General features: G+C 43.9%; 1 protein-coding gene, 1 long non-coding RNA gene and 1 pseudogene across 2 annotated transcripts; 1 reads left to right on the top strand and 2 right to left on the bottom strand.

Annotated features, from left to right (window-relative positions):
- Window positions 1–11,205: 11,205 nt before the first annotated feature.
- On the bottom strand, window positions 11,206–12,456 carry LOC119280099 (F-box protein At5g49610-like). Its single transcript, XM_037561074.1, has one exon. The coding sequence runs from the start codon at window positions 12,454–12,456 to the stop codon at window positions 11,251–11,253; it is 1,206 nt and encodes a 401-aa protein (XP_037416971.1). The 3' UTR covers window positions 11,206–11,250.
- Window positions 12,457–13,774: 1,318 nt separating this feature from the next.
- LOC119282352 lies at window positions 13,775–14,363 on the top strand. The gene is made up of 2 exons (XR_005138715.1): window positions 13,775–13,863; window positions 13,952–14,363. It is a non-coding gene; the product is annotated as an uncharacterized LOC119282352 (long non-coding RNA).
- A 47,914-nt stretch (window positions 14,364–62,277) lies between these two features.
- Window positions 62,278–70,901, bottom strand: LOC119280098 (annotated as a pseudogene).
- Between the last annotated feature and the right edge of the window lie 1,188 nt (window positions 70,902–72,089).

The following is a 72,089-nucleotide window of genomic DNA, read 5'->3' as shown; positions in this document are numbered from 1 at the left end:
AAGGACAAGCTCCGTCCTTCTTTAGTCACGGCGAGCAGGGCACCGGACAGGCGACGTGCCGTCTGGGCATCAATATGGAGGTGCCCTGCTCCTCCTAAGGTGCGTGTATTCGGATGGCGAGTGGCGACAAATTCACTTGCAACTTGGGCTAACAAGTTTGATCGCCACATTGGAACAACTGACATATGTCCATTATGTGGACTCGAGCGTGAGGACACATTTCACACTTTTTGTAGGTGTCCTCTTGCAGTGGAACTCTGGCAAGCTATGGCAAAGGTGTGGTGCATCCCTGAGATTACGTCGATGTGTAATACCGGGCCGGAGTGGCTCTTACACTCCATGGCGGACTTGAATGACGGCGATCGGCTGCGTCTATTGATGTTGTTGTGGAGGTGCTGGCATGTGCGGAATGAAATTACCCATCATAAGCCAGCACCACCAGTGGAAGCATCTAAACGTTTTCTGCAGAGCTATGTGTCCTCCTTGTTGAACCTGCAACACTATTCCACGGTGGAGCTAGTGAAAGGGAAGATGGTGGCAGATATAGTGTGGCTCAGCCATTGTTGCATGCAAAAAGTCCAAAGCCACCACCTTCTAAATGGCAGCCTCCTCCTACAAGATGGACCAAGCTGAATGTTGATGGGTCAATGTCTACGGCCGATGGTACTGCAGGTGTCGGCATGATATTGCATGACTAGGACGGCGCCATCGTCTTCTCGGCTTGCCGCTCTCTTTTTTCCTGCCCTGACGTCATGCATGCTGAGCTTGCTGGCTGCATGGAAGGATTGGCTTTGGCGCTTCAGTGGACGGAACTTCCAATCATCCTGGAATGTGATAGCAAGATGGTAGTCGAGATGATCACATCAACAGAACATAATATATCCATATACGCCATGGTAATTTCTGAGATCAAGTTTCTTTTGGGTCAAAGAGAGTGTGTAGTTACTCATATTCCTAGAGAGCAAAATAATGTAAGTCATGTTCTAGCAAACTTTGGTAGATCGGAGAACCGCACGATTGTTTGGCTCCGTTCTGGACCAGCTAATATTCCTAGTCTGTGTAGGGATGAATTTATTTGCTCTTGAGTAATACACTTCTTTTTACCCCCGCAAAAAAAAAACTTCACATACGTCGATTACCGACGATTGCATTGTACCGCCGTGGAAGGGAGTGACATCATACTGAAGTTGTTCGGTCCGGAAGTTGTCTTCGCCCCCGAAGACGACCTATAGTTCGATCCACCCTAGTGGGCGGACAGGGTGTCCTGGTATTAAGCCGTGGAAACCTGCATCTAAACTTTGTAGACTAGATAGGGAGACCCCCATCTTGTTTTGAGGTCGGGGAAGATTATGTTCAGGCCGTTGCCTCCATCCATCAGGACATGTGAGAGGCGGCATCCCTCGACAATTGGATCTACCACTAGGGTATGTCTGCCCGGGTGGGGGATGATCTCGGTGTAGTCGTTGATGTTGAACGTCACTGTTTCATCTGATCACGTGAGGAGCTCACTGTTTATTGGTTCTGCCATGTAGATAGCGCGATGCGTAAGTTTTTAGTTCTAGCGTGTTTCTGCCGTTGGGAAAAATCATGCTAACCTTGGGCTCTGGGAGGGTCGATGGGTTGAAGGCGTCCCAGCCTTCTCCCTAAGGGCAGCAGCTCGCGAATATTCTCCTTGTGATATAGTTTGAGCCGAGGAATCCTACCCAACTCCTTGCTAGTTCAACAAGATAAACTCAATCATCCCAAAACGCATGTAGTCGATGAACGACACGGGCGAGACATCAAAGAGTTGCCCCGAGCCGTCTACGTCCAGCTCGAAAGAGCTGAACGTGAAGGTCTGGTCTGGCGTGAATTTTTCGGCCTCTTCTGGATCTCCACCCCGGGTTAGGTCTCCGACCAAAGTCGCTCGTTCCTGGCGCGCCAACTAACGGTGCACAATACCTCCAGATCTCTAGGTAGGGTTCCTGACGTGGTCAGAAGTATTGGGATGGAGCCCACACACAAGTTACGCAGGTCCGGGCCTCCGGAGAGTAATACCCTACTTTCTGTTGCTTCTTATTCATGGTGATGGGATGCCTCATGCAAGGGATTATTATGGTGGAATTTAGGCAGCTACCGAGAGTTGCCTTTTTGAGATTGGATGCCTCGAGGGCTTCCCTAACCTCCCCATATATAGGCGGGGAAGGTTAGGGTTTATAGTGGGGAGACGCAATCTAAGCAGCCGCCCTTCATGACTTGGGAGGCAAGATGCCCGTAAGTCTGTTCGTCCTTCTGTTGGGCCTTGCGGGCCCCTGCCCCGGAGCTCCCTTCATGTCCTCTTGATGGGCCACCCTTGGTACATATCCCCGTCAGCACCACAAATGGTGCAAGTCCAAATGCACCCTGAAAAGGGCCATACAAAACCGGCACCACTTGCGAACTAGTTGATGGTGGTGGAGCCTCCGTCGGGCATCTGGACGCACACCAGAACAGGTCGGAAAACCCGCCAAACTGCACTGCAAAAGCCGAACACCTGCCAACCAGGGCAGCCTCTGCAATGGTGCGTCCCTGGTCATCCTCATCACGACCAACACGCAACAGACACAAACGCCCATTGTAGGTGACCGGCGCCTCCGTGGGGCAACCAGATCTGGCCGCAGTCCGCTGGGAACCCAGATTGGGCCCGACCCCTGCCCACAAAGTGCCACCGTAGCTGCGACCCTCGCCGGGCACGTGTGTCCCCATGCCGCCCAGGCACCTAGCCTCCCTGCAACCATCTCCCGCCGTCCCGCCACGCACCCGACACCTTTGCTCGGCCGAGAGCCCTGCGCCGGCCAAAGCCTTGCGGGAGGGAGAGAACAGGGCCAGGCCCCTACCCATAGAGCGGCGTCGTAGCTGCAACCCTCACCGGCGCACGAGGGTCAGTTATTGCATGTGCCCTCTTTCAGCGTCCGGACCCGTCCCTCTTCGTATACAAAATGAGTAAAATTAGTTGTAGCTTTTGTTTAATAGAGTTAGTTTATTTTGTACTAGCGGATTGATTTTGCGGGTCAAAGCGGGATGCCCATCTCGTATACAAAATGAGTAAAATTAGTTGTAGCTTTTGTTTAATAGAGTTAGTTTATTTTGTACTAGCAGATTGATTTTCCGGGTCAATGCGGGATGCCCACCTCATATACAAAATGAGTAAAATTAGTTGGAGCTTTTGTTTAATAGAGTTAGTTTATTTTGTACTAGCGGATTGATTTTGCGGGTCAAAGCGGGATGCCCATCTCGTATACAAAATGAGTAAAATTAGTTGTAGCTTTTGTTTAATAGAGTTAGTTTATTTTGTACTAGCGGATTGATTTTCCGGGTCAATGCGGGATGCCCACCTCGTATACAAAATGAGTAAAATTAGTTGTAGCTTTTGTTTAATAGAGTTAGTTTATTTTGTACTAGCGGATTGATTTTGCGGGTCAATGTGGGATGCTCACCTCGTATACAAAATGAGTAAAGTTAGTTGTAGCTTTTGTTTAATAGAGTTAGTTTATTTTGTACTAGCCGATTGATTTTGCGGGTCAATACGGGATGCCCTCCTCGTATACAAAATGAGTAAAATTAGTTGTAGCTTTTGTTTAATAGAGTTAGTTTATTTTGTACTAGTAAGTGTGCACGTGCAACGCACGTCTATTTGGACTAATAAGTGTGCACGTGCAACACGCATCTATTTAGATTAACACATTATACTAAACTTAATACAAGACAATTTTTTCGTAAGTTTGAAATTTTCTTATAAAGTACACAATCTCTTATTCCCGACTTGTACAAATAATTTGAAATATCGTTTCTCTTTAATCAATATCGTTTCTCCTTAATCAACATGTCTCCTGTATTAAAAGACCAACCACTTTTCCCAATGTATAAAACTCAAAATTATTTAGAAGATTCATCATGATTCTTCATATGCACACATTTATGCAAGTATAATCACACATGAAAATGTCACTTAGGACAAGCTAAGGAACCGTTTCAGTGCCAACAAACTCCAGTCAAGAATTATTATTACAATTGAGTGTCAACCACAATAGTGGGAAGAGACCATGGTTTGTTGAAAAAAGGAAGTCATTGTCAAATAGATAAGTGTAGAGATGTCTTGACTGTATAAAATCAGCTGTGAAACAAGACCAAAAAAATGCTAGTTGGACCATCCGATTCTACTATTGCGCCACAAGTGTTGTAATGTCTGGAAGCAAGAAAAGTGACTTATTTTATTATGGAAATAGAACATGTGAACCAAATAAAAATTACAGTGATAAATGGCATAATTATACTTGTTATTCACTGGACAAAAGCATTAATATGACAACTTCAAACAGTTACTTGAGTACTACACATTTCTTTAAGGGCTCAACATTCTAAAAATTTTCCCCGCAAAAAAGAAAAACATTCTAAAATTTTGACAATAGAACAAATATCCTCTCAGTTTGTAGTAATAATGATACGAAGATAAATAATTTGGAAATGGTCTTCAACATGCGTAGGCTACCACTTGTAAGAATAACAGTGGCAAAAGAAGGCCAACAAATACCGGTTTAAAAAGAAAAAAACTGCAGACATGCTTCCAATTTTAGCAACTCTAGTGGATAAAACATACTTTACCTCTCAAGCCAGGAAATAGTCAAATGAAAAAATGTACTTCTTATAAGTAGTAGAGATGAAGTCATAGGGATCATGATTCAAGATATTCGGAGAAATATGGTTGGTCTCTCTGTATGATGCGAACTCGTCACCTCTACCAAATAGGTCGTGCGTAATATGTAATGTAGAGTGCAATAATGAAATAAAATAAATGATATGAGAATTTACCATGACCATAAAATATCCTACATTCGTCATCATCATAATCAACATGCATTTTTTGCTTCTCTTATATGTGGTCCAAGTTTTCTATCAGGAAAACATGTTAACTCAACTGTAGATAAGGATTGTACATAAGGACTGTATAAAATTGCCATGTATCTGCTGGACAAACAGATACACTTATGCAAACTTCAGGTTTTTTTTAGTAAAACTTATGTGAACTTTAGTTTTTTTCCACTAAAACTTATGCAAACTTCTTGGTTTCTTTCAGTGAAACGTAAGGTCTTGGTTCAGTCAATTTGTTTGTGAGTTCACTGTGTAGTCATAAGCTGGCCATGTAATAACCGGTAGTCAGTACTTAAAAAAGCAAGGATGTCTGTTGCAGGTACGCGAAAATCAGTGAAAAATAAAGAAAGAAAGAAGGCAATGGTTGCCTGAAACCCAACTGTGTGTGCTCCAGCGCTCCTCTGTTTCTCATTGCCTCATCTCTAGTTCCTGTACTTCTAGATGTGTCACCACCGGCGAGGTAGCGATGACAGTAAAAAACAGCACTCGGTACTTACCTGATTAGTGCGTGTGTGCGGCGCGTTCGTGTGAAGGCGAGCGTCTCCGCCGTTCAGGCCTGCGAGCTTCCGCGGCGACCGTGTCCTCTCACCAGCTGGGGGCATTGTCGACGCAGGTGAGTCAGTCGTCCAGCTTTGAGGCAGCGGCCTCCACGCACCGGGGCGTGGGGAGTTCCATGCGTCCGACGAAGGTAGGATGTCTTTGGACGACGTCGTCCACGCGTGAGTACTGGACAAGCGTGTCCAACGGAGCAGCACGCGTCAGAGCTAAGGGAGTCGACGGTGGCTTCGGGCGAGTGAGATGGGGCCGTGATTAGCTTCACCTGCTGCGCAGTTGCCGAGACTTGGCGCCGCCCTGTGGACGAATATGGTTGGCGACCAGGCGAATCAACATGCATGACTGTGGGGGCGAATGCCCCCACTCAATTTTTTTGGCCCGCTTATACCGGTCCAGGATACTCAGCGTTGCCCCTACTTGAAGGCGTCGGGTGGTTGTCAGCGTGGGTGTTGTGGACGGTGCTGAAGTCGACGCGGATGCCGATGATTCCAGGAGAGCATGCCCAGGACGTGGACGAAGTCGTTGCAGTCAGTAGAAGAGTGACCTGGCCTCCAGGTAGAAGACGAAGGCGGTGATGGCACGTGTGTGTGTTCAGAGGAAGCCGCAGCTCCTCCTTGCCTGTCTCCCATTGTGGCTCTCGTGGGTGGTGGGCTGGTGACGGCAGGCGACTCGCGATCGTGATTCCCTGATAGGAGACAATAGGATGCGTTCGCAATTAGTTTCCTAATAGTTAGATGCGTTCATGATTAGTTATTTAATAGGACGCGTCCGTGATTAGTTTCCTAATAATTAGATGCGACCGTGATTAGTTTCCTAATAATTAGATTCGTCCGTGATTAATTTCCTAATAGGATGCGCTCGTGATTATTTTTCTAATAATAGGATGCGTCCATGATTAGTTTCCTAATAATAGGATGCGTTTGTGATTAGTTTTCTAATAATTAGATGTGCCCGTGATTAGTTTCTTAATATGATGTATCCGTGATTATAGTTTCCTAATTGACCAGGCGTGGACTTTCATATTTTCCTTCACGGTGGAGTACGGTCAGTCAATGTAAATTGCTAAGTGCACACGGAGAACAGATTAGGATAGGGCTAGCCGTTAGATTGAGTTTAGTGGGACTAATCATGCGGTGGTAATGTATCCGTGTACGTTTTACGGGGTACACTTAGGAAAGATAATGTTTGCTCTTTTATAAGTAGTATAGACTAGCGGATTGATTTTGCGGGTCAATGCGGGATGCCCACCTCGTGTACAAAATGAGTAAAATTAGTTGTAGCTTTTGTTTAACAGAGTTAGTTTATTTTGTACTAGCGGATTGATTTTGCGGGTCAATGCGGGACGCCCACGTGCATCCCTACCTCTTTCTCTCGGTCCCTCTCCCTAGCAGGATCTGCATGCACATGAAACGTATGAAGAGTCTCTTTCACGAAGCACATTGATGTTGTGTTGACTGCTATTTTCGCCAGCCCTGTATTTCCCAGATGTACCTCTTCATTCTGATTGCTTTTTAGTTCTTGAGTTAGTCAAATTTTTATTTCTCAGATACTAAAAGATGAAGCAACTAAGTAGAACTATGGCTATGCTGTTGCAACCTTCGTTTTCCTTGTCTGGCTTCAGCATGCCATGTTGTTTACATTTATCTACTTTTTTAAAATCCGCGAATCAAAATTGGTTCTTGTTTCACCTGCAGAACAGAAGAGATGCTGTGTCCATGTCGCTCTCGCAAATAAAGTTGCAACTTCATTCCGAAACAGAATAGGGGAACAAACCGCAAGTGACAGCGTATCAGAATGCAAGATTTATCATGGGAATAAAACGAGGTAAATACACCAGTGGTGCTTGAACTTGCCATGGATGTACACTTTAGAGCCTGAACTTGCAAAATACATTGAACTGGTTCCATAACTTGGCATGGACGTGCATATACGGTTCAAATGGCGTTTGTATACGTCCACGAAGCCGAGGAGGCGCGCCATCGTGCCATGGGGCCCGCTGTCATTGACAAGGGTGTGTGGCCTATTTTTTGTGGGGAAACCTCGGGAATTATTTTCTTACAATAAGGCCATTATGGCGAAACTGACAAATTATAAAATAAAAACTGGGAGTATAACTATAAGATACAAATTAAAACTGGTGTGCGGGAACGAACCAAGGACGTACCAGTCAAGTGCATGCCGCTAACCACTCGAGAACTTCACATTTCCTGATATTTAATGATTCATAACTTTTATAAACACTTGGCCGAACAAAATAAATAGAAATAATCCAGCAAAAACAGCATCGGATCAGTGACCCAAACATCAGAACAAAGCTTGTAGACCAAGCACGGATGCACTCCGACCAATGAGTTGTCATGTATCAAAAGTACAAGTACTCTTTATGACTGTATAACAAACATAATTTCAAAATAATGCAATAATCTTCGTGTCATTTTAAAAATAATTCACGTGTTATTTTAAAACATATTCATTAAATTGAAAATATTTATGAATGAGTAAAATGTTTATATGATTCAGGTATTATTCATGTGAGGGTCCGCAGTCTAATGGCACACTAGGCTTGTATTTTTTCTAAAAAACACACAAACTTATATACTATATAAACTTTTTAAAACAACACAATTTTTTGTTAAAGCATGAACACATTGATATACTACATAAATAGTTTACTAAAAATGCAAAAATTTAAAATTATATGCAAATTTATTTAAATATATGAACATTTCAAAATTACTTTAATATTTTTCATAGTTTTAAATAGCCGGCCATAGCCTCGCTATAGTTCTGCTATAGCTGTTTGAGCATGTTGCCGCTAAATGATTTCATGTACAATTTGCCGCTATAGCCTCGCTATAGCCTAGCTATAGCTGTTTTTAAGGGTCGCCGCTATATGCCATACCCTGCTATTTAGAACGTTGATTTTTTGAAATAAAAGCATCTTTTCAAATTATAAATTTTATTCTAATTCATAATTTTATTATGTGCATTTCTATTAAATTTCTGCATATGTATCTCATGAAATTATATGAACTTTTTAACATAATTTGTTTTACATATATGTATATTGTTTGTAACATGATAATAATTAACGTATTTTTTGAATGAAATGAAAAAGAACAAACCCGTTGAAACTTGATCCACACCGTGGTCCATTTTAGTCACACGGGCTCGTTATATTATAGACCTAAATTTATCATTTTACCATTCGATGTCGTCGGTTATAGTGGTACGTGCGGCCGCTATATAGCCCCTGGTTGCAGGTTCAGAGCAATGGCACTATATTGCTGGAATAATATTTTTAATTTACATTGTTCAGCTTTATGTTTATAAAGTGTATGAATCCTTTCCTGACACTAAATTTGAACGGGTAGATTGGCTAGGCACGCACACCTGCGCGTGTGGTTCAAACCCCGGACCAATTTATTTTCTCTTTGAGGGCCTATTTGTAAGAAAAAATTTATTCTAGGGGGTTTCGGCAAAAAAAAACCCAGGCCATACGCCTTGTCCCTTACATCCTGGAGTGCCTGTTGGCGTCATGGACGTATAAAAACAAGATTTGAACCGTATATGCACGTCCATGCCAAGTTATGAAACCAGTTCAATGTATTTTGCAAGTTCAGGCACCAAAGTGCACATTCGTGGCAAGTTCAAGCACCTGTGATGTATTTACCTCGAATAAAACCCATCTGCTGCAGATGTAAACACCAGAAATCTGGATGGGTTTCCTATTATAGACACATCAGCTGAGAAACCGAAATGAACAATTTCTATGGGTATCATAGCATAAGCTGAAGCCAGAAACTAGCAAAATCAAATAGTCTACTTTTTTCAGTTTTTATAACCAAAAGGCGATCTTAGCCCCATGTCCTGACAAAAGAGACAAAAATATCTAATGGTTGTCTAATTTTCCACAGAAAGATGCGAGGAAAAACAACACCACTCTTCTCTGAAAGCTTTATATATAAGAAAATTATAAGCAAGGAGAAGTTCCTCGTATTACAATCATCTCATACTCTCTGCAACAAGCCTCATCTTCACCGCTGGCAATTTAGTCCAGTGCTTCAGCGACCAGACCCTCCATCTCGTAAACCGTCATAGCGTCGTCTATATAACTGATGCCACGCGTACCATCTGTCTCAAGTCTCAACTCTTGCAATCCGCGGAAGTAACTGTGAGATCACATCATCAAAAATACAGCTCAGCAAATTGCAAACTGCGTAGATGGTGGTGCTATTTTAGATAATGCGTCACTCTGTTTTTTGTGGTTCAGATCGTGACATATTTGTAGACAGCCACGTCAGATGGGTAAACTTGAAATCTGCAGGAATTTCGTATGGAATGGGAAATTCAAATGTGGAGAGGCTTCCTTTCAGTTCCAAAATAATGTTACAGCTATTGCTCTATTCTCCTGCTAGTCAGGGTGGAAAAAAGGCAACCAGGATAAACATAAGCTAAATGATCGAGGATGTTTCAGAAGATTAGAAAAAGCGAAAAATGAACCGCTGAGAATGGGTCAGCCCATTCTAGCATGAAGCTGGAAGTGGACACAAGCCATGGGAAAAAAAAACTAAATTAACCAGTGTTGCGGCACACTAGTACTTCTTTGCTTGATTCTTGATTCTATATATCTAAGATCATTCGTTCATTACTGCCAAGTCCGGGATACTATCACAACTTCCTTCCAATTTGAGAAAGTATCAGACCTCTGCGAAGGAACTTCCGGGGTTTTGGCATGTACTCCCTCCGGTCCTTTTTACTCTGCATATAAGAATTGTCTGAAGTCAAACTTCTTAGAGTTTGACCATATTTATATGAAAACATGTTAACATCTATCATGCTAAAATTATACAATATGAAACTTTAAGTCCTGATGCATAAACTGGTATTGTTTTCACATTGTGAATGTTGATATTTTTTTCTATGAAGTTGGTCAAACTTTACGAGGCTTGACTTCAAACAGATCTTATATGCGAACTAAAAAGGACCGGAGGGAGTATATTTTCAAACTGTCACTGTGAACTGTAACTGTGATTCTGCCAATACAGGCAAACCTAATATGTTGGGCGCCAGACAGCTAACCAAGCACGTGCCGATAGCACTCCACAGATAGATAATCATCGAATAGTTGGGCACTTTTAGCGGTAGATAGGCTGAAGCAGTAGATAGGTACACTGACATTTTGATGAAAGTGGTCCAACACACACCCCATAAGTCTCAAGAAGTGAGACTCCAGAAGTTCTAATGCTTATCAAGAACCTACCGGTAACCACCTGGTATTCTGCTATTTCAGTACCAAGGACAATGACTACTATTCATGCAAGCATATCATCAGTTTTGTTATCTATAAGCTACCACAAATCTCTGTAAAATATTTCCCCCCATCTTGCAGATTGTAGCTCTGTAGAACACTACAATTTGCAATTCGCAGAACAGATTCTTACCAAGGTTAAAACAGATCAGTGTCATCCTTGCATCTTCCACAAGGTTTTATACACATTCTCAGCATATATTATAGAGTAGCAAAACTATAAAGGAAAATTTTGAATAAGCATGGTGTGAGTGCAGGCATGCATTAACATTTGGATCATACTCCCTCCGTCCGGAATTACTTGTCGCTCAAATGGATGTATCTAGAGTACATATATAGACAAGCAAAGAGTCCAACCTCCCTCCTACTTAGTAATTACTCCCTCTTGTAAACTTTTATAAGACGTTTTAGGTCACAAAGGGAGTATTTTCTAGCTAGATACTCACAGCGATAGTAAGCAAGGAGACCATCAAGAAGAAGCACCAGTGCTAGCTCCCCTACAGCCCTCGGAGAAAGCGTGGCAGCCTCACACGGCTGCCATCTTTCCTCTGGAAGAATGGATGCCTGACTAGGCTCTCTTTGAAAGAGATCCCGAGAAGCTTTGGATCAACGTTCTCCCATAGGAATTTCTGGATCAAGTCGCCCTTGTTGTCACAGTGAAACAGGGAGAGGGACCAACAAATGCGACCGATTAGCAGCATATCTCCGTTCTCAGACACAACCTTGCCGTATAGACACTGAACACATTTACCATCTTCCATCATCTCCTCCTCCGGCAATTCCGTCCGGTACTTTGATGACCATACTTCTGCCTCGTAGTCCTCCAACACCCACGCTTTCGCGGTCATGGTAGCCGTATCTATGCAGCCGATGCCGAGCATACCATCCATCTGAAGCAGATGTGCCGAGCTGGTGGCTGTGGGAGATTGCGCCCAGCTGAATGACTCTGCCACCGTGTCGAAAATTACTATCTTGCTGTTGAAAGCATGCCAATGTAGGCAGCCATGTAGCAGGAGAGGCGGGTGCTCGGAGGCTTGAAGGTGCCACCAGGACCTGTCCTTGTTCATGGATGGCGAGGCCACTGGCAGCCCGATGCATCGCTGTTGTCCCTGGAACGAGCTGACGGTGAGGACGTAGTAGGCGACCCTGCAGCTCTTGTTGTCTGGATACTTCCAGAAGAGGACACGGTAGTCGCCCGACGGGCGGTGAGGGTACAGGGCCGCGACACTGCCGCCGGTCAGATCCGGGAGCTGGAGCCACTGGCGCGTCGCCGGGTTGCAGATGTAGAAGCGGTGGTTGGAGAGGGAAAGGAGGAGGAGCCCGTCGCAGGAGGCGTGGATGGTGAAGCTACGTCGATCTTTGTTGTAGTCGTCGAACCCGAGGACGGGCCGGCGAGCGGCGGGGGTTCGCCGGATATCCAAGGCATCAACCACGGCGTGGGCGGCGTAGTCGTTACTCCTGGTGCGGAAGAAGACCAGCGGGAGGGATGGCTGGCGGCGGTGGTGGGCCATCAGGAACGCGGCGTCGGAGGCGAGGCGACGCCAGGAGCGGCAGGCCGCGCGGCAGCGGAGGAGCTCCTTCGCCGGCACGCGGACGAGGATTTCCCACTGGACGACCTCGTCAGGGAGGGGGGCGGGGACGGCGGCATGGTCGCGCCTGCGCGGCGTCCCGTTCACCACGGATCCAGCGCCGCCGCCAGCCATCGCAGGTGCTCGCCGGCGACGGCGAATCTTAGGGTTTGACCTGAATTTTGGGCTGCTGCGGCGAGGCCTGGTGGAAAATTGGGCAAATATGATTTGCACGAATATTAAAGTGCCAACCAACGGTGGATTAAGCCCTCTCGCAACTTACTTGATGCATTTTTAGTTAGTTTTTATTTATTCATCAGTCGTAAAGGCTTCTTCAATAGTCTCATCACCTAGGTTGATTGTTTATCATTCTCCCTTTGACATTAACCAATATTACCATTTTTCCTATCTGAAGAGACGAATCTATGTGTCGGGATGATGTGCTAGCTGGCTCGACCACAACCCAGTCTTCTTCGAAGGAAGGGATATTTAAGCACTATACGCGTGACACATGTGGTAAGCAATCCAAACTATTTAAGAAAAATATATAATGTAACGATCAACTGCAAGAGTTACATGATGAAAGGGGCAAGGATTGTCCAAATCAGGTAGAGAAGTCATGGTTAAATCGATTTTCCGAGCCCAACCAACGTATCCTATGAGTTGCTTGCTTTTGTTTCCCCAAAAAACTTGGCAAGAGTCTATCATTGATTTCATCCATTTTATGTATCAGGTCAGGTAGATTCTGAACCCTATAAGATAATTTTCAGAAGGGAACCGAGGTATGTGTGATACGTCTCCAACGTATTTATAATTTTTGATTGTTCCACGATATTATATTATCCGTTTTGGATATTTATGAGCTTTACTTTACACTTTTATATCATTTTTGGGACCAACCTACTAACCGGAGGCCCAACCCAAATTGCTGTTTTTTGCCTATTTAAGTGTTTCGAAGAAAAGGAATATCAAACGGAGTCCAAACAGAATGAAACCTTCGGGAGCGATCTTTTTGAAACAAACGCAATCCAGGAGACTTGGAGTGGACGTCAAGAAGCAGCCGAGGCGGCCACGAGGCAGGAGAGCGCGCCATAGGGGGGTGGGCGCCCCCCACCCTCGTGGGCCCCTCGTGGCTCCCCTGACCTACCTCCTTCACACACACACACACACACACACACACACACACACACACACACACACACATATATATATATATATATATATATATATGGAAAATGCATCCTACCATTAGGTGGTAGTTACCCCCACCACCGTTACCCTCGGATTGCATTTAGATTGATGCTAATATTAACGGGTTGCTGGCGAAAAAAGGTGGATGCAGCTGCCCCGCTCGAGCTGTTAGTTGAAGTCCCTATTTTCTTGGCTATAAAAATGGTAGATTAGAGGGGACCGTGCCCACAAGATCATTGGTTTGTTGACCAGTTTTTTATATCGACGCCAAGAAGTATATACGGCGGCGGCGATGTTGCTGCTCCAAATCAGGTGCGGCGGCGGAGAATGTGAATTAGTAATGACAAAGAGGTACACATCAATATTTTATGAGAACATTAGCTTTCCCTGGATTTGGTAATTTCTTTTTAATGTATCTGGATTTGCTATCTTCCTCTAGATGTGAGAGCGCATACTCATCTGAGAGTTTGCCGGCGACGCGAGACCAAGGATGTGAAGCGTGGTAATTTACAAGGAGCATCCCACATGAGATTGCTCCCGCACGGCGGCGGCAATAACGATGTACAACTGCTCACAGCTGATAGGTAACTGATTGACTGTCCTGGCGCGGTGGCGGGCATGGCGACATAAACGACACACAAGGAGTGCTACTGCTCCGTCGTGGCGGCAACGTACGGTTGCAATAGATATGCTGGCACAACAAACTCCATAGTGAGACAACGTGTTAGAACATGGCCACATGCAACGATGGAGGAAGACAATAGTGTATATGATGAATCAGTTGTACCATTTTGCACATTGATGTGATATACTAAGAGATATACTTCATACTATGCTTTTTTTAGTTTGAATTGTTCATAGTAGAATTTTTGTATTATACTCCATACTGTCGTTCTTCATTATACACCATACTACCTTCTTGAATATACTCTCCCCGTGTGATGAATAAACTAACTTCCATAGTGGATTAGTGGTATGTCATGGACATACAAATTGCCACACTTAATTATACTCTAATTTAATTTCATTGACATACTCTTCTCGTACTCCAATAAAGCAGATACTCCATACCCTAGTTACGTACACACTAGGTACCTAATTCACATACTACTTGCTACTACTCCATACTGAGGCCCAGGAGTATCTCATTATGATACACATGTGGCATCATGTCTGCATCATTTACGTACACGCCATTTACTTCATAATGATCGGATGCTTTAGCTAGATGTAAACATACTCTTGATTGTTGTCGCCAAAAAAAATCTCTCTATTGTAAATGACGTTCTCCATACGACTTGAATACAGATACTCCATACTTCCTTTTTTATATACTTTATACTGGCTATACTTAGATGCCATACAATCTACTTAACACCATGGTTTTCAATTTCAGTTTCAGAAAAATTTCAGCATCAACCGAAATCACTGAAATTCAGTGAATTTCAGTGATTTCAGTTTCCATTTCAGCCAAATGACCGAAATATTCACTTGAATTCAATTAAAAATTTGAAAAAATTTAAAAATATTTCGAAAAATATTGGAATTATTCTGCTATACTGAAATTGCTGAAATATTTTGGCCGAAACGTAATATTTCAGTGTTTGCTGAAATGACTGAAATTCAGCGAATTTCACTGAAATCTCACTGAAAGTGAAAACCATGCTTAACACACGACATTGCAATGACACTGATTAAAATTGACGTGGATGTGGCGATTACTTACGATGAAATTCCTTACAAAGTAATTGTTAAACTATATACTTCATACTACGTACCCTAAAAATACTACATATACTCACACTATATTCTCCGTCCATTTTAGGATATATACTCCGTTCGTAGTATATATTGTATACTCCTTTCTTTACATACTATATACTCCATACTGTTCCCGGGAAAAATACTCCATACTGTTAAAAAAACTATATACTCCAACCCACTGCATGGGTGGTGCATGCATACCCTATTCACAAGGTAGCCGCATCTTATCTATCCAACCAGATGCCTAGCCGAAACTGCCGCAAGTTGTTGAACGAACGTGTGAAGCTATTTACTTAATCGGTAAAATAATTCAAGGTAGATGAAACGCTAATGGATCTGTAACAATCCCTTAACCCGATTAGGCTAGAACTACAGAGGACACATGGCATCCATACAGCTAGGTGGTAACTACCACTGCTTGTAGATAAAATTTGTCCTATACCACGTACCCTGAAAACATCCAGGAGCACTACGAAAAACTATTTCCACCGCCGCAACCTTCTGTATCTCTGAGATCCCATCTTGGAGCCTTCGCCGGCGCACCACCGGAGGGGGAATCGACCACGGAGGGCCTCTACATCATCTCCAAGGCCTCTCTGATGAGTTGTGAGTAGTTTACCACAGACCTTCGGGTCCATAGTTATTAGCTAGATGGCTTCTTCTCTCTCTTTGAATCTCAATACAAAGTTCTCCTCGATCTTCTTGGAGATCTATTCGATGTAACTCTTTTTACGGTGTGTTTGTCGAGATCCGATGAATTGTGAGTTTATGATCAAGTTTATTTATGAGAAATATTTGAATCTCCTCTAAATTCTTTTATGTATGATTTGTTATCTTTGCAAGTCTCTTCGAATTATCAGTTTGGTTTGGCCTACTAGATTGATCTTTCTTGCAATGGGAGAAGTGCTTAGCTTTGGGTTCAATCTTGTGGTGTCCTTTCCTAGTGACAGCAGGGGCAGCAAGGCTCGTATTGTATTGTTGCCATCGAGGATAAAAAGATGGGGTTTATATCATATTGCATGAGTTTATCCCTCTACACCATGTCATCTTTCTTAACGCGTTACTCTGTTCTTCATGAACTTAATACTCTAGATGCAGGCAGGAGTCGGTCGATGTGTTGAGTAATAGTAGTAGATGCAGAATCGTTTCGATCTACTTGTCACGGACGTGGTGCCTATATGCATGATCATGCCTAGATAATCTCATAACTATGCACTTTTCTATCAATTGCTCGATAGTAATTTGTTCACCCACCATATGCTATCTTGAGAGAAGCCACTAGTGAAACCTATGGCCCCCGGGTCTATCTTTTATCATATAAGTTTTCCATCTACTTTTATTTGTATCTTTACTTTCCAATCTATATCATAAAAATACCAGAAATATTTATCTTATCTTATTATCTCTATCAGATCTCACTTTCGCAAGTTACCGTGAAGGGATTGACAACCCCTTTATCGCGTTGGTTGCGAGGTCTGTTTGTGTAGGTACGAGGGACTTTTGAGGAGCCTCCTACTGGATTGATACCTTGGTTCTCAAAAACTGAGGGAAGTACTTTCGCTACTTTGCTGCATCACCCTTTACTCTTCAAGGGAAAACCAACGTAGTGCTCAAGAGGTAGCAAGAAGGATTTCTGGCGCCGTTATCGGGGAGGTCTTCGCTCAAGTCAAGACATACCAAGTACCCATCACAAACTCATCTCCCTCGCATTACATTATTTGTTGTTTGCCTCTCGTTTTCCTCTCCCCCACTTCACCCTTGCCGTTTTATTCGCCCTTCTTCTGTTCGTCTTTTTGTTTGCTTTGATGTCTTACTTGGCTCGTTTGCTCGGAATAGTTGTTTATTTATTGCTAAACAGAGAACCTAAGATCTATGGATCCTCATCCGCTTGCCAATCTTTTTAAGAGATCCAATTATGTTGGACCAAATCCTAGTGATTTGAGTGCACTAGATTATCTTTATGAGGTTTTGCTTGAATTTGTGAATCAGAAAACTGTGATGAAGAAATTAATGAAGAGATTCACGATAGCTCCTTGAATAAAAAGCATGATTGCAATGTTTTTATTTTAAATTCTCTTGATGTAAATTGTGCTAATAATATCCAAAACCCTAAGCTTGGGGATGCTAGTTTTGCTATGTCTACTACTGGTTGCAATGATCATGATTGGGGTGACTCTTCTTATGATCTTGAAAATTTATTTAAGCCCCATGATGAATATGAGATTTATAATAGTGTTTGCAATAATATTGAAAGTGGGTTTGGAAGAGTGTCAACTTTAGATCCCACATATTTGGAGAATGTTCAATCTTATGGTATTTTTGATAAAAGTGGGTTTGGAGAGGTCATGACTTTAGTTAATGATAATCCCACTATTTTGGAAGAGTGTCAACTTCACATGCATGTGGATCGTGTTGAGAATATGTTATGTGATAGCCATTTAGTTGAATTTGCCTATGATCCTACATGTAATTATTATGAGAGAGGAAAATATGGTCGTAGAAATTTTTATCTTACTAAATTACCTCTCGTCATGTTGAGATTGCTATCGTCTCTTTCTTCTTCCTTGCATATGCTAGTGTAAGAGCATATTTATCCCTTAAGTGTTTTGGTGATTGATGACAATGCTTTTGCGGACTAATCGTGTGCCTTTAGTTTCTCAGACGCTTCATCTCTAGGCACGAGACGATTTGGTGCCCCTCGAAGACTGTTGAAGACGGCGTTGTTCTACGTTTCTCTTTGGTTGATTTGAGTCGTAGGAGAGCCGTACTATTAAGAGGGGGTCCGCGTCGGAAAGGTTCGGGTGGAATCAACACGTACACATGTCCTTCCTTTCCCTTGCACTTTGGAGCATCTCTCTGTTATCCTAGTTGTGCTTCATCTGACGGCTACTGCTGCACTTGCGGTAGTACTGCTCTATGGAGCGATAGTACCGCAAGCTCCTGCGGTAGTACCGCTCCTCTGGGGCCTTAGTACTGTGGCTCCCAGGCCTAGTGCCGCTCCGATACGGTAGTAGGGGCGGTTGTAATTTTTTACATCCGCGCCCCCACGGTAGTACCGCACGTCCTGCGCGGTAGTACCGCGGGAGGCCACGGTAGTACCGCTCCCCCGGAGTCGTAGTACCCTGGCCCTCATACCTAGTACCGCTGCATCACGGTAGTAGGAGCGGATGTAATTTTTTACATCCGCGCCTCCACGGTAGTACCACGCCTCGTGCGCGGTAGTACCGCGTCGGATTTTTGCACTGTTTCATTTTCAGCGGAAGTAGGCACAGATGTAATTTATTTCATCCACGCTCTTCGTAGGCATTGACTTTCCTGCCTTGCGGTAGTACCGCAAGGGGGAGCGGTAGTACCGCGCAAGCGGTAGTACTGCATCCAGTCAGGCAAGTCCCGGCCTCTGCTGCTGCCGCGGAAGTACCGTGGTCCTCCACGGTAGTACCGCGTGGCCTTGCGGTAGTACCGCGCCCCTGGAGCGGTAGTACCGCATTTCGCAGGCTGAACATGTGGATAACGGTTGGATCTTTTCCATAACTATAAAAGGGGCGTCTCCTACCTCTAGTTGACAACCTCTTCCACCTCCAAGCTCCATTGTTGCTCCAAGCTCCATTTTGGCCCGATCTCTCTCCCTAGCCAATCAAACTTGTTGATTTGCTCGGGATTGGGTGACAAGGGCCCGATCTACACTTCCACCAAGAGATATTCGATTCCCCCACTAATCCCTAGCAGATCTTGTTACTCTTGGGTGTTTGAGCACCCTAGACGGTTGAGGTCACCTCGAAGCCATACTCCATTGTGGTGAAGCTTCGTGGTGTTGTTGGGAGCCTCCAAGTGTTGTGGAGATTGCCCCATCCTTGTTTGTAAAGGTTCGGTCGCCGCCTTCAAGGGCACCAATAGTGGAATCACGGCATCTCGCATTGTGTGAGGGCGTGAGGAGATTACGGTGGCCCTAGTGGCTTCTTGGGGAGCATTGTGCCTCCACACCGCTCTAACGGAGACGTACTTCCCCTTAAAAGGAAGGAACTTCGGTAACACATCCTCGTCTTCACCGGCTCCACTCTTGGTTATTTCGTGCCTTTACTTTTGCAAGCTTACTTGTGTTGTATCTATTGCTTGCTTGTGTGCTAGTTGTCATTGCATCATATAGGTTGTCCACGTAGTTGCATATCTAGACAACCTATTTTGTCGCAAGGTTTAAATTGTTAAAGAAAAGCTTAAAAATTGTTAGTTGCCTATTCACCCCCCTCTAGTCAATCATATCGATCCTTTCAATTGGTATCAGAGCCTCGTCTCTTTATTAAGGACTTTGCCGTTCGAAGAGTATGGTTGACACCAACGACGCTGTGGAGGAGCACTCCGGTGTGAATCCTATCTCATCTACGGCCGATGGGGGAACCTCAGTCTCATGTGAGGAATTCAATGTGGCTTTAGACACATTGAAAACCTCCATGATGGCCGAGGTTAAAAGCATGTTTTCTGAATTCCTAGAAGGACTTAAACTATCCACCTCACCGATGAAAGTGGGTGATCCCACTAACAAGGTGACGGATGCCACCTCCGACAAGGGGGAAGCTAATAGTGAAAAAGGTCCTTCTACTAGTGGTAGAAATGGCTCCAGCATCTTTGCCCATGTGGAACCTCCTACTTATGGTGGACCGATTCCCACTACTCATTTAAATCATGCCGGTCCTCCTCCTAAGATTGTGAAAAATGAGGATTTTGATGCTTGGGTGTATCGTTTCAAGCATCATTTAAAACATGTGAATACTAATCTTTGGAGAATTATAGAAGAAGGTTTCTATCCACATGACCCAAGCAACTTCACCCCCCGAGAAGCCGTGGATAATCAATTCAATGAGAGTGCTCTCTTCATCATCCAAGATGCAATCCTTCCCGAAGATCTCCCTCATCTTCGTCCTCATGCCATGGCTAAAGACGCATGGAAATGTGTTGTGTCTCTCTATCGAGGAAGTGCTAGCATTCAACGCTCCAACTATGAAGTGGTGCAAGATGAAGCCGATGAGTTTGCAATGAAAGAAGATGAAGAACCTCGTGAGCTCTTTCGAAGAGTGACCAAACTCGCGGTCGCACTCCGAGATCATGGGAGCAAGGACATGGATGACAATTGGATCAAGCGCAAGTTCCTCAAGGCCATGATGCCCTACAACAAGGCCATGTCCTCCGTCATTCGTCAAAGACCGGACTTCCACTCCATGACCTCAAGTGAAGTGTTGGATGAGTTCGTTGCAATGAGCATCTTGGACAAGACCGCCGACAATGCGGTGCTTTGTTCTCAAAGGGCAAAGAAGCCCAACCTTGCCTTGAAGGCCAAGGTCAATGTGGAAGATGAGGAAGAAGAAGAAGATGATGAGAGCAACCCCGAAGACACAAAATATGATTATCATGAGCACATGGCTCTTGCTCAAGACAATTCTGGAGCAAGAAGAATACAAGACCCAACTTCAACAAGAACAACTCAAGTGGCCTCAAGGGCAAGCAACGAGTTAGAACTTGTTTCAACTATGGCAATGTGAGCCATTTCGTTGCGGATTGTCCTTACGAGAAGCGGGAAGACAATGGTGGCAAGTTCATCCGAAAAGACAAGGCCAAGTCCTTCCCCAACAAGAACAACTTCACCAAGAAGACTCCTACTCGCGGGTTGGTGGTTCAAGAAGAATACCGTGAGGATGACGATGATGATGAAGATAGTGAAGCAATGGCCATGGCATCCGTTGCCATTGCCACAACTCCCCGGGTGTCTCTTTTTGATTCACCCAACGAGAACATCACTGCCAAGTGCCTCATGGCTAAGGCCACCAACAAGGTAACCCCCAACATCAAAACTACCATTATTCCTAATCCTTCTTCAACGGTTGGCTTTGATGATGGTAAGGGGTCTAATGAGGAGGTAAATGAATTTGAGTCCTTCATGAGTAAGCTCAAGGGCAAATCCAAGAAGCACTTCGTTGCTCTCTTGGAACAACTTGGTGAAGCCAATGACATGATCGAGGCTCACGAAGAAACCATCTCTAAGATGGAAGGTCATAGTCGTGACTATGCCGATGAGATATCGGATCTCTCTAATGCTCTTGAGGAAGAGCGTGGGCATCGTTTGGCTCTTGAGGAGTCACACAACGATGACCATGCCAAATTAAAGAAAGATCTTGATCATGCTCTTGTTGTGTCTCGTGTTCTAACTTCCGAGAAGGCTAAGCTTGGGATTGATCATGCTAGACTCAAGGAGGAGTTTGATGTACTTGACAAGGCCCATAAGGTCTTGAAAGGTGCTCATGCAAACCTCAAGGAGTCTCATGCTCAACTCCAAGTTAAGATAACCAAGGAAAAGGCCACATTTCCTCACATGGTCTTAATTGATAATGCAAATGCTACTAACCCGTGTTGTGAGCATGTGCATATTGTGGAGGAGAATGCCAAGTTGAAGGAACAACTCGAGAAAGGTCTTGTGTCATGCATACAAGGTGATAAGAACCTAAATGACCTTTTGAGCAATCAAAAGGAAGTTGTGGGCAAGGAGGGAGTTGGGTTTTCACCCAAGTCCAAGAACAAGAAGAAGAACAAGGAGAAGAATAACAAGACCAAACAACCTCCCCCGCTCAAGCAAACCTTTGTGAAGGAGGGAGAGGGTGCTCCTAAGGAGAAGAAGAACAATGTGAAGAGTGGTGATGCATAAGAGCGCAAAGCCATCTCTCCCAACAAAGCTGGCGACTTTAACCCCTCTTATGTGTTGTGCCGTGCTAGTGATGGGCATGTTTATGCTAATTTTGTTGGTTCTTCTTATGAGTACATTGAATGGTCTATTTGGGTTCCTAAGACCCTTGTTACTAACATCAAAGGACCCATTACTAAATGGGTACCTAAAACCAAGCATTGATCTCTTGTAGGTGTTTGCTTCCGGTGGGGGATCATGGTTGCTCGATAGTGGAGCAACAAATCATATGACTGGGAGCAAGGACTTGGTGGTGGACGTGTAAAAGATCCCATCTATGCCCACCAATGTCGAGTGGGGTGATGCCTCACATTATAAGGTATTGGGTCTTGGCAAGGTTGTCATTTCTCATGATCTAACGATCAAGAAAGTCATGCTTGTTGAGTACCTTGCGTTCAATTTACTTTCCGTTCGTCAACTCGCACTCATGGGCTTTGCCACCTTCTTTGATATTGATACCGTGTCCCTCTTGTGGAGCAAGACTCTTAAAGTAGCCTTTGTTGGGCATGTCGAGAACGGTCTCTATGTGATTAACTTTTCGGAGCAACCCACTAAGACCGCGACATGCCTAATGGCTAAAGTTGATGTGGGATGGCTTTGGCATCGCCGTTTAGCCCATGTCAATATGAGATCTTTGCAAAGTCTTCTCAAGGGGGACCATGTCCGTGGACTAACAAATGTTAGTTTTGCCAAAGATCGTGCTTGCAGTGCTTGTATCGAAGGAAAGCTTCATGAGACGGTTCACCCTCCCACGACTATCATCTACTCGAAGAGACCCTTGGAGCTCCTGCACATGGACCTCTTTGGGCCTCCATCCTTTGATAGTCTTGGGGGTAGAAAGTATTGCTTGGTGATTGTGGATGATTATTCAAGATACACTTGGGTATACTTCTTCAAGAGGAAGAGTGAGACTCAACAAACTGTCATCGACTTTGCAAATGAAGCTCAACGTCAACATAATGCAAAGATCTTGACAATAAGAAGTGACAACGGCACCGAGTTCAAGAACTACACCTTGGATGAGTTTCTTAGTGATGAGGGGATCAAGCATCAATATTCTGCACCATATACCCCTCAACAAAATGGTGTTGCGGAGAGGAAGAACCGGACGTTGATGGATGCGGCAAGGACCATGATGTCGGAGTTCAAGTCTCCATACAACTTTTGGGCCGAAGCCATCAACACCGCATGTCATGCATCCAATCGGCTCTATCTCCACAAAGGCTTGAACAAGACTCCTTATGAGATACTCACCGGAAACAAGCCCAATCTCAAGTACTTCCGGGTGTTCGGGTGTAAGTGTTTCATTCTCAAGAAAGGTGTTTGTTTGTCTAAATTTGAGGCTAAAGCTTATGAGGGCATATTTGTTGGTTATGCTACAAACTCTCATGCATACCGTGTTCTCAACAAGTCCACCGGACTCATTGAGGAGACGTGTAACGTGGAGTTTGACGAAAATAACGACTCCCAAGTGGAGCAAAGTGGTACTTGTGATGTAGGTGATGAAATTCCTCCCCAAGCCATAAGAAGAATGGGTATTGGTCATATTCTACCCATTGAGGAACCCCTTGTGGCCGAAGGAGAAGGACAATGCTCCACTCAAGTGGAGCCTTCACCTACTCAAGACCCACACGCTTCCGAAGAACAAAGTGTAGGCCCTCAACCTCGGGAACAAGACCAAGGGCAAGATCAATCTCAAGATGATGGTGAACCTCCAAATGATGCCCAAGGTCAAGTTCTCCCCCTCGAGTAAGTTCAAGATCATGAGCAAGCTCAAGCTCAAGACGGCGCTCAAGATGATCAAGTTAACCCTCCTCCTTCCACATCTGAGGAGGAATTAGAGCATCGTGCCGCGAAGATTGCTTCCAAACTCACCACCAAAGGCCATCTCATGGAGAATGTGGTTGGAAGCCTAAGAAAGGGGGTAAGCACTCATAGACAATTAGCAAACTATTGTGAACATCATGCGTTTGTCTCTTGTGTTGAACCCCAAAAGGTCTATGAGGCGCTCGAAGACTCGGATTGGCTCAATGCCATGCATGAAGAACTCAACAACTTCGAGTACAACAAGGTGTGGAGGTTGGTGCCAAGGCCTTCGGGGAACCATAACGTCATTGGAACCAAGTGGATCTTCAAGAACAAGCAAGATGCTCATGGGAACATCATTCACAACAAGGCAAGATTGGTAGCACAAGGCTACTCCCAAGTCGAGGGTACCGACTACGGTGAAACCTTTGCTCCCGTTGCTCGCCTTGAATCCATTCGTTTGTTGATTGCTTATGCTTCCCATCACAACTTTAAGTTACAACAAATGGATGTGAAAAGTGCTTTTCTTAATGGTCCTATTAATGAGTTGGTTTATGTCAAGCAACCCCCCGGGCTCGAGGATCCTTACTTCCCGGATCATGTGTATCAACTTGATAAGGCACTCTATGGCCTTAAACAAGCCCCACGTGCGTGGTATGACCACCTTACCGAGTTGTTACAAGATCGTGGATTTGAAGTAGGGCAAATTGATCCCACTCTTTTTACTAAGAAGGTCAAAGGGGATTTATTTGTGTGCCAACTATATGTTGATGACATTATCTTTGGTTCCCCTAACAATGCTTTCAATGAAGAATTTGCCGCTCTCATGACCTCTAAGTTCAAGATGTCTTCGATGGGAGAGTTGAAGTTCTTCCTTGGTTTTGATATCAAACAAAGAAGAGAAGGTACCTTCATCAACCAAGCCAAATACACTCAAGACATGCTTAAGAGATTCAAGCTAAGTGATGTCAAGCCGGCCTCTACTCCGATGCCCACCAAGTGCCAACTTGACATTGATCCCAATGGTAAAGCAGTGGATCAAAAGGTATATCGCTCTATGATTGGTTCCTTGATTTACCTTTGTGCATCTAGATCGGATATCATGTTGAGTGTGGGAATGTGTGCACGGTTCCAAGGTGCACCAAAGGAAAGCCACTTTGTGGCGGTCAAGCGAATCTTTCGATATTTGGCTCATACCCCAAACTTTGGCCTATGGTACCCAAGAGGAGCTAACTTCAAGCTTGAATGATTCACGGATTCTGATTGGGCGGGAGACAAGGTGGATAGGAAGTCCACTTCCGGAGGGTGCCAATTTCTTGGTTGCTCTTTGGTAAGTTGGTCTTCCAAGAAGCAAAGTTGTGTGTCTCTCTCGTCCACCGAAGCGGAATATGTGGCGGCCGGTAGTTGTTGTGCACAACTCTTATGGATGAGGCAAACTTTAAAGGAGTACGGTGTCATTTGTGACGAAGTGCCTCTTTGGTGTGACAATGAAAATGCCGTCAAGATTTCTCTCAACCCGGTGCAACACTTCAAGACGAAGCATATTGAGATTCGGTATCACTTCATCCGGGATCACATTAGGCGAGGGGAGATCGAGCTCAAGTATGTCAACACTCATGATAACATTGCAGATATTTTCACTAAGCCCTTGGATGAATCAAGACTTCGCGAGTTAAGGCATGAGCTAAATATCATTGATTCAAGCAATGTGACTTGAACCCTTGCACCCCCACCACACTCAACTTGTTGTCTAGTTTAGATATAGGCATGGACATAGGGGGAGTGTTGTTCTCTCAATGAACTCTCCCTCCCCCCATTATGCATAAATCGATCAACTCTTTCACATTAGCCATTTTTGATGGTACTTGTGCTTCAAAGACGAGTTTTGGTCATGGGCCCAAGGATAATTCTTCGCGGTGCCATACCAACTAACTCAAACATAGGTGGCTCCGACCACCACCCTCTCCTTTTGAGAGGTTGTGTTGCGCGGTTGCTTCTTGTTGTCTTTCTGCCTTTGGGTTGTTCGTGTTCTTGTGGTGTCTTTTTGTGCTAGAAGTTTCTTTGCAAAGACCTCTTTTTGTGTATCGAAACCAGCTTTTTCTTGAGCTCACGGTACTACCGCAGCCTGCTATGGTACTACCACGTGAGGGGATCACGGTACTACCGTCCCCACGCGGCAGTAATTTTTTACTGCCGCCTGGGAGAGCGGTACCACCGCTTCGGTGCGGTACTTCCGCCCAAGCGGTACTACCGCAATGATATGCGGTACTACCGCGACAGCTCGGACGAGTGGGGATAAGGACGGGCAGGGGGAGTTCTAACTCCCCCATACCCATTCACCCGTTCCCCATCTCGTCTCTCTCTCTCCCTCGCTCAAGAACGGAGCCGGCATCCGTCGCCGGATCTCCGCCTTCGGCTGCCCTCCCGTGATTCCGACCGGTGGGATCGCTCCCCACCACGTGCTCTTGCTATGGACCAAGGTCTTTCCCCAACTCCTTCTCATTTTTGTTGTGTTCGTTGTCTCTAGGTTTTGGGGGAGACTTGTGTGTTCTTGAGATTCTTAGGCTTAATCTTTGCAAGAGTAGGATGAAGGAGCGTAGTATTGCGTAGGAATTATACTTGTACTTTGTCCTGTGCTAGATTTGATTACCGTAGCACTGCCGGGGTTTCGCGGTTCTTTTCAGATTCAAACCGTTGTTTGGATCTGACGCGGTGTGGTACTACCGCCCATCTGGCGCGGTACTACCGCTTGTCCGGTACTACCGCACTCACCATGGCACTAAAACTTTACTACCGCTCCAACCACGGTACTACCGTGCCTCGCACGGTACTACCGCGCCCTGGAGCGGTACTAAAATTTTAGTACCGCATGCTCAGGCAGTACTACCGTGGCTCACATCTATCTCATGGCAACTTTCACGTATACTTTTTATGTGTTTCTTGTGCTTTACCGTGGTCTTTGCATTGATCCTTTTTGCGTTTCGTGCGTGTTTTGTGTGTGTGTCTCAGGTGGTGGCTCTCGCCGTTCCAACCCTAGTCGTGACACGGGCTCCAAGCGTCTGCGCAATCCAGGTGAAGCACCAGAGGGATGCTCTGCCCCCAAGCGCCATGTCAAGTCATCACCTAGCAAGCACAAGGAACCCGCTAAGGGCATGGACGAGATACCCCTATCTGAGTTTGTCCGTCTCAGGAAGCTCAAACCGTATGTGAACCCTCATGCCACTATCAAAGGTTGTGAGCTATTTTGGAACAAGCAACAGACTCTCATTTATCTGGATGTCATCAAGAACAAGCAGAATACCTATGTGGATGTCAAATGGATAGAAATGCATCACATGAGGAAGGACCAGCATCGTGCGTACTTTGGAGAAGCTCTGGACCTGGTGGAGCAGTTTGGTATTGAGAATGTGATCTCTTTTCACCTTGACTATGACCCTGAGCTCATCTGTCAGTTCTTTGCCTCAGTCTACTTTCACCATAATGAGGAGCGGAGGATGACCTGGATGACCAATGGCCGTATGATGTCTGCTACTTGGAAGGAGTTCATGGACCTGCTCCACGTTCCTGATGACGGGCTCAACACTCCCGTGGGTGTTCGCCCCCATGCTAATCCTGAGTATGCTAACAAGGACAAGCTTCAGCCATACTATGTTGAGAAGGCGCTTGCCAATGGCAAGACGGGGTTTGTGCTCAACTCTTTTCTGGATATCATGTATCGCATCTTCCGCAACTCCTTGTTCCCTCGCATTGGTGACAAGGACAAGGTTCATGCCTATATGGTGGACATGATGCTCATTTGCGAGGAGGCTCGGTTGTCTCAGACTCAGCCACTTGATATCTCACACATCATGTGGTGTGAGCTTCGGTTTGCGATGTTCAACCGCAAAGTGCCTATCTATGGTCCTTATCTGTTTCTGCTGATATCGAAGACTTGGGAGAAGATGTTCCCTGGTGAGGAGTTCCTTGCGCCAGACTGGATTCGCCATGATCCCATCTCTCTCCGTGTGAAGTCCAACTAGGCCAACACTACTACTCGCGCTGAGGAGTCTACTGCTAGGGATGCTGTTGATGAGGAGGATGTTGGCGCAGAGGATGTTGCTGAGGACCGTGCTACCAGGCCTTCCCATAGTTCCTCTATGCCCTCGTGGGCCAAGAAGCTGAAGGACAAGATGAAGACTCTTTTCTGCATGCAAGCCAAGGGCCAGTACAGGACTCACGTGGCATCCAAGGAGAGTCGTCGCCGGGACAAGAAGATCTTGCAGCTCTATGGTGAGGATGTGTCTGGCGGTTCTGAGGATCGCATCACTCTAGAGGCCGAGTGGATGGAGAAGCAAGGCTACAGGTGGACTAATTCTGAGGAGGACGTCGAGGCGACCATCCCTGCTGCCGAGGAGTCCGACGGAGAGGGTTGGGATGAGTTCCCTGCTTGAGCCACCCCGTGTGTGTAGGTGTCCTCTCTGCCTTTTTGGCGTCTCGATGCCAAAGGGAGAGAGAGAGTGTAGGGATTTGCGAGTCTTGTGTCGTTGTTCGTGTTTGCTGATTTCTCTTTGAACCTCATTTCAGTTGCTTTGGGTTGCTTTACTTCATATGGTGTAAGACATATGCACTCTATCTATCTTAGCAAGCTTGTGATATATTGTGCTACCTTTGTGATATGCTCTGCTTAGATGTTAGATGTTAGTTATCATGCCTTTGTCTCTATAATATAGGGGGAGTGTTGATCCTAGGTTGTGTGCGATGCAGTCCAAAGCATCTATCTAGATTTCACACATCTAGGGGGAGCCCGTCTATATTATAGAGAGGAGGGGTTTGCCTGTGCCCTATATTATCTCATCTATGTGCAGATCCCGTATTGTCATCAATCCACCAAAAAGGGGGAGATTGTAAGAGCATATTTATCCCTTAAGTGTTTGGGTGATTGATGACAATGCTTTTGCGGACTAATCATGTGCCTTTAGTTTCTCAGACGCTTCATCTCTAGGCACGAGACGTTTCGGTGCCCCTCGAAGACTGTTGAAGACGGCGTTGTTCTATGTTTCTCTTTGGTGGATTTGAGTCGTAGGAGAGCCGTACTATTAAGAGGGGGTCCGCGTCGGAAAGGTTCGGGTGGAATCAACACGTACACATGTCCTTCCTTTCCCTTGCACTTTGGAGCATCTCTCCGTTATCCTAGTTGTGCTTCATCTGACGGCTACTGCTGTACTTGCGGTAGTACTGCTGGGGGTCACGGTAGTACCGCTCCTCTGGGGCCTTAGTACCGTGGCTCCCAGGCCTAGTGCCGCTCCAGTATGGTAGTAGGGTCGGATGTAATTTTTTACATCCGCGCCCCCACGGTAGTACCGCACGTCCTGCGCGGTAGTACCACGGGAGGCCACGGTAGTACCGCTTCCCCGAAGTCGTAGTACCATGGCCCTCATACCTAGTATCGCTGCGTCACGGTAGTAGGAGCGGATGTAATTTTTTACATCCGCGCCTCCACGGTAGTACCGCGCCTCGTGCGCGGTAGTACCGCGTCGGACTTTTGCACTGTTTCATTTTCAGCGGAAGTAGGCACGGATGTAATTTATTTCATCCGCGCTCTTCGTAGGCATTGACTTTCCTGCCTTGCGGTAGTACCGCAAGGGGGAGCGGTAGTACCGTGCAAGTAGTAGTACTGCACCCAGTCAGGCAAGTACCGGCCTCTGTTGCTGCCGCGGAAGTACCGTGGTCCTCCACGGTACTACCGCGTGGCCTTGCGGTAGTACCGCGCCCCTGGAGCGGTAGTACCGCATTTCACAGGCTGAACATGTGGATAACGGTTGGATCTTTTCCATAACTATAAAAGGGGCGTCTCCTACCTCTAGTTGACTACCTCTTCCACCTCCAAGCTCCATTGTTGCTCCAAGCTCCATTTTGGCCCGATCTCTCTCCCTAGACAATCAAACTTGTTGATTTGCTCGGGATTGGGTGACAAGGGCCCGATCTACACTTCCACAAAGAGATATTCGATTCCCCCACTAATCCCTAGCGGATCTTGTTACTCTTGGGTGTTTGAGCACCCTAGATGGTTGAGGTCACCTCGAAGCCATATCCATTGTGGTGAAGCTTCGTGGTGTTGTTGGGAGCCTCCAAGTGTTGTGGAGATTGCCCCATCCTTGTTTTTAAAGGTTTGGTCGCCGCTTTCAAGGGCACCAATAGTGGAATCACTGCATCTCGCATTGTGTGAGGGCATGATGAGATTAAAGTGGCCCTAGTGGCTTCTTGGGGAGCATTGTGCCTCCACACCGCTCTAACGGAGACGTACTTCCCCTTAAAAGGAAGGAACTTCGGTAACACATCCTCGTCTTTACTGGCTCCACTCTTGGTTATTTCGTGCCTTTACTTTTGCAAGCTTACTTGTGTTGTATCTATTGCTTGCTTGTGTGCTAGTTGTCATTGCATCATATAGGTTGTCCACGTAGTTGCATATCTAGACAACCTATTTTGTCGCAAGGTTTAAATTGTTAAAGAAAAGCTTAAAATTGTTAGTTGCCTATTCACCCCCCCTCTAGTCAACCATATCGATCCTTTCAGCTAGTTTTTGCTTGCCTTGCAAATTTGTTTGCTTATAATATGCCTATGCATAGGGAGTATGTTAGACTTAGATGTGATTGTCACGTGTTTCATGATGCTCTCTTTGCGCTTCAATTCTTGTCTTTCATGTGAGCATCATTAAAATTATCAATGCCTAGCTAAAAGGCTTTAAAGAAAAGTGCTTGTTGGGAGACAACCCAATATTTTTCCTTGCTGTTATTCAATGAATAGTTTATCTAGCCTCTGTTTAGATGTGGTTTTATGTTTTAATTAGTGTTTGTGCCAAGTAGAACCTATAGGATAACCTACGGTGATAGTTAAATTGATTCTGCTGAAAAACAGAAACTTTTGCACGCACGAGAATAATTTTAATAAATCACAGAAACATGCTTTTTAGTTGATACATTTTGCAGTAGATCAATAGACAAATCGTCCAGGACTTCCTATTTTGGTAGGATTTTTAGAGTTCGATAAGTATTCGAAAGTTACAGATTGCTACAGACTGTTCTGTTTTGACAGATTCTGTCTTTCGTGTGTTGTTTGCTTATTTTGATGCATATATGGCTAGTATCGGGGGGTATGAACCATAGAGAAGTTGGAATACAGTAGGTTTAACACCAATATAAATAAATAATGAGTTCATTACAGTACCTTATGTGGTGGTTTTTCTTTCTTGCACTAACGGAGCTTATGAGATTTCCCGTTGAGTTTTGTGTTGTGAAGTTTTCAAGTTTTGGGTAAGGATTTGATGGACTATGGAAAAAGGAGTGGAAACAACCTAAGCTTGGGGATGCCCATGTCACACCAAGATATTCAAGGATAACCAAAAGCCTAAGCTTGGGGATGCCCCGGAAGGCATCCCCTCTTTCATCTTCATCTATCGGTAACTTTACTTGGAGCTATATTTTTATTCGCCACATGATATGTATTTTGCTTGGAGCGTCTTGTATGATATGAGTGTTTGCTTTTTAGTTTACCACAGTCATCCTTGCTATACACACCTTTTGAGAGAGACACACATGATTTGGAATTTATTAGAATACTCTATGTGCTTCACTTATATCTTTTGAGCTAAATAGTTTTTGCTCTTGTGCTTCACTTATACTTTTTAGAGCACGACGGTGGCTTGATTTTGTAGAAATTGTTGATCTCTCATGCTTCACTTATATTATTTTGAGAGTCTTTTAGAGCAGCATGGTATTTGCTATGGTTATAAAATTGGTCCTAGAATGATGGGCATCCAAGTTGGGTATAATAAAAACTATCATAGAAACTGCATTAAACACTATGATTAATTTGATGCTTGATTATTGTTTTGAGATATAAAGGTGGTAATGTTAGAGTCATGCTAGTTGGGTAATTATGAAATTGAGAAATACTTGTGTAGAAGTTGGCAAGTCCCGTAGTATGCACGCATGGTAAAAGCTGTGTGACAAATTTGTTACATGGGGTGCTCTTTTAATTGTCTTCCTCATGTGTGGAGGTTGGAATCTCGTGATGGTTAACTCCTACCAACCCTTCCCCTAGGAACATGCATAGTAGTACTTTGCTTCGAGGGCAAGTAAACTTTTGCAATAAGTATAAGAGTTCTTTATGACTAATGTGAGTCCATGGATTATACGCACTCTCACCCTTCCACCATTGCTAGCCTCTATTATGCCGTGCAAATTTCGCCGGTATCAAGCACCCATTATTTACCTTCCTCAAAACAGCCACCATACCTACCTATTATGGCATTTCCATAGCCATTCCGAGATATATTGCCATGCAACTTTCCATCGTTCCATTTATTATGACACGCCCCATCATTGTCATATTGCTCTTTGCATGATCATGTAGTTGGCATCATATTTGTGGCAAGCCACCTCCATAATTTTTCATACATGTCACTCTTGGTTCATTGCATATCCCGGTACACCACCGGAGGCATTCACGCAGAGTCATATTTTGTTCTAAGTATTGAGTTGTAATTCTTGAGTTGTAAATCAATAAAAGTGTGATGATCTTCATTATTAGAGCATTGTCCCAAGTGAGGAAAGGATTATGAAGACTATGATTCCCCCATAAGTCGGGATGAGACTTCAGACTTTATAAAAAAGAGAGGCCAAATAAGCCCATATAAAAAAAGGAGGCCAAAGAAGCCCACCATATAAAAAAAGGAAAAAAAGAACAAATGAGAGAAAAGAGAGAAGGGACAATGCTACTATCTTTTTTTCCCACACTTGTGCTTCAAAGTAGCACCATGATCTTCATGATAGAGAGTCTCCTATGTTGTCACTTTCATATACTAGTGGGAATTTTTCATTATAGAACTTGGCTTGTATATTCCAATGCTGGGCTTCCTCAAAATGCCCTAGGTCTTCGTGAGCAAGCAAGTTGGATGCACATCCACTTAGTTTCTTTTGTTGAGATTTCATATGTTTATAGCTCTAGTGCATCCGTTGCATGACAATCCCTACCCACTCACATTGATATCTATTAATGGGCATCTCCATAGCCCGTTGATACACCTAGTTGATGTGAGACTATCTTCTCCCTTTTTTGTCTTCACAACCACCACCCTATTCCACATATAGTGCTATGTCCATGGCTTGCGCTCATGTATTGCGTAAGAGTTGAAAAAGCCAAAGCACGTTAAAAAGTATGAACCAATTGCTTGGCTGAAACCGGGGTTGTGCATGATGGGAGTATTTTATGTGATGAGAATGAAGCATAGCCTAACTATATGATTTTGTAGGGCTGAGCTTTCTTTGGCTATGCTATTTTGATAAGACATGATTGTTGGGTTCTACGGTAGGGTGCGTTGACTACAAATTAAAATTTCCTACGCGCAGAACAACCAAGAACATGCTACGGGAGATGGATCACAGTTTGTTACCACTAGACGCGCAGTGCCGTGCAGCGGAAGAAGAGTTGGGGCAGCGCGTCCGCGTGGATCGTCTCCTCCTCGTCCGATCTCCCTCGAACAGTCGGTCGTCCGATCCCACGTACAAGTTTGCCAGAGCGGCGCAAGTGCACCGCCTCTAACGGTATCTACGCATGCAGGAGGAACACCATGCGGCGGACTGCTAGGTCCGATCACACAGTCGGTGGCGAGTGGAGGTGTCTATTCGCAACACATGCAAACCCTAGTCGCAGCGCCGAAGCGATCAACCAAATAAGTGCGCTGCACCTCCACTTTATATAGGCGTCCGTCGCAGGCTCAACACTTGGGCCTCGCACGGACCCTAAAGCCCAGTCTACTCGGTCACGTTCCTAGTCCAGTTCGGATCACATCCGACCAGTGTCCTACGAACCGACCTCGTAGGTTCCTTCCCTTAAGCGCGCGACACCTTAGGTTCAAGTCGGCTTGGTCATAGTTCGGATCACCTCCGACCTGCACAGTTGGTAGCGGCCTCTAGCAAGGCGTGCCAACCACCAAGCAGACTATGTAGCTGGTTAGGCGAACCTGTACGATGTGTCACACTTCTGTTCCCTTTGCCGCACGATATATGTTGTCGGGCTCAAGGCGAGACTGTCATCCTTGTGCTAGCCCGACCTCTTTCTCGTTCCAGTGATACCGACCACTATTCGGATTATCTCATAATCCTTGTCGCATGGCCATGCTTATCCTAGTCCGATCACACGAGGGCCCCAGAGTATATCTCTCCTGATCGGAGGGGCAAATCCCATCTTGCTCGACCATGTCTCGCAGCATGGGACTGGACAAACCCGAAACCTACCTTTGTAACTACCCAGTAACGGAGTAGCGTTTGGTCGGCCCAAAGCAAGTGTGTCACCATCTCGAGTACATGCGTCAGCTTAGGTCTTAGGACATAGAACGTATGTTGTATTAGAGACTCACAGATGACATATCGCTGCGTCTCATAGTTGGGTCTGTCCGACTTGGACCTTATCTCGACTCGGATCCGACTACGTCGAATCCGACCAGACCTTTCCAAGTCCATATTATCCGGTTAGAATCCAATGCTCCATGGCTAGTGAGACCGAGTCATCGACCGTGTCATATGCTAGTCTAGTCGGCTGCGCGTCCACACAGCCCTTTCAACTAGGGACCTTTTAGGACAGTCATCATACAATGCATAGTCCCACAAACAAGTCACGTACTTGCTGATACACATCATTGATAATGTCCAAGGACTATCTTTATTCATAAACACATAGGAAATATCATCATACATGATTGCCTCTAGGGCATATCTCCAACAGTCTCCCACTTGCACTAGAGTCAATCAAATAGACATTGAATGCCCATAGCTCTAACGTGCCCCTCATGCTTGGGTTGTGGAAGCGGCTTAGTTAACGGATCTGCAACATTTGCATCCGTGTGAATCTTGCATAACTCTACATCACCATTCTTTATGATCTTCCGTATCAGGTGATATTTCCGATCTATATGTCTGACCTTGTGGTGATTCCTCGGCTCCTTGGCTTGTGTGATGGCACCAGAAATATCACAATAAAGATCCAATGGTTTCACCAAGACTGGGAAAATACCAAGATCATCCAAAAATGCCGGATCCAAACACCTTCCTTTGCAGCTTCACAAGCCTCAATGTATTAGGCTTCTATGGTAGAATCTGCCACCGTATCCTGCTTGGAACTCATCCAGTGCACTGCTCCTCTGTTCAGGACGTACACAAAACCGGACTGTGATCGACAATCATCTCTGTGGAAACTAGCATCAACGTAACCCCTTACGACGAGCTCTTCCTCACCTGCATAAACTAGGAACATCTCTTTAGTCCTTTTCGGGTACTTCAAAATAGTCTTCACCGCTGCCCAATGACTCTCACCTGGGTTGGCCTGGTATCTACTTGTTAGGCTTATTGCAAAAGCAACATCAGGCCTTGTACATATCATGGCATACATGATGGATCCGATTGCCGAGGCATACAAAATCCTACTCATCTTGCTTCGCTCATCAGATGTCGAAGGACTCTGAGTCTCGCTTAGCCTTATACCATGTGAGAGTGGCAAGAACCCTTTCTTCGCCTCACTCATTTGAACCGCTTCAACACTTTATCTATGTACGTGCTCTGGCTTAAGCCGAGCAGCCTCCTCGATCTATCTCTATAGATCTTAATGCCTAAAATATAGACTGCCTCACCAAGGTCCTTCATCGAAAACTTGCCATTCAATGATTCCTTGACCAAGTTTAGCATCGAAACATTGTTCCCGATCAACAATATGTCATCCACATACAAGATAAAAAACACTATCGAGCTCCCACTTAACTTCTTGTATAAACAAGAGTCCTCTTCGCTTTTGATGAAACCGAGACCAGTGACGACCTCATCAAAACGAATGTTCCAACTCCGAGATGCTTGCTTTAACCCATAAATGGACCTCTTGTGCTTGCATACCTTACTAGTGCTAGTCGGATCGACAAAACCCTCGGGTTGTATCATATACACGTCCTCGGTTAAATTTTCGTGAAGGAAAGCTGTTTTGACATCCATCTGCCATATCTCGTAATCGAAATATGCAACTATAGCTAGTATGATCCTTACCGACTTCAGCATCGCTACCTGCGAGTAAGTCTCATCGTAGTCAATTCCTTGAACTTGTCCATAATCCTTAGCGACAAGCCGAGCTTTGTGGATCTGAACATTTCCATCCACATCGGTTTTCTTCTTAAAGACCCATTTGCAACCAATGGCCGTTACGCCAGGCGGCGGATCAACCAAGTCCCAGACTTGATTTTCATCCATGGACTTTAACTCGGATCTCATGGCCTCCAGCCATGCCTCGGAATCTGGGCTTACCATCGCTTCCGCATACGTGGCCGGCTCGTCGCTTTCTAGCAACAATACATCACGCACTCTGCGCAATCTTTCTGACCTCCGTGGTTCTGGTGCCGCTTCCACTACGGGTTCACTGACTGACTCCGTTATGATCTCATCACTAGCCGAGCCGTCCCCGAGTGGTCCTCGAATTTCTTCGAGTCAGACCGTCCTCCCACTGGCATCCCGACAGAGAAACTCTTTCTCAAGGAAAACCCTGTTCTGAGCAACAAACACTTTGTTCTCTTCCCGGTTGTAGAAGCTATATCCCAAGGTTTCCCTCGGATATCCCACGAATATGCATTTATCCGACTTGGGTGTAAGCTTGTCTGACATAAGTCACTTGACAAATGCTTCACAACCCCAAATCTTTAGAAAAGACAAACTGGGACTCTTCCCGGTCCACATCTCATGTGGTGTCTTGTCTACGGATTTTGATGGTACCCTGTTAAGTGTGAAAGCTGCAGTTTCTAGAGCGTATCCCCAAAATGACAAGGGTAAATCTGATTTGCTCATCATAGACCGGACCATGTCCAACAAGGTCCTATTCCTCCGTTCCGACACGCCATTTCTCCGTGGCGTACCCGGAGGTGTGAGCTGAGGTACTATACCTCGACTTTTCAGATGATCATAAAACTTCTGGCTCATGTACTCACCTCTACGATCAGATCGCAGAAGCTTTATAGTCTTGCCGAGCTGATTCTCAACCTTGTTCTGAAACTCTTTGAACTTTTCAAAAGTTTCCGACTTGTGCCTCATCAAATATATATATCCATATCTACTCAAGTCGTCGGTAAAAGTCATGAAGTACTGATAGCCACCTCTGGCAGTTGTGCTCATTGGACCATACACATCACTATGTATAAGCTCCAACAGCTCGGACGCCCTCCCACAACTCTTTGCGAAAGGAGACTTAGTCATCTTGCCGAGCAAGCATGATTCACATGTCTCGAACGACCCGAAGTCGGACGAAGTTAGGAGCCCATCATCATGGAGCTTCTTCATGCGTTTCAGACTAATGTGTCCAAGCCGGCAATGCCAGAAGTATGTCGGATTTATCTCATTAGGCTTATGCTTCTTGACATTCACGTTATAGACCGGTTCCTGTTCTAGATTCAATATAAATAGCCCATCAACAATGGGTGCATAGCCGTGGAACATACCATTCAAAAATATCGAACAACCATTGTCCTTAAATTGAATTCATAACCTTGACTCATCAAACATGAGGCAGAAATAATGTTTCGACTAAGTGCAGGAATGTAATAACAATTATTCAATTCCATAATGAATCCGGAAGGAAGCTGGAGCTGCATCGTGCCGACCTCCAATGCAGCAACTCTTGCTTTGTTGCCGACCCTGATGTCAATATCCCCTTGTGCCACACGCCTAGTTCTTACCAGCCCCTACATCGAGTTGCAAATATGAACAACTGATCCGGTATCAAATACCCAAGAGCTACTAGGTATGTCAGCAAGGTAAATGTCTATAACATATGCAACAAGTGTACCTTTGCCTGAAGCAGCATTCCCGGCCTTCTTGCCATGCTCTGCAAGCCACTTGCAAAAGTTCCTCTTCCAGTGACTGGTCTCCTTGCAGTGAAAGCAAACGGTCTTCGAGACTGGTCCAGACTTTGGTGCAGCGGCGGAGTTTATCGTCTTCGTGCCCTTTGCCTTAGCCTTTTTCTTGGACCAACTCTTCTTGAACTTAGCCGATTTCTGCACCATCAACACTTGATGCGTGCCTTTCTTAATATCCTGCTCTGCCACTTTGAGCATCCCATGCAATTCAGTGAGCCTCTTATCCATGCCATGCATATGATAGTTCGAGATGAATGTCCCATAGCTGGGCGGAAGAGAACCCAGAACAGCATCAGTAGCCAGCTCATCCAAGAGCGGGAAGCCCAAATGATCCAAAGCTTGCACATAGCCAATCATCTTGATCACATGTGGGCTAAGTGGATCACCTTCCTTCAGCTTGCAATCCATCAAGGATCGCCAGACGTTGAACCTTTCAGTCCTAGCCTGTGTCTGAAACATGCTCTTGAGACTCTCGATCATATCGTAAGCCTCAACATTTTCGAAATGCTATTGCAAATCGGGCTCCATACAAGCCAGCATCAGATAGCTGATCTCCGTTGATTCATCAACGAGTTTTGGTAGGCATTCTTTGTTGTGGCATTAGCATTATCGGCAGGTTCCTCTGGAAGTGGATCCTCTAGAACATGTTCCTTTTTATCATGCTTGAGAACAATTCTCAGATTTCTATACCAGGTGGTAAAGTTTGTTCCATTCAGTTTGTCCTTTTCCAGAATTGATTTCAATGCAAAGTTGGGTTGAGAAGGTGGTGCCATTGATCTACAACAGAAAATATGCAATCACTAAGCAATGTGTTTATGTAGAGTAATTCGCCTAAACAGAAATACTCCCACTGAAGTCAGCATCCCTCCGCAAACTCTCAGTGATTCAGGATCCGACTAGCGCATGCGACTAGTGAGCTTTAGCATCACTGCTAGCCAACATACCTATCCGGTAAGCAACTCCTTGCTAATCGTATCTCTATACGACTCCTGTCGGTCGGGAAGGTATCTTATACCCCGGCTCCCAACCTTCTTTGCCACAAGGCCCAAAACCGTTTTGATAGCCTCGTCAAGTTAACCTGATGCAGTGCATGTCCATGTCCGACACGAACCCTTCAGTTCAAGGACACCTAGCAGCACCCCAATTTTATGAGCCCACTACTAGACGTACTTGACGTGCAAAGGTGCAACATCGGGAATGGCAATTTACTTGATATTCATGAGGGATCTTTCTACCATTCTAACATGCATAGAAACAAAGAAGCATAACAATCACAAATAAACACATATTGTGAAATAGTATGGCTCCTTCATGGACGTTCTTCCAGGTCGGCTCCAACTCCGATGACCATCTAGGAACTCCATCTTGTTTGTCACGCCGGGACGCCAAGCCACCAACCTGATCTCTATTATCCAACTACTACAACTAGTAATGAATTTACATAGAGTCACAAGTCGACACGCAAGTCGTTATACAATATAACGACAACACTTTGGCTCCTTCCGACTGACAAACATGACACGCATGCCACGTATAAATTACACACATGCATCACATACACATGAGCCATACTATTCACATCAAACCTGCAAAACAAAGTTATGCATAGAATCACATTCTACTGGTTTGTGTGTCGGGTACGAAATACACGGCACTACGCACACAGCGGTCCCCGATGGCGGATTCGATTCGGGTTTACATTTCACGCTTAACCCCGATGGCGGATGACCGACCGGTAGGGGTAGATCGTGTCACGACGTCATAGATCCAGATTGACAGAAAACATAGCCTCAACGATCCCCATGTGCAATTGATCTCATCAACCATGCACATAGCCGATCTCATCAACGACAACAGATCGCACCTGCCGCCTCCACATATCTAATATGCATACGGTCTGAATCCAAATCCTCCAAATCCTATAGCAGAGGCTCTGATACCACTGTTGGGTTCTACGGTAGGGTGCGTCGACTGCAAATTAAAATTTGCTACGCGTAGAACAACCCAGAACATGCTACGGGATATGGATCACAGTTCGTTACCACTAGACGCACAGTGCCGTGTAGCGGAAGAAGAGTTGGGGCAGCGTGTCTGCGTGGATCGTCTCCTCCTCGTACGATTTCCCTCGAACAGTCGGTCGTCCAATCCCACGTACAAGTTCGCCGGAGCGGCGCAAGTGCACCGCCTCTAACGGCATCCGCACATGCAGGAGGAACACCGTGCGGCGGACTGCTAGGTCCGACCACACAATCGGCGGCGAGTGGAGGTGTCTATTCGCAACACATGCAAACCCTAGTCGCAGCACCGAAGCGATCAACCAATTAAGTGCGCTGCACCTCCACTTTATATAGGCGTCCGTCGCAGGCTCAACACTTGGGCCTCGCATGGACCCTAAAGCCCAAAGTCTACACGGTCATGTTCCTAGTCCAGTTCGGATCACATCCGACCAGTGTCCTACGAACCGACCTCGTAGGTTCCTTCCCTTAAGCGCGACCCCTTAGGTTCAAGTCGGCTTGGTCATAGTTCGGATCACCTCCGACCTGCACGGTTGGTAGCGGCCTCTAGCAAGGCATGCCGACCACCAAGCAGACTATGTAGCTGGTTAGGCGAACATGTACAACGTGTCACACTTCTGTTCCCTTTGCCGCACGATATATGTTGTCGGGCTCAAGGTGAGACTGTCATCCTTGTGCTAGCCCGACCTCTTTCTCATTCCAGTGATACCGACCACTATCCGGATTATCTCATAATCCTTGTCGCATGGCCATGCTTATCCTAGTCTGATCACACGAGGGCCCCAGAGTATATCTCTCCTGATCGGAGGGGCAAATCCCATCTTGCTCGACCATGTCTCGCAGCATGGGACTGGACAAACCTGAAACCTACCTTTGTAACTACCCAGTAACGGAGTAGCATTTGGTCGGTCCAAAGCAAGTCTGTCACCATCCCGAGTACATGCGTCAGCTCAGGTCTTAGGACATAGAACGTATGTTGTACTAGAGACTCACAGATGACATATTGCTGCGTCTCATACTTGGGTCTATCCGACTTGGACGTTATCTCGACTCGGATCCGACTACGTTGAATCCGACCAGACCTTTCCATGTCCATATTATCCGATTAGCATCCAATGCTCCATGGCTAGTGAGACCGAGCCATCGACCGTGTTATATGCTAGTTTAGTCGGCTGCGCGTCCACACCACCCTTTCGACTAGGGACCTTTTAGGACAGTCATCATACAATGCATAGTCCCACAAACAAGTCACGTACTTGCTGATACACATCATTGATAATGTCCAAGGACTATCTTTATTCATAAAAACATAGGAAATATCATCATACATGATTGCCTCTAGGGCATATCTCCAACAATGATTACTTGTTAGTATGCTTGAGGTATTACTGTTTTTATGTTTTATGAGCTTTTATCTTGAATCATTTGGATCTGAACATTCATGCCACAATAAATAAAATTACATTAAGAATTATGCTAGGTAGCATTCCACATCAAAAATTTAGTTTTTATCATTTACCTACTCGAGGACGAGCAGGAATAAAGCTTGGGGATGCTTGATACATCTCCAACGTATCTATAATTTTTTATTGTTACATGCTATTATATTACCCGTTTTGGATGTTTATGGGCTTTACTTTACACTTTTGTATCATTTTTGGGACTAACCTACTAACCGAAGGCCCAGCCCGAATTACTGTTTTTTATTTTGCCTATTTCAGTGTTTCAAAGAAAAGGAATATCAAACGGAGTCCAAACGGAATGAAACCTTCGGGAGCGATCTTTTTGGAACAAACGCAATCCAGGAGACTTGGAGTGGACGTCAAGAAGCAGCCGAGGCGGCCACGAGGCAGGAGGGCACGCCCTAGGGGGGTGGGCGCGCCCCCACCCTCATGGGCCCCTCGTGGCTCCCCTGACCTACCTCCTTCGCCTATATATATCCATGTACCCTGAAAACATCTAGGAGCACCACGAAAAACTATGTCCACCACTGCAACCTTCTGTAGTTGCGAGATCCCATCTTGGAGCCTTTGCCGGTGCTCCGCCGGAGGGGGAATCGACCACAGAGGGCCTCTACATCATCTCCAAGGCCTCTCCGGTGAGTTGTGAGTAGTTTACCACGGACCTTCGGGTCCATAGTTATTAGCTAGATGGCTTCTTCTCTCTCTTTGAATCTCAATAGAAAGTTCTCCTCGGTCTTCTTGGAGATCTATTCGATGTAACTCTTTTTGCGGTGTGTTTGTCGAGATCCGATGAATTGTGGGTTTATGATCAAGTTTATCTATGAGAAATATTTGAATCTCCTCTAAATTCTTTTATGTATTATTTTTTATCTTTGCAAGTCTCTTTGAATTATCAGTTTGGTTTGGCCTACTAGATTGATCTTTCTTGCAATGGGAGAAGTGCTTAGCTTTGGGTTCAATCTTGCGGTGTCCTTTCCCAGTGACAGCAGGGGTAGCAAAGCACGTATTGTATTGTTGCCATCGAGGATAAAAAGATGGGGTTTATATCATATTGCAGGAGTTTATCCCTCTACATCATTTCATCTTTCTCAATGCGTTACTCTGTTCTTCATGAACTTAATACTCTAGATGCAGGCAGGAGTCGGTCGATGTGTGGAGTAATAGTAGTAGATGCAGAATCTTTTCGATCTACTTGTCATGGACGTGATGCCTATATACATGATCATGCCTAGATAATCTCATAACTATGCACTTTTCTATCAATTGCTCGACAATAATTTGTTCACCCACCATAATACTTATGCTATCTTGAGAGAAGCCACTAGTGAAACCTATGGCCCCCGGGTCTATCTTTTATCATATAAGTTTCCCATCTACTTTTATTTGTATCTTTACTTTCCAATCTATATCATAAAAATACCAAAAATATTTATCTTATCTTATTATCTCTATCAGATATCACTTTCGCAAGTTACCGTGAAGGGATTGACAACCCCTTTATCGCGTTGGTTGCGAGGTTCTTGTTTGTTTGTGTAGGTACGAGGGACTTTTCAGGAGCCTCCTACTGGATTGATACCTTGGTTCTCAAAAACCAAGGGAAATACTTACGCTACTTTGCTGCATCACCCTTTCCCCTTCAAGGGAAAACCAACGCAGTGCTCAAGATGTAGCAATGTGTCTTGCCTGAATCAAAAGTTATATTTGTTCATGGAAGCGTGGAGATTGTGGAACTCCCGGGAAACAAATTAGATAATTATCAGATGGAAATGGAGGTCTGTGTTGGGTCAAAATCAAAAGATTTTCTATTCATGAAGGGATTGAGAATGTGGAAACCACTAGAAGCAAAGCACCATTGATGGAAGGCAAGAAAGTTGAATCATCTGTATGGATAGTCACTGTTGCGAGGGATTGGGAAACACCTTTTAATGAGATCCTCATGATATATTCTCAATGCTCGGGTAGAGTTAGTAAGGACAAAAGTGATATTTGTTTTATCCCTAACACTCCGGAGTATTGGAGAATTCATGTCAAGCAGTTGTTGGGCATTCCTAGTGAGGCTTTCACAAAGCGGTATCTTGGACTCCCAACAGCAGTAGGAAGGATCACCAGTGGAACTTTTGATCATACTGATGAACGATGTCAAGCAAAGATGAATGGCTCATGCGATAGGAATATGTCATGCACGGCGAGAGAAACCCTAACCAAATAGGTAAATCCTAGTGATTCCGACATATAGTATGAGCTACTTCTTGTTGACTAAGAAGATTTGCTCAAAACATTCCTCGTACATGGCTAGATATTGGTGGACCAGTTCCTTGGATAAGAGATCATTACACTGGCTTGCTTGGGATAAGCTTACCCAAATGTAAAGACATGATGAGTTCTCATGACCTGGAATTCTTTAACTTGGCACTATTAGGGAAGCATGGATGGCGGCTTTTGACTGCCCCTGATTCATTTTGTGCTAGAGTGCATAAAGGGAGGTATTTCCCAGACCTAGATTTCATGCATGCTAATACCCTTTGATACGTCTCCAACATAGCTATAATTTTTTATTGTTCCATGCTATTATATTATCAATCTTGGATGTTTTATATGCATTTATATGCTATTTTACATGATTTTTGGGACTAACCTATTAACCTAGAGCCCAGTGCCAGTTTCTGTTTTTTCCTTGTTTTTGAGTTCTACAGAAAAGGAATACCAAATGGAATCCAATTGACCTGCCAATTTTTGTGGATTTTTTATGGACCAAAAGAAGCCCCCGAAGTAAAAGAGTTGGGACAGAAGAGTCTCGAGCCATCCACGAGTGTGGAGGGCGCGCCCTACTCCCCTGGGCGCGCCCCCTGCCTCGTGGATGACTCGGAGACCCCTCCTGACTTGTTCCCGACGCCAAAAATTCCTAGAAATACAGAAACCCCTGAAAAGAAACCTAGATCGGCAGTTCCACCGCCGCAAGCCTCTGTAGCCACGAAAAACCAACCGGGACCCTGTTCCGGCACCCTGTCGGAGGGGGGAATCATCACCGGTGGCCATCTTCATCATCCCGGCGTTCTCCATGACGATGATGGAGTAGTTCACCCTCGGGGCTGAGGGTATGTACCAGTAGCTATGTGTTTGATCTCTCTCTCTCTCTCTCTCTCTCTCTCTCTCTCTCGTGTTCTTGATTTGGCACGATCTTGATGTACCGCGAGCTTTGCTACTATAGTTGGATCTTATGATGTTTCTCCCTACTCTCTTATAATGGATTGAGTTTTCCCTTTGAAGTTATCTTATCAGATTGAGTCTTTAAGGATTTGAGAACACTTGATGTATGTCTTGTGTGGGACACCCGTGGTGACAATGGGGTATTCTATTGATTCACTTGATGTATGTTTTGGTGATCAACTTGCGGGTTCTGTGACCTTGGGAATCTATGCATAGGGGTTGGCACATGTTTTCGTCTTGACTCTCCGGTAGAAACTTTGGGGCACTCTTTGAAGTTCTTTGTGTTGGTTGAATAGATGAATCTGAGATTGTGTGATGCATATCATATAATCATACCTGTGGATACTTGAGGTGACATTGGAGTATCTAGGCGACATTAGGGTTTTGGTTGATTTGTGTCTTAAGGTGTTATTTTACTACGAACTCTAGGGCTGTTTGTGACACTTATAGGAATATCCCAATTGATTGATCGGAAAGAATAACTTCGAGGTGGTTTCGTAACCTACAATAATCTCTTCGTTTGTTCTCCGCTATAGTGACTTTGGAGTGACTCTTTGTTGCATGCTGAGGGATTTTTATATGATCTAATTATGTTATTATTGTTGAGAGAACTTGCACTAGTGAAAGTATGAACCCTAGGCCTTGTTTCGAAGAATTGCAATACCGTTTATGCTCACTTTTATCACTTGTTACCTTGCTGTTTTTATAATTTCATATTACAAAAACCTTTATCTACCATCCATATTGCACTTGTATCACCATCTCTTCGCCGAACTAGTGCACCTATACAATTTCCATTGTATTGGGTGTGTTGGGGGCACAAGAGACTCTTTGTTATTTGGTTGCGGGGTTGTTTGAGAGAGCCCATCTTCATCCTACGCCTCCCACAGATTGATAAATCTTAGGTCATCCACTTGAGGGAAATTTGCTACTATCCTACAAACCTCCGCACTTGGAGGCCCAACAACGTCTACAAGAAGAAGGTTGTGTAGTAGACATCACCCTTCGACTTTCTCTACAACGTGGCAAGCAATAATTGCACGGAGGGATGCATCGAAGGATGGATTGATTACTCGAGTGGGCAAAGGATCCAGAATATCTGTGTGCGTGGATAATTTGATCCCGGATACTATATCTACGAACCAATTTTTAAGCCGAACAATACCACAGTGCAGTTGGTCAGCGATCTGATTGACATTGATAACTGGAAGTGAGAAAATGAGTTCATCCGTGAGATTTTCCTGCTGTTGGTGCAATAATTGTTGGAAATATGCCCTAGAGGCAATAATAAAATGGTTATTATTATATTTCCTTATTCATGATAATAGTCTATTGTTCATGCTATAATTGTATTAATTGGAAACCATAATACATGTGTGAATACATAGACCACAACATGTCCCTAGTGAGCCTCTAGTTGACTAGCTCATTGATCAATAGATGGTTATGGTTTCCTGACCATGGACATTGGATGTCATTGATAACGGGATCACATCATTAGGAGAATGATGTGATGGACAAGACCCAATCCTAAGCATAGCACAAGATCATGTAGTTCGTTTGCTAAGAGCTTTTCTAATGTCAAGTATCATTTCCTTAGACCATGAGATTGTGCAACTCCCGGATACAGTAGTAATGCTTTGGGTGTACCAAACGTCACAACGTAACTGTGTGGCTATAAAGGTGCACTACAGGTATCTCCGAAAGTGTTTGTTGGGTGGGCATGAATCGAGACTGGGATTTGTCACTCCATATGACAGAGAGGTATCTCTGGGCCCGCTCGGTAATGCATCATCATAATGAGCTCAATGTGACTAAGGAGTTAGTCACGAGATCATGCATTACGGAACGAGTAAAGAGACTTGCCGGAAACAAGATTGAACAAGGTATGGGGATACCGACGATCGAATCTCGGGCAAGTAACATACTGATAGACAAAGGGAATTGTGTACGGGATTGATTGAATCCCAGACATAGTGGTTCATCCGATGAGATCATCATGGAACATGTGGGAGCCAATATGGGTATCCAGATGCCGCTATTGGTTATTGACCGAAGAAGTATCTCGGTCATGTCTGCATGGTTCCCGAACCCGTAGGGTCTTCAAACTTAAGGTTCGGTGACGCTAGAGTTGTTATGGGAAATAGTATATGGTTATCGAAGGTTGTTCGGAGTCCCAGATGAGACCCCAGACGTGATGAGGAACTCCGAATGGTCCGGAGGTGAAGATCGATATATTGGACGAAGGGTATTGGAGTCCGGAATTGTTCTGTGGGTACCGGGTGATGACCAGCATGTTTGAAAGGGGTTTCGGAGGCCCCGGCAAGCATTGGGGGCCTTATGGGACAAGGGGAGGGGGCACATCAGCCCACTAAGGGGCTGTGTACCCCTCCCACTCCATCTCACGTAACTTGTAGAGGTGGGGGTGCCACCCCTAGGGCAGCCGCCCCTCCCGTCTTGGGGGGCAAGTTTCCTAGGGGTGGGGGCACCCAAACCCATCTAGGGTTTTCTCCTGGCCGCCGCCCCCCTCTAGATGGGATCTAGAGGGGCCGGCCCCTTCTCCCCTTCACCCTATAAATAGAGGGAGGGTGGGAGGGCTGCAGCACCCCTTCCCTGGCGCAGCCCCTCCCTCCTCCAACACTTCCTCCTCCTCCGTAGAGCTTGGCGAAGCCCTGCAGAAAATCCACAAGCTCCACCACCACGCCGTCGTGCTGCCGGAGCTCTCCCTCAACTTCTCGTCTCCCCTTGCTGGATCAAGAAGGAGGATACGTCCCCGGGCTGTACATGTGTTAAACGCGGAGGCGCTGTCCGTTCGGCGCTAGATCGGATCTTCCGCGATTTGAATCGCCACGAGTACGACTCCATCAATCGTATTCTTGTAATGCTTCCGCTTAGAGATCTTCAAGGGTATGAAGATGCACTCCATCTCTCTCTCTCTTGTTGCTAGTATATCCTAGGTTGATCTTGGTGACACGTAGGAAAATTTTGAATTATTACTACGTTCCCCAACAGTGGCATCATGAGCTAGGTCTATGCGTAGATTCTATGCACGAGTAGAACACAAGTAGTTGTGGGTGATGGTTTGTTCAATTTTCATACCGTTACTAGTCCTATCTTGGTTCGGCGGCATTGTGGGATGAAGCGGCCCGGACCGACCTTACACGTACACTTACGTGAGACAGGTTCCACCGACTGACATGCACTTGTTGCATAAGGTGGCTAGCGGGTGTCTGTCTCTCCCACTTTAGAAGGATCGGATTTGATGAAAAGGGTCCTTATGAAGGGTAAATAGCAATTGGCATATAACCATTGTGGCTTTTGTGTAGGTAAGAAACGTTCTTGCTAGAAACCCATAGCAGCCACGTAAAACATGCAACAACAATTAGAGGCCATCTAACTTGTTTTTGCAGGGTATGCTATGTGATGTGATATGGCCAAAAGGCTGTGATGAATGATATATGTGATGTATGAGATTGATCATGTTCTTGTAATAGGAATCACGACTTGCATGTCGATGAGTAGGACAACCGGCAGGAGCCATAGGAGTTGTCTTAATTTATTGTATGACCTGCATGTCAATGAAAACGCCATGTGATTACTTTACTTTATTGCTAACCGTTAGCCATAGTAGTAGAAGTAATAGTTGGCGAGACAACTTCATGAAGACACGATGATGGAGATCATGGTGTCATGCCGGTGACGATGGTGATCATGCTGCGCCTCGAAGATGGAGATCAAAGGCGCAAAATGATATTGGCCATATCATGTCACTTTATGATTTGCATGTGATGTTTGTCATGTTTACATCTTATTTTCTTAGAACGACGGTAGTATAAATAAGATGATCCCTCACTAAAAATTTCAAGAAAGTGTTCCCCCTAACTGTGCACTATTGCAAAGTTTGTTGTTTCAAAGCACCACATGATGATCGGGTGTGATAGATTCTAACGTTGGCATACAACGGGTGTAAGCCAGATTTACACATGCAAAACACTTAGGTTGACTTGACGAGCCTAGCATGTACAGACATGGCCTCGGAACACGAGAGACCGAAAGGTCGAACATGAGTTGTATAGTAGATACGATCAACATGGAGATGTTCACCGATGATGACTAGTCCGTCTCACATGATGATCAGACACGGCCTAGTTGACTCGGATCATGTATCACTTAGATGACCAGAGGTATGTCTATCTGAGTGGGAGTTCATTGAATAATTTGATTAGATGAACTTAATTATCATGAACATAGTCAAAAGGTCTTTGCAAATTATGTCATAGCTTACGCTTTAGTTTTACTGTTTAGATATGTTCCTAGAGAAAATATAGTTGAAAGTTGACAGTAGCAATTATGCGGACTAGGTCCGTAAACTGAGGATTGTCCTCATTGCTGCGCAGAAGGATTATGTCCTTAATGCAGCGCTCGGTGTGCTGAACCTCGAGCGTCGTCTGTGGATGTTGCGAACATCTGACATACACGTTTGATGACTACTGATAGTTCAGTGTGTAATGCTAAACTATTAAAACTGAGGCACCAAAGATGTTTTTGAAATATCGCAGAACATATGAGATGTTCCAAGGGCTAAAATTGGGATTTCAGGCTCGTGCCCACGTCAAGAGGTATGAGACCCCTGACAAGTTTCTTAGCCTGCAAACTAAGGGAGAAAAGCTCAATCGTTGAGCATATGCTCAGATTGTCTGAGTACTAAAATCGCTTGAATCGAGTGGGAGTTAATCTTCCAGATGAGATAGTGATGGATCTCCAAAGTCACTGCCACCAAGCTACTAGAGCTTCGTGATGAACTATAACATATCAACGATAGATATGATGATCCTTGAGCTATTCACGACGTTTTACACCGCGAAAGTAGAAATCAAGTAGGAGCATCAATTGTTGATGGTTAGTAAAACCATAGTTTCAAGAAGGGCAAGGGCAAGAAGGGATACTTCATGAAACGGCAAATCAGTTGCTACTCTAGTGAAGAAACCCAAGGTTGAACCCAAACCTGAGACTAAGTGCTTCTGTAATGAGGGGAACGGTCACTGAAGCAGAACTACCCTAGATACTTGGTAGATGAGAAGGCTGGCAAGGTCGACAGAAGTATATTGGATATACATTATATTAATGTGTACTTTACTAGTACTCCTAGTAGCACCAGGGTATTAGATACCGGTTCGATTGCTAAGTGTTAGTAACTCGAAATAAAAAACTACGGAATAAACGGAGACTAGCAAAAGGTGAGATGACGATATGTCTTGGAAGTGTTTCCAAGGTTGATGTGATCAAACATCGCATGCTCCCTCTACCATCGGGATTGGTGTTAAACCTAAATATTGTTATTTGGTGTTTGTGTTGAGCATAGACATGATTGGATTATGTTTATCGCAATACGGTTATTCATTTAAGGAGAATAATAGTTACTCTATTTATTTGAATAATACCTTCAATGGTCTTGCACCTAAAATGAATGGTTTATTGAATCTTGATCATAGTGATACACATGTTCATGCCAAAAGATATAAGATAGTAATGATAGTACCACATACTTGTGCCACTGCCATTTGAGTCACATTGGTATAAAACGCATAAAGAAGCTCCATGTTGATGGATCTTTGGACCCACTCGTTTTTTATAGATTGAGACATGCGAACCATGACTATTGGTATATACGCATGAAGAAACTCCATGCAGATGGATCGTTTGGACTCACTTGATTTTGAATCAGTTGAGACATGCAAATCATACCACATGGGCAAGATGACTGAAAGGCCTCGTTTTCAGTGAGATGGAACAAGAGAGCAAATTGTTGGAAGTAATACATTTGATGTGTGCAATCCAATGAGTGCTGAGGCACGCAGTGAATATCGTTATGCTCTTACTTCACACATGATTTGAGTAGATTCTAAGTATATTTACTTGATGAAACACAAGTCTGACTTATTGAAAGGTACAAGTAATTTCAGAGTGAAGTTGAAGATCGTCGTGACAAGAGGATAAAATGTCTATGATATGATCATAGAGATGAATATCTGAGTTACGTGTTTGGTACACAATTAAGAAATTATGGAAATTGTTTCACAACTGATACCGCCTGGAACACCATAGTGTGATGGTGTGTCCGAACATCATAGCTGCACCCTACTAGATGTGGTGCAAACCATGATGTCTCTTATCAAATTACCACTATCGTTTATGGGTTAGGCATTAGAGACAACCGCATTCATATTAAATAGGGCACCACATAATTCCGTTGAGATGACAGCGTATGAACTATGGTTTAGAGAAACCTAAGCTGTCGTTTCTTAAAAGTTTGGGGCTGCGACGCTTATGTGAAAATGTTTTAGCCTGATAAGCTCGAACCCAAAGCGGATAAATGCATCTTCATACGACACCCAAAATAGTTGTGTATACCTCCTAATTCAGATCCAGAAGCAAAAGTGACTGTTTCTAGAAATGGGTCCTTTCTCGAGGAATAGTTTCTCTCGAAAGAACTGAGTGGGAGGATGGTGGAGACTTGATGAGTTTACTGAACCATCACTTCAACCAGTGTGTAGCAGGGCATAGGACGCCGTTCATGTAGCGCCTACACCAATTGAAGTGGAAGCTGATGATAGTGATCACGAAACTTTGGATCAAGTCACTACCAATCCTTGTAGGTCGACAAGGATGGATACTACTTCAGAGTGGTATGGTAATCCTATCTTGGAGGTCATGTTGCTAGACAACAATGAACCTACGAGCTATGGAGAAGCGATGGTGGGCCCTAATTCCGACAAATGGCTCGAGGCCATAAAATCCGAGAGAGGATCCATGTCTAAAAACCAAAGTGTAGACTTTGGAAGAACTACTTGATGGTGGTAAGGCTGTTGGGTACAGATGGATTTTAAAAGGAAGATGGACAATGATGGTAAGTGTCACCATTAAGAAAGCTCGACTTGTCGCTAAGATGTTTTCTGACAAGTTCAAGGAGTTGACTACGATGAGACTTTCTCACTCGTAGCGATGCTAAGAGTCTGTTGGAATTATATTAGCAGTTACTGCATTATTTATGAAATCTTGCAGATAGGATGTCAAAATATTGTTTCCTCGACGATTTTCTTGAGGAAAGGTTGTGTGTGATACAACCAGAAGGTTTTGTCAATCCTAAAAGATGCTAACAAGTATGCAATGCTCCAGCGATCCTTCTAAGGACTGGAGTAAGCATCTCGAAGTTGGAATATACGCTTTGATGAGATGATCAAAGATTTTGGGTTTATACAAAGTTTATGAGAAACTTGAATTTCCAAAGAAGTGAGTGGGAGCACTACAGAATTTCTGATGAGTATATGTTGTTGACATATTGTTGATCGGAAATGATGTAGAATTTCTGGAAAGCATATAGGGTTGTTTGAAAGGTGTTTTTCAATGAAAAACTTGGATTAAGCTACTTGAACATTGAGCATCAAGATCTATAAGGATAGATCAAAAACGCTTAATAGTACTTTCAAATGAATACATACCGTGACAAGATTTTGAAGGAGTTCAAAATAGATCGGCAAAGAAGGAGTTCTTGGCTGTGTTATAAGGTGTGAGTATTGAGTAAGACTCAAGACCTGACGACGATAGAAGAGAGAGAAAGGACGAAGGTCGTCCCCTATGCTTTAGATGTAGGCTCTACAGTATGCTATGTTGTGTACTGCACCTGAAGTGTCCCTTGCCATGAGTCAGTCAAGGGGTACAAGAGTGATCCAGGAATGGATCACAGGACAACGGTCAAAGTTATCCTTAGTAACTAGTGGACTAAGGAATTTTCTCGATTATGGATGTGGTAAAAGAGTTCGTCGTAAAGGTTTGCGTCGATGCAAACTTTGATACTAATCTGGATGACTATGAGTAGTACACTAGATTCATATATTAGAACAGTTATTTGGAATAGCTCGAAATAGCGCGTGGTAGCTGCATCTACAAGATGACATAGAGATTTGTAAACACACACGGATCTGAAAGGTTCAGACGCGTTGACTAATAAATTCTCTCACAAGCGAGATATGATCAAACCCCATGGGTGTTGGATTCATTACAATCACATACTGATGTGAACTAGATTATTGACTCTAGTGCAAGTGGGAGACTGTTGGAAATATGCCCTAGAGGCAATAATAAAATGGTTATTATTATATTTCCTTGTTCATGATAATTTTCTATTGTTCATGCTATAATTGTATTAACTGGAAACCATAATACATGTGTGAATACATAGACCACAACATGTCCCTAGTGAGCCTCTAGTTGACTAGCTCGTTGATCAATAGATGGTTATGGTTTCCTGACCATGGACATTGGATGTCATTGATAACGAGATCACATCATTAGGAGAATGATGTGATGGACAAGACCCAATCCTAAGCATAGCACAAGATTGTGTAGTTCGTTTGCTAAGAGCTTTTCTAATGTCAAGTATCATTTCCTTATACCGGATACCGTAGGAATGCTTTGGGTGTACCAAACGTCACAACATAACTGGGTGGCTATAAAGGTGCACTACAGGTATCTCCGAAAGTGTTTGTTAGGTTGGCACAAACGGAGAGTGGGATTTATCACTCCTTATGACGGAGAGGTATCTCTGGGCCCACTCGGTAATGCATCATCATAATGAGCTCAATGTGACTAAGGAGTTAGTCACGGGATCATGCATTACAGAACGAGTAAAGAGACTTGCCGGAAACAAGATTGAACAAGGTATGGGGATACCGACGATCGAATCTCGGGCAAGTAACATACTGATAGACAAAGGGAATTGCGTACGGGATTGATTGAATCCCCGACATAGTGGTTCATCCAATGAGATCATCGTGGAACATGTGGGAGCCAATATGGGTATCCAGATCCCGCTATTGATTATTGACCGGAGAAGTATCTTGGTCATGTCTGCATGGTTTCCGAACCCGTAGGGTCTACACACTTAAGGTTCGGTGACGCTAGAGTTGTTATGGGAAATTGTGCAATCCAATGAGTGCTGAGGCACACAGTGAATATCGTTATGCTCTTACTTCACACATGATTTGAGTAGATTCTTAGTATATTTACTTGATGAAACACAAGTCTGACTTATTGAAAGGTTCAAGTAATTTCAGAGTGAAGTTGAAGATCGTCGTGACAAGAGGATAAAATGTCTATGATATGATCATAGAGAAGAATATCTGAATTACGTGTTTGGTACACAATTAAGACATTATGGAAATTGTTTCACAACTGATACCACCCGGAACACCATAGTGTGATGGTGTGTCCGAACATAATAGCTGCACCCTACTGGATGTGGTGCATACCATGATGTCTCTTATCAAATTACCACTATCGTTTATGGGTTAGGCATTAGAGACAACCGTATTCACTTTAAATAGGGCACCACATAATTCCGTTGAGATGACAGCGTTTGAACTATGGTTTAGAGAAACCTAAGCTGCCGTTTCTTAAAAGTTTGGGGCTGTGACGCTTATGTGAAAATGTTTTAGCCTGATAAGCTCGAACCCAAAGCGGATAAATGCATCTTCATATGACACCCAAAATAGTTGTGTATACCTCCTAATTTAGATCTGGAAGCAAAAGTGACTGTTTCTAGAAATGGGTCCTTTCTCAAGGAATAGTTTCTCTCGAAAGAATTGAGTGGGAGGATGGTGGAGACTTGATGAGGTTACTGAACCATCACTTCAACCAGTGTGTAGCAGGGCGTAGGAAGTCGTTCCTATAGCGCCTATACCAATTGAAGTGGAAGCTGATGATAGTGATCACGAAACTTCGGATCAAGTCACTACCAATCCTTGTAGGTCGACAAGGATGCATACTACTTCAGAGTGAACTGGTAATCCAATCTTGGAGGTCATGTTGCTAGACAACAATGAACCTACGAGCTATGGAGAAGCGATGGTGGGCCCTAATTCCGACAAATGGCTCGAGGCCATAAAATCCGAGAGAGGATCCATGTCTAAAAACCAAAGTGTAGACTTTGGAAGAACTACTTGATGGTCGTAAGGCTGTTGGGTACAGATGGATTTTAAAAGGAAGACGGACAATGATGGTAAGTGTCACCATTAAGAAAGCTCGACTTGTCGCTAAGATGTTTTTCGACAAGTTCAAGGAGTTGACTACGATGAGACTTTCTCACTCGTAGCGATCCTAAGAGTCTGTTGGAATTATATCAGCAGTTACTGCATTATTTATGAAATCTTGCAGATAGGATGTCAAAACATTGTTTCCTCGACGATTTTCTTGAGGAAAGGTTGTATGTGATGCAACCAGAAGGTTTTGTCAATCCTAAAAGATGCTAACAAGTATGCAAAGCTCCAGCGATCCTTCTAAGGACTGGAGTAAGCATCTCGGAGTTGGAATATACGCTTTGATGAGATGATCAAAGATTTTGGGTATATACAAAGTTTATGAGAAACTTGTATTTCCAAAGAAGTGAGTGGGAGCACTACAAACTTTCTGATGAGTATATGTTGTTGACATATTGTTGATCGGAAATGATGTAGAATTTCTGGAAAGCATATAGGGTTGTTCAAAAGGTATTTTTCAATGAAAAACCTGGATTAAGCTACTTGAACATTGAGCATCAAGATCTATAAGGATAGATCAAAAACGCTTGATAGTACTTTCAAATGAATACATACTGTGACAAGATTTTGAAGGAGTTCAAAATAGATCGGCAAAGAAGGAGTTCTTGGTTGTGTTATAAGGTGTGAGTATTGAGTAAGACTCAAGACCTGACCACGACAGAAGAGAGAGAAAGGACGAAGGTCGTCCCCTATGCTTTATATGTAGGCTCTACAGTATGTTATGTTGTGTACTGCACCTGAAGTGTGCCTTGCCATGAGTCAGTCAAGGGGTACAAGAGTGATCCAGGAATGGATCACAGGACATCGGTCAAATTTATCCTTAGTAACTAGTGGACTAATGAATTTTCTCGATTATGGAGGTGGTAAAAGAGTTCGTCGTAAAGGTTTATGTCGATGCAAACTTTGATACTAATCTGGATGACTATGAGTAGTACACTAGATTCATATATTAGAACAGTTATTTGGAATAGCTTGAAATAGCACGTGGTAGCTGCATCTACAAGATGACATAGAGATTTGTAAACACACACAGATCTGAAAGGTTCAGAGCGTTGACTAATAACTTCTCTCACAAGCCAGATATGATTAAACCCCATGGGCGTTGGATTCATTACAATCACATAGTGATATGAACTAGATTATTTACTCTAGTGCAAGTGGGAGACTGTTGGAAATATGCCCTAGATGCAATAATAAAATGGTTATTATTATATTTCCTTGTTCATGATAATTGTGTATTGTTCATGCTATAATTGTATTAACGGGAAACCGTAATACATGTGTGAATACATAGACCACAACATGTCCCTAGTGAGCCTCTAGTTGACTAGCTCGTTGATCAATAGATGGTTATGGTTCCCTGACCATGGACATTGGATGTCATTGATAACGGGATCAGATCATTAGGAGAATGATGTGATGGACAAGACCCAATCCTAAGCATAGCACAAGATCGTGTAGTTCGTTTGCTAAGAGCTTTTCTAATGTCAAGTATCATTTCCTTATACCAGATACCGTAGGAATGCTTTGGGTGTACCAAACGTCACAACGTAACTGGGTGGCTATAAAGGTGCAGTACAGGTATCTTCGAAAGTGTTTGTTAGGTTGGCACAAACCGAGAGTGGGATTTGTCACTCCGTATGACGGAGAGGTATCTCTGGGCCCACTCGGTAATGCATCATCATAATGAGCTCAATGTGACTAAGGAGTTAGTCACAGAATCATGCATTACGGAACGAGTAAAGAGACTTGCCGGAAACAAGATTGAACAAGGTATGGGGATACCGACGATCGAATCTCGGGCAAGTAACATACTGATAGACAAAGGGATTTGCGTACGGGATTGATTGAATCCCCGACATAGTGGTTCATTCGATGAGATCATCGTGGAACATGTGGGAGCCAATATGGGTATCCAGATCCCGCTATTGATTATTGACCGAAGAAGTATCTTGGTCATGTCTGCATGGTTTCCGAACCCGTAGGGTCTACACACTTAAGGTTCGGTGATGCTAGAGTTGTTATGGGAAATAGTATGTGGTTACCGAAGGTTGTTCGGAGTCCCGGATGAGATCTTGGACGTGATGAGGAACTCCGAAATGGTCCGGAGGTGAAGATCGATATATTGGACGAAGGGTATTGGAGTCCGGAATATTTCCGGGGTACCGAGTGATGACGAGCGTGTCCGAAAGGGGTTTCGGAGGCCCCGACAAGCGTTGGGGGGCCTTATGGGTCAAGGGGAGGGGGCACATCAGCCCACTAAGGGGCATTGCACCCCTCCCACCCCATCTCACATAACCTGGAGAGGTGGGGGCGCCACCCCTAGGGCAGCCGCCCCTCCCGGCTTGGGGGGCAAGTTTACTAGGGGTGGGGGCGCCCAAACCCATCCAGGGTTTTCTCCTGGCCGCCGCCCCCCTCTAGATGGGATCTAGAGGGGCCGGCCCCCTCTCCCCTTCACCCTATAAATAGAGGGAGGGTGGGAGGTCTGCAGCACCCCTTCCCTGGCGCAGCTCCTGCCTCCTCCAACACTTCCTCCTCCTCCGTAGAGCTTGGCGAAGCCCTGCAGAAAATCCACAAACTCCACCACCATGCCATCATGCTGCCGGAGCTCTCCCTCAACTTCTCCTCTCCCCTTGCTGGATCAAGAAGGAGGAGACGTCCCCGGTCTGTACGTGTGTTGAACGCGGAGGCGCCGTCCATTCGGTGCTAGATCGGATCTTCCGCGATTTGAATCGCCGCGAGTACGACTCCATCAACTGCGTTCTTGTAACGCTTCCGCTTAGTGATCTTTAAGGGTATGATGATGCACTCCCTCTCTCTCTCCCTCCCTCCCTCTCTCTCTCTCTCTCTGCTAGTATCTCCTAGATTGATCTTGGTGACACGTCGGAAAATTTTGAATTATTACTACATTCCCCAACAATAATTTGGCTCCTTATATTTTGGAGATTGTTGACAGAAACAGTGACGAACTAATGTGTTGGCAAGTGCAGATAGAGATTATAGGTCACTAGAGTCGATAGGAGATTCGAACAAACTCATGTGCTGAAGTAAATATTATCATCGAAGATTATGCGTGACGAAGTTGACCCCCAAATATTGCTGACACGAAGCAATAATTTCCTACTCACTTTGAGAAAGCAAGGGATGACCGGATAGTCACTCTGGCGCTTCAACGGTAGTATTGTCTCCATCTTTCGCCCATCCAGGGGTTAGGGGTAAGGGTTATCTTTACTTGAGGGCACCGAATGCATACAACTTACGTCATATATATACTTCGGTACCTGGTCCAAGTGTTTTGACTACAGTCGAGAAGAATGAAGATGGAGAAAGGACGTAGTATTTTCTTTCATAGTTCTTTTTTCTCTTTCTTGAGTCATAGGACCACCATACGATTAAGAGGGGTATAGTGTTCAAATTTTTTGTTTCTCTAATGCTAACCTATGAGATGTTGAGAGAAATCTATTTGTGTTCTGAGTAAGTACTCGTCAGCCAGAGAAGAGACGTCGTTCTTCTGGGCTATGAGAGATTCACTTCAGACCGAGGAGTTAGCTTACTTGTTCCTCAAGTAAAGTTGTTGGGTGCGTCTGAAATACGACCGTTGGAAACGTGCCGCTTGGTCATTGGCTAGTTGTCATGTCCAAAATTGTATTTTCCCCCTCAGGAAGGCCACAACTATAAATAGCCACCCACTCCAACATGAATCACTAGCTGCTCCGTGTAATTTGACAGTTTGTTAGAGCACCCCTCTCCAAGAGATTTGAGCTTAAAATCCACCAAGAGAAAACCCAGAGCCAAAAAACTAGATAGTGGTTTAGCATCATAGATATCTAAGTTTAATAAGCTCCACCTGTTACTCTTGAGAGCTGCCAACTCTTTAGATGGCTAGGTGTCAAGTTCTTTAGTGATCAAGAGTAATTGTGGTTCATGAAGACAAAGTCTATGAAGGTTCGGAGATCGCCTCAAGAATCTACCATGAGTGATCGACACAACTTCACAAACTTGTTATTGAGGAGAATAGGACGAAGAGAGTTTATCTTCTTTGTTCAATCACAAGTCCCTCTAACCGGATGTGTCTCTTTTGTAGAAGAGTGAACTGGTCTACCAAATTTTCTGTCGCCATCGACCATCACTGGTTTCATATTAACCCTACTTTATCTTCATTTGTTTATCCTCGATTAACTTTTGATCATGTGGATTACGTTCAATAGTCGCTCTTGCATTGCTTTGGTAGTTTCCTATAGTAGTCGTGTATCAACTTAGTCCTTTACCACTGATGTGTACTATGAGATTTGAAGTTTCCCGGACGAAATTTTAAATCTCCCATTCATCCCCCCCACTCCCTCGGGTCGACATACTTCCTCTATGCCTGCCACTAGATGTGATGGTAATTTTCAATATTCCAATATGGCAAGGTGGGGGGGTGGGCTTTTGAGAAGTCGGGTGTCTACACTATAAAGTCATTATACCTGGCTCTAATGACTCAAAAGGAGTGAATGCTATGGAGGAAGGGACAACTACAGGTACCTCGACGATAGATGAACAGTTATGTAATGTCGGGTGGAAACTAAAGGTGGTGCCAAAAATCAGAGTGTTTCTAGTGGAGAGTGACTAAAGAAATTCTACCAAATGAATGCTCATTGCATAGATGACATATTCACGATAGATGTCAATGCAAGCTTTGTTTGGCAATGGACGAGCATCTGATGCATATATGCACCGATTCACTGTTCACACGCCAAACGCTTTTGGGATGAAGCTCAGAAGTGGTTTGCCTACCACGACTTCACCCGCTTACTGCGCCCCAATGTTCTCCGATGGTGATAGAGCAGAGATAGTGTTGAACATGTGGTCTATTTGGCATTCCCGAAATAGATGGACCCATGAGGGCGAACATGTTGATCCGACAAATTCATTACGAACTATCCAAGAAAATTTGGCAATCCTAGAGCTACCACAGGAACATGCACTCACTAGTAGAGAAATGGGTAGCCACAACTTTAGTTGGTGGCACACCATTTCCAACCAACGCTACCACAATATTGGTTTTTCAAATACTGGTGGCATTTTGCATATTTGGCATGTCACCACAAACTGACCCATTTAGTTAGTGTTGGTGTTGCCTTTTTTCTAACATACCACAAATTGGCCCATTTGTATTGACCAGGCACAATCTAATGCTTGTGTTGTATTTCTATCAACATCGTAGGTAATTAATTTAGTGCTGCCATGGTAATTCCTAGTACACCATAAATAATTTTGAGTCTTTTATAATCTAGAGTATTTTTATTGTTTTCTGAGTGTTTTTTTACTTTAAGTTTGTTTATTGTTTTTAAGTATTTATATAATTTTGACTCTTTTTAATGTTTTTGAGTCTTTTATTTTTTTTGAAACTGTTATAATTTTGAGTCTTTCCATTATTTTGAGTTTATTTAGTGTTTTTTGAGTTATTTATTTTTCCTCTTTTTTATTTTTTAAGTATTTTATTATTCTGAATCTTTTATACTTTGTAGTCTTTTCTTGTTTTTGAGTCTTTCTATAATTTTGAGTCATTTACTATTTTGAGTCTATTTATTGTTTTAACTCTTTCTATTATTTTGAATCTTCTATAATTTTGAGTTTGTTATTTTTTTAGTATTCTATTTTTTTAAATCTTTTATATTTTTTAGACTTTTATTTTTTAGAATATTTTAATTTTGAGTTTTTTTATTTTTTTAAACCTTTTTATCAAAAAGGATGCATTCCAAAGCTTGCCACCACATTGTGTGATTTCTACTCACTTCATTCACTACTATTCATTGAAAAATATTTGGAGACCGTGAAAGTTCTAAACAGAGGAGCTAACTGCAGTCCCCTCCACATTTTCTCATCCGGGCTTGGGACCGGCAAAGGCAGTGTTAAACTACAAAACTACTAAACACAAAAAAATTAGCAAACACTACAACCAGTCATTCAGCTAAGCAACAAGCCACACAATCAACCAAAGGCAGTATTGGCATGACACATGATTGGCAATAAATATTCAGCAACGTTTTCACAAGATCATAACACAGACATAGTTCAAAATCACATGGAAACATCGCGAAATCATGCTTGCCTCACTAGCAGAATCACAGTTCAAATCATGTGTGTCCACAAGAGCAGAGACACCGCTCACAAGTCACAAGAGCACAACCAGAGGTTCAAATTACACAGAAACAAAGGGCATCACGCGTAATGGGGATTAAAAATTGAACACACATAAGAAGTACTAAGACCCAACAAGGAGCCGCGACATTGAAGACAAAGTAGTTGACGGCGTCTAATCCATACGGAACACACAACATGGACAGCCTGCTGAAATGAAAATATATGTGAATCACAAAAATTGAACACACACAACATGGACAACCTACTGCATCTAGGAAGTGAAGAAGCTCCATTCCCGAATATAAGTAAAACTAGATAATTGCTGTGAACTACCTGATTGTTCAAAAGCCCTGTTAAAGTAACTAGATAATTGCTGTTGTGGGTCTACTGCAGTCACCTGTCCGGTACAATGTAATCACATCACTCATCTCAAATAAAATATACCACTGGCTTCAATGATCAAAATGACACAGAAATAGATATACGTTGGTACTGGGGTAGAGAACTTCCGCAAGAGTTCCAACACACAAAAACCAGTTGTAAAATCACCATTGGAATGAATAAAATGTACTGCTGCAAACAAAGACATTTATCTCTGAACTATATATGCTAACAATATCTTACAACAGACAATCAATACAGAAACACAGCAAATGCTAGCTAACATCCAAAAGAGGAAAATAGAGGGGGAAACGGGCCACATCTTTAAAAAGGTGCACAACAAAACCATTAGCATGCACAAAAACTAAACACTACATCAGCTAGATTTCAAGTCTTGCATGCACAAAACTACTCCCTCCGTCCAAAAATACTTGTCATCAAAATGGACAAAAAGAGATGTAATACGTCTACATACATCCCCTTTTATCCATTTTGATGACAAGTATTTCCGGACGGAGGGAGTTATTAACAAGCTAACCATCTAGGTAAACTAGAATGCCATCAGCCACAAAATTCAGAAGTGAATACATATAAAATACAAAGGAGGTAAATGCAGCTCCCTCCCTATTTTCACATCCGGGCTTGGGACCGGCAAAGGCAGTGTTAAACCACACCAATCATCATTCAAGCATACAGGCCACACCATCAAACAAATGCAACAATCACACACACACAGAGTCAAGCACACACAGAGTCACACAAACAGAGAGTCAAGCACACACACAGTCAAATCACACACAGTCACACACCACACATAGTCAAACATAGTCAAACCACACACACACACACACAGACACACAGTCAAGCCACACATAGTCACACACATAGAATGGAGCACTTGCACACAAGAAACATACATAGATAGGGGCACAAATAGAAAGCTAATACATGCAAGACCGAAGTAAATCGAAAAGCTATAAAGAATTTCCAGAACTTGAATGAGTAAACTGATTTCTCACAAGGGGCGAGGGTGATCCAGATCTTCGTTCCTGAAAATAGGAAGCTAGTTAGAGGCTGATTAAGTGTCTTCATCAATACCCACAAGTTTGTAGGCACAGAGACACATGCTTATTTATTTATAATTTGGTTTGTAATTCAAATATTATGAGTGTATGCATACGGACATAAAAGAAATGTTAATGTATTCTTGTTCTACTTACTAGAGAAAGCAAGGCATGTAACATGAGCAACATTCTTATAGAAATTCTGGCTAAGGTAAGCCATGTGACTTGATCACACCGGATGCTTTGCCGTGGTCAAGAGCAACCTTCAACACTGATTTATTTCTAGTGCTAGTAGATTCAGCCTGCAGGGCAGAGAAACAATGTCAGTACAAATCACCAGGCAAACCAAACTTCTTACTTGTTGGGTCCAAATCAAGTAATTCTAGCTACCAAATAATTCAAGGTGGATGCAAGATGAAACCTCCAAACATCAACCTCACTAGTGCACACCAGCTTATAAGCTCAAGTATTGCGTTTATATTATACAGAATAAACACACAAGCCACCAGTCAAGTTCGAAATAATGTACTGATTAACCAAGCTTATGATGACTTGCCAACAGTTTGAAAGTGAACTGCAGTCTAGTGTTTATTCCATTTGTAAGTACAACATGATGCAAGCAAAAACCCTAAATGCAGAATTAATTCACTGGCCTGGTGTCTGTAAAGCATCCACTTTTCACATATTGGGAATATGCACTAACACCGACTGCCATTATCCCCTTTATGTTCAGAACAAAGACGTTGATATTTATAGGTAGTTCCTATTTTTCATATTATACATACTGGTTCATGTATTCTAAAATTGAAAAGAACCACCAAAGAATGGTTGATGTAGCCAACAGATGGAAGGCAGGTTAACTCACCGGGTGACGTGGATCAGCAAGCATGGGAAAGAGGCCTCTAACTATGAGTGATTGTCTTGCCTACAGGAAGATAATGCAACAAATATGTGTTATAACAGCGGCACACTGCCAAACACCAGAGACAAGTCTTGGTCCAACATAAGCAGTATTGTTTCTTATCAGGCAAGATTCTATAGTGAGTCTAGTTGAACACCACACTAAAAAGGTTACAAGGAAACAGGTTGTTCACATACTTCAAATGCGCTTGTGAAGCTCCACTTCAATTGATTTGTTTTCAGACGAGGAATGGCATGGTGGGCCTGTACTTGGCAATTAGCCTACAGATACTCGATACAGCATAATATATGAATCAATTTCTATTAAACTACAAGATGAGGTGAAGCGCCTATAAGAAGAAATACTCTTTTTCTCCCATCCAGATGAGGTGAAGCAAATGATGACCGAAGCCTTAACTTTAATAGCAGCCCGCACCTGGCAAATAGGTAGTGAACTATTTCATCAGACTTATAAACCCAAGTGTCACAGCCTGATATTCAATCAATGGAAAGACAGAAATTGTTCCCCTGTAAACACTAACAAAAGGTTGGAAAATGAAAAGAAACAAAATACGCACTGCAGAGGAAGCAATAGACTCCAAGTGGGTCATGGGTATTCCATGGTTCTCTTGAAGTACAAATCCTGGTTGAAGACCTTCCCAGCCTGTGAAAAAATTCATGAAAATGTATCACAAATATGAAGAAAGGCAGGAAGGAGTGAATTTCTATTAGATTCCATTAGAGCGCCAAAGATATACTTGTTGAGAACACATCTAGGGGCTGTTCGGAAGAAAGTATTTATTTGTAACATTTTAGTATTGAAGTCTGATTTGAGCTACAAAAGGGAACCTATCAACAAATGCCGTCACAACAGGCCCTTGTTTATCAAGAGAACATAGACCTCCAAAAGAAAGTTCACCTCAGCACAAATTCTGCCTACTGTTGAAATAGTCTCAACTGGATACAACCCACGGAGAGTCTCAGCACCAAGGAGAATGGCATCGCTACCTGAACAAAACAATTGTGATTTCATGTTACAACTTGTGTAATTATAGTTTGTTTGGGTGCAGTAATGAGCAGCTGTACAGGATCACCAAAGTATAATATATCTGCAAGAGGCAAAAACTAACCGTCCAGCACCGCGTTTGCCACATCAGTTGCCTCCAGATGAGTAGGCCTTAGGTTGTCCGTCGTTCTGTCCACAACACGAGTAACAACGGTTTCTGAAATTACAACACCTAAAGAACAAACAAAATAGCTCAATAGAGAAAAATACATGTTAATTACCTCCAGATTCTCAATTTTGGCAAAAATCAGAGTTTGGCTAAGATCACCTAACTTTGAGAGGAACTCCTGTGCCTATTGCAGGAAAAATACTATCAACGTTTCCAAAGTATGAAATGCAAACAAACATGTGATACTATTCAACAAAATATCAATACAAAAAAATTCAATCTGTTGGGAAAGATGGCACTGTGAAGTAGTACACTCTAAATATCAACATAATGAGTTACTTACTTGCCGCACATCTTCTGCATGCCTTGTATAAGAAACAGAGAGGAAGTCAATCTTTTTTTCCCCATTTTTTTTCATAACCTGAAAGTGGTGCACGCTCAGAAAGTCATTACTGCACCCAAACAATCTATAATTACGCAAGCTGCTCCCAGTTGGTGTAATTATAGTTTGTTTGGGTTACAGCAAGGAGCTCCAGTTCCACGAAAATAATAATTTAACATGTAAATCAAGTCGCCAAGTTAATACAAGGAGCAAGAGAGATTTTTGGGAGGAGTTCCTTACATCTTTGTCCTCATTAGACGGCTTGGGCATGTCGATATGGATCTGGGAGCAGTGCAATGTGAAGGCATAATAATCACAAAAAAGTTCAGAAAATAGAATAGCGCTAGGTCTGTTACCTATGATCAGCAACTACCAATACCAAAGTTGGATACCAATCAACAAACAACAATCAATCAATTGTAATAACCATGAACAAACATCAACCAATCATGCCATATAAACATGTAATATCTCAAGGCAACAAACAACAAACAATCGGCCTACATGGTTTGTACCTTCTCAAGGCAATCAATCATCAAACAACAAACAATCCATCTTAAGGCAATCAATCAAACAACAAACAACAATCCATCTCAAGGCAATCAATCAAACAACAAGCAACAATCCATCTCAAGGCAATCAATCAAACAACAAGCAACAGTCCATCTCAAGGCAATCAATCAAACAACAAACAACAATCCATCTCAAGGCAATCAATCAATCAAACAGCAAACAACAATCAATCAATCGTGCCATATGGGAAGATAAGCAAAGCATGATAACAATAAACAATTGAAAAGAACAGCATCAGAACAACCGTAACAGACAAGAACGAGATTCTCTGCATCTAGAATGGGAGCACACACGCCTTCCAGTAGAACAAGAATCGGTAGAGGGCAACCAGAGTATCAAGATCATGCGTTTGAGATCTGAAAATAACGGACGAACAACACAACTGATGGAACAGAGGAACCGACTTGACAACGCTCTAATTTCGAAACCAGAACCGATCGTTCCTGCAACCGTCTCCCCGACGCGAACACGAAACGCAGGATCGTCAGATAACAGAAGCGTACGCACAAGTAAATGCAGGAACCTCGCTCCACCGTGAACACGAAACGCAGGAACAGAAGTTTCTCAAACAGACTTTAGCTTGCAAACCAAACCGACCGACCGCTCGCTCGCTCGCCCGCTTCCTCCCAGAGTCGCTCGCCCGCAAACCAGACCGACCGACCGCTCGCTCGCTCGCCCGCTTCCTCCCAGAGTCGCAGGGATGGAGACCCCCGACGAAACGGCCCCAAGAACACGCGAGAGCATCAGGGCAACAACGAGGACAAGCAAAATCATATCACAAGCGACTCTAAAGTTACGAGGAGGACGAGTAAATCAAACCAGACGCGATTTTCTATCTACACGGACGAATCAAGGACGAGCAAAATTAGTTGAATCAGACGCGCTTCAAGACAGACGAATTGAGAACGAGCAAAATGACAAATCAGACGCGATTCTTCTAATCTAAACGATGAATCCAGCAGGGACGAGCAACATAAAGTCAGAGGAGAGAGGAGAGGGAATCGAGGATGAATGCCTCACCAGACGTGAGAGGAGGAGAGGCACGAACCGAGGACGAATTGCCTCACCAGACGCGAGAGGAGAAGAGATAAGCCATGCATACCTAAAACAATATATGTTTCAAGTTGGCAACAACGGTTGTCTCTCATCAGTTCCAAGCCGATGGCTAGCCTGAAATGACATGAGCAACTTAAAATGTGAGTGTGATGCCAATGATGTTTCTATTATTCTTGAAGCAAGAAAAGTAGCTTACATCATCGGCAGCACCAGCAGTCATATTTACAAATGAAGATTCAGATGACCTGTTATGTAATAAGCATCATATGAGTCAAAGATACTCAGAAATCAGTTTATGGTCATAACAGCACAAGTAATTATTCATGTGTGTGTATCGAAGTTATCAAGGAATCAAGGATTCAGTATAAAACAAGTCAGAAAAACTGATCAAAATTCAAACTCTGACCATTTGAAAGCATAGAAACTTACGGATGATTTATCGTCCTGCAACTCCAATAATTCACCCGGTTTGTCGTCTTTGACTTTAGCTATAGGTGAGAAGAACTAAGAACAAATAGAAGTGCACAAATGGAAGTAATCAGTGTGTTTTGAAATTAGCAAACATCACACCGTTTGTCTTGCATGGAGGGGGGAAATGCATTTCAGCAAACCATAAAAATAAAATAAAATCAAAGGAATACCTCTCTTGACATTGCTTGCCTATAAATCCAGCCATGGCGTACTACTGTGTCCAGGAGCGTGCCATGGACTCATACTTGGCCCAATCAGTCTTGTACATGTGAGCAATCTCAGGCACTAGAGGATCACTGGGGTTGGGGTCCGTCAGCAACGAACAGATTGACAGGAGGACCTGTTAACAGATACGGGTAAATGTTAGAGAAATATAAATGAAGAATTTTTGTGAGATTAAGTTGCTGAAGGAACCAAGCTTATATCAGCAACAAGCTTTAAGCAAAAATGGAACAACTAAGCTAGGAATGCAGATCATTACCTTTGATATGGTCAAAGCCGTGCTCCATGTCATTTCAGGCTAGCCATCTCAAGGCAAATGCTGTCGTTGCTGTTGATGAAAGAGACCTGAAATATGTTCATGTCTGAATGTCAGAAAAAATAGATAAGATAGCAAGCAGCAGCAAACTAATTGTTTGAGGACCCCCAAGACATTTGTGTAACAGCAATTCCAATATCATAGAATTAATATGAACTCTTTTTTCCAAAGGTTACCTCGGTATACCGGAGATTACCTTTGGGGGCTTGAAGGGATAATCCAGTGGGAAATGGATGTTCACCAAAAATAGACCACCAGTAAACGGGCTGTCTGAGGGTCCCATGATAGTGGCCTGCCAGTGGAACATGATAGTGGCCTGCAAGTGGAACATGCCCGAATAAAAGGAAAGTAATACAGTATTACACAACAGTCAGACAAGCATATGTATGAAGCCAGTCAAGTATGAGCAAGAAAAAAGTCATATTTGCTACGAGATCAAACATTAGCCAGCTTTAGTTATGTGTGAACAAGTTCAGAATTAGGCATGAAATTATATTATCAGGGTTATCCATCATATACACGTCCAGTACAATAATTAGAATAATTCAAAGTTCATTGATCTTAATTTCAAGAGGTTAGTGGAACCAACTGCTGTATTAAAAAACATCAAGTCACCCAGGACATCCACTGAAGCCACTTATTTTCCACAAAAACACAGAACATGAGGTTTACACAACATTAACAATGCTAAAGTTGCTTCAGTAATTATATTTCTTCATGTATGCATTGATAGACCAAGGAAAACAGGTGACCATTACAACCTACTAAAACAGAGGCCACTTTTGACAAATCTCTCTATTGATCAGGCTAGTACTGTTCGTGTTTCTCAAACCAGATTTAAACAACACTACCAAAGATAAAGTTGCTTAAGTAATTATATTTATTCCAGTATGCATTAATAGACTAAGGAAGACAGGTGACCATTGGCACCTCACCTCCTAAAACACACTTCCTCCGTCCCAAAATAAGTGTCTTAACTTTGTACTAGCTTTAGTACAAAATTGTGCTAACCTTGAGACACTTATTTTCGGATGGAGGGAGTAGTTCACTCTCAGAATTTCTCCCTGTTGATTTGGTTGGTATTGTTTATGTTTCTTAAATAGTCTAGACCATGCCTAACAGATTAGATTGGTACTGTTTATGTTTCTTAAATAGTGCTAGTCATGCCTAACTGTCCATATAAAATGTGAAGTCCTTGGCAATTTTAATTTCTTTTGGCTACAGCAGTTAAGATAGCATATAGTGCTACAGGGTGGTGCATGTTCTGCCCATGTGGTACTTACTGTAAACGGTAATAAGGTTGGCATACTTCATAACCTAACAGAACAAAATCCAAGGGTTTTTTTAGTGACCTGCTCAGAAGATACATCACACACTTGACATGAGTCAATCATATTAGTAATCCATGTACAATTCATAAGCAGTATTCACCACCAATCAACCCAGCCAACCTAAAAGCACTGTGACAATACAACTAAATAATCGACAACCTAACCCCCATGACCAGTAACAACAGTTAACAACTAGACCATGCCAACGGCGAGCTCATCCAGACGCAATACAATTCAGGGCAAGATCTGGACGGAATCAAACAGGGCAGAGGGGAAATCACCTGCGCTGCATGAGGTGGGAGGGTCCTTCTGCAGGTCCTTGCAATGAGACCATTTTGTTGGTCCATACTTGCTTACAAGATCAATAATTTTGTCATCTTCCTGTAGAAAAAAATATCATAATCATAAATATAAATATAAATGTGCAAAAGGTTATTTTTCTCGAGCAAAGTCAGGAGTGCAGTGCCAAACCTCTTGAGGGCAAGGACCTTTGATGAGTTCAGGTTCTGCCATGGATGTAAATATTGTACCTCTGTCCTACCCAGAAAGAGCTCAGCTCGTAGGTAGATAGCGACACAATATGTGAGCCCACCACACTTGCATATACCAAACATCATCCAAGCAAGTATGGCATTACTATATATAACTAGCTAAAATGTGGGCTATGCATTCATAAGGTTACCATTACCAGCCATGAGATAAACATTGTGTAAAATATAGGAACGAGTAAAATTCGAGAGGGATTATCATCGAAACACATACCAGGTTGATGAGCGATCCACGGCTTCAGTTAAACCAGAAGCACACCATCAGAACAACGATAATGAATCAAATTAGGCATCATGAAAACATCCATGCAAATATCAGGTGCCAATATCTAAAACCAAAAGTTCCAGTAGCAAAATTTGGGTAAATAAACACTTTGGGACTACAGGCATCAGCATCACAAAATGTAAAGAATGTAAATATACCTGCACTATACAACCCATCAGTGTCCTTAGCAACACAATAAAGAGCAAATGAGATATGTCCAGATCAACATGTTTGTACCTTAAATACTTAGAAAAGCATTATTCCAAGGACTGGACAACAGTAATACCAAAAGGAGAATATGATATCGACATAAGACATAATCACAAAAAAGTTCAGAAAAAAGAATAGTGCTAGGTCTGTTACATATGATCAGGAACTGGCAATACCAAAGTTAGATACCAATCGACAAACAACCATCAATCAATCAATCAATTGTAATAACCATGAACAAACAGGAATCAATTGTGCCATATACACATCTACCATCTCAAGGCAACAAACAGCAACAAACAACAATCAACAATCCATCTCAAGGCAATCATTCAAACAACAATCCACAATCCATCTCAAGGCAATCAATCAAGCAACAAACAACAATCCATTTCAAGGCAATCAGTCAAGCAACAAACAGCAATCCATCTCAGGGCAATCAGTCAAGCAAAAAACAACAATCCATCTCAGGGCAATCAGTCAAACAACAAACAACAATCCATCTCAGGGCAATCAATCAAACAATTGTGCCATATGGGAACATAAGCAAAGCATGATAACAATAAGCAATTGAAAAGAACAACATCAGAACAACCGTAACAGACAAGAACAGGACTCTCTGCATCTAGGATGGGAGCACACACGCCTGTCGGTAGAACAAGAATCGACAGAGGGCAACCAGAGTATAACAAGGGCACATGCGTTTGAGATATGAAAATAACCTACGGACAACACGGGCAGGATCATCACAAGTTTCTCAAACAGAAACGCAAGAACCATCGCTCCATCGCTAACACGAAATGCAAGATCGTCAGATAACAGAAGCGCACGAACAAGTTAGCTTGCAAACAGGACGGTGAACCAGAGACGCAGGGACAAAGACCCCCAAGAACACACGATAGCATCAGGGTGACGGTGAGGACGAGCAAAATCACATCAGAAGCGCTTCTAAACGGGCGACGGCGAGGACGAGCCTAAACGGTCGAATCAAAGACGAGCATAACCAATCAAATCAGACGCGCTTCTTGAAAACAGAGGAATCGAGGACGAGCAAAACTGAATGAAACAAAATCAGACGCGATTCTTCTACTCTAAACGGAAGAATCGAGCGATGAGGAGCAACATGGAATCAGAGGCGAGGCATGAATCGAGGACGAATCGCCTCACCAGACGCGCGAGGAGGAGAGGCCCTACACATTGCCTCGGAAGGGCGGGTCGATCCGAGGAAGACGATCTTGAACAGAGCGGTGACGGCGGAGGAGTGCGACCGCGTGAACTGCCGCCCGGACCAGGCGGCGACTGGCAGGTGCACGTGGACGAGCACCACCGCCCGCCTGGCACCGCGCGGCAACGAGCGCGCGCAGCTGGCACACGACATCGGTGCCCCCGCCGCCGGTCGCCCGCTTCTTGGCCGAGCCCCGGGCGCCTGCCCGCGTCCTCGGGGAGCGGCGCGGCCCCGCAGGCGGAGAGGGAGCAGGGCGGATGGATTTGGAATGGGAGGCCGGCACGGAGACCACCACGGGGACGAAGCGAGGACGGATGAAGGAGGCGAGAGGCGCGGCCCGGGCGAAGAGAGGAGGAGCGGGCCGGCCAAAGGGCAGAGCTTTATAGCCGGGGCGGAGGCGGTGGCGGCGGGCGGACACGGCTTTGCGAAGGTGGGGTTGGGGCTGGGGCTGGATCCGGATCGGGTTGGCGGCGGCGCCTTCCTTTTTCTGAGTTGGGAGCCATTGCCGTGTCTTTCCTTTTTTTATTATTGATTGATCGAGCGGTGAAAACAAATGTGCTCTTTTTTTTCACTGCTGAAAACAAAAACAAATGTGGGTACGGTGGTCGAGACGTGAGTCCGTCAGGAAGATTGGCGTCAAAGACCGCGGATATGGTGTCATGTGAACGTGCTCGGTGGCGGCCATCAGTGGTCACGAAGTTGTGTCTCCCCCAATCCAGCGAGACTTGCTGGAGGCACAGGTGTCGACGCCTCCTACCCTAGAGGTGTCGATCCAGACTTCGTGGCTGATGTCGAGCTAGGTGTGAAAGGAGATTCCTTTCACTCCTCCTACCGAAGCTCCCACGGGACCCAAGGAGTGGCGGTCTGTTCCCGCTTGGCGCCATGTCACGTGTCCCTGCATTCCAAGGGTACCTCTTCGTAAGATCGTCACTTGAATGACAACAAAGGGATGCTTTGAGTAGGCCGGACACTTTGTGTCTTTTTGCAACAACAGGTTATATTGAATTACTCAGGAGGATTACAGTGTGTGCGAATACATCCTAGAAGAAAAGCAGGGGTATAATGCACCCAAATACATCTTCTAGGACAGTGGAGAAAGATTGAAAACTGGAGCTTACCTCCTAAATCCCATAGCATATGTATGCCAGGTCTGCTCTTGAAAAACTTGCCTCATTTAGCATTCACACAACATCTTGAGCATCACTTTCGATGATCACCTTGAGATGTCCAAGAGTAAGACGAATGCCATCATGAAGCACCAAGGAGCCCATAGCGCTAGCATTTTGTGCAAATTGATACCAAAGTGCTTGTGCCCGAACCAGCGCTTCAATATGGTCTCGA

The sequence above is a fragment of the Triticum dicoccoides genome, chromosome 3B, assembly GCF_002162155.2.
Source record: "Triticum dicoccoides isolate Atlit2015 ecotype Zavitan chromosome 3B, WEW_v2.0, whole genome shotgun sequence".
Taxonomy (NCBI): domain Eukaryota; kingdom Viridiplantae; phylum Streptophyta; class Magnoliopsida; order Poales; family Poaceae; genus Triticum; species Triticum dicoccoides.
The sequence above is the reverse complement of the archived record's forward strand: the minus strand, read 5'-3'. Positions and strand labels throughout refer to the sequence as shown.

Bases quoted from the DNA above. Each gene is read 5' to 3' on its own strand.
- LOC119280099 (XM_037561074.1), bottom strand. From the start codon at position 12,456: ATGGCTGGCGGCGGCGCTGGATCCGTGGTGAACGGGACGCCGCGCAGG.